Genomic DNA, 72,089 nt, shown 5'->3' on the forward strand with positions numbered 1-72,089 from the left:
TCATAATCTAGTTTGAATACTAATAGATAAAAGGGTAAAATGTCAACTAGTAATAGGAGAAGTGTCTAATGTTCCTTTGTGTACAGGGTAGGTCTATTTTTAATTAATTTTTTTTAATTTCAAATACTTAATGGAGAAAACACTAATCTTGTACACACAGTTTTCGATTTGTGTTTTGCAGTGTTTTTTTGTAGCACAAATTAAAGAGTGCTAAATAGTGGGTAAAAACGCACACAAGCTTAAAAAGACCTTCATATTTAAGATCTTACCTTGGGTTAAGTTTATGGATGATTAACGTATTGATGAACAAATGACGCCTCCATAGGAAAGAAAACAAAGAAAGAAAACAAGAACATACGGTTTGGTAACAGTTTTGTATTTACTCAATCAATCAGGTGCCGTCTTCTCGCAGAAGGTTGGCTTGCAATGGATTTCCATCTGTCTCTGTCCTGAGATGCCCTTGCACATTCCATGTAGCTAAGGCCAGTCCAGTCTCTCACATTATCAAACCACGATGTTCTTCTTCTTCCTCTCGGTCTTTCCCCCTCTATTTTGCCTTCCAAAAGAGTCTTCTGCAGCATTTGGTTTCTCATCATGTGTCCAAAGTAGTTTGTCTTCCTGGATTTTACTGTTTTTATGAGAAATTTCTTTGTCAGTGCTATTTGAAGGACTTGTTGGTTGGTCATTTTAACTATCCAGGGGATGCTCAGCATTCTTCTGTATGTCCACATTTCGAATGCTTCGAGTCGGTTGATTGAATCTTTCGTCAATGTCCATGTTTCTGCTCCATATAGTACTGTTGACCAGATGTAGCATTTGATTAGTCTTAGCCGTGTTTTGATGTTGATGTTTCTTGATGTGAAGATGTGTTTCCTTTTATTGAAGACAGATTTGCCAATAGCTATCCTTCGTTTGATTTCATCTTGGCATCGCCCATCTTCCGTTATCATTTGTCCTAAGTAGATGAAGGAGTCGACCTGTTCCAGTTCTTTCCCGTCAACCTGGATGCTGGTTTTAGACTTCCTCTTACTGATGACCATTGTTTTTGTCTTCTTGACGTTCATTTTAAGCCCGTGTTTTTCGCTTTCTTCTTTGATTTTGTCCACAATGTTTTGTAGATCCCTTTCTGTTTTTGCCATGAGGACTGTGTCATCTGCATATCTTAGGTTATTCACATTGAATCCTCCCACATTAAAGGGAATGTACATCATTTGCAGTTGTTGTAATTATCAGAACTGGGTATATTCAGGGATTACCATGTTATACAACATATCATTAAACTGACCTATTGAAATGTTTGCGTTCTCAGATGTCCACAAAAAAGGAGAAAAAACTGTGGTCGGTTTCAACCGTCGCGCAGTCCTTGTCGACTGCATGTATGCTTTTGAAATGCTACTCACTGTATTTGTTATAGCGCCCTCTTGCGAAATAAGCCCGTACCGTTTGTAAATGGGACTGTTGTCAGTTGGCCCACTTGGCCACAGCAGGCCCTGTGTGGCGCGATCTTCATGTAATATGATAAGGCAGTACATGTGTATATTATGCAGCATGCTAGGCCGGCCGGCTGGCACAATCAATGGGCCTCATTATAATAATTTTGAGTGGGCAAGTGCCGCTGTAGCAGTACTGGCTGTAGGCTAGGCTGGGTGGGGGATCCGGCTGGGTGTACATGTATATGCTGTATGTACAATGTACATGTACGTGTACAGCTTTGAGCCGGCGTCTAGTACTATGCCATCTAGTCGGTCGTACGGCGTTATCGCTTTCGCGACATGGCGCGGCCAGCGATTCGGGATGGAGAGCTAAATAAAGGGAAACTGAATAAAAGAAAGTGTATTGAATATAGATGGCTTTCCGTGCTGTAGTCTTATGGGTAATTCGTCTTATGCAGTTCTTTGATGATATCCTGGGTTCCTTCTCGTGCATGCCAGTCACAACACGGCCATTGTAATAATGTTGTTGGGCTTGTTGCTTTTCCGTTCTCCAACTCACATGAAGTACAAATCACGTGATTTATCATACCCAGCACAAAATATAAGTCGACTTGTTGGCTGTAAAGCACGAAAGGCGTGATAAGTGTCAACATAGTAGACCAGCCAAATTGTGTCACTTTTCTGGACATGTTATCACTGTCTGAAGGCTGATTCAAATTTCAAGGGAAAGAATCATGTCATAAATACGGAACTCTTTCCCCCTGTCCAACAATATCTGCTCGTGAGCTACAGTTCGACCTGACAAATTGCCATTTTATTTTTGTACATTGAGAAGTGCAATAGTCAAGGCTTTTTTGTACTTGGAGGGTCGAAGTTACTCATCGGACTACATGTGAGCACAATGTATGGACGATTTGGACTGTAAGACCATCCCTTATGCATGCCAGGTCGCACAATGATGAGCAGATAGCGTCACGCTCAATTCAAGAAATGTTGACAGTCGCCACGATTTTTTTTGCGAAACTTTGCTAGTTTGCTCTATGAAAAAAAAACATGCCGTTGTCGTGTTTTTCAGTAAATGTTCGAAATTTGAGAATGCGCGGAGGTGCGAGTGTCAAGATGTATCGAAGTGCAGTACGTGCATGCCATAACTAAAAAAGAATAATGTCACGAATTTTCATTTTTCTCGAATCACCTAATTGCCAAAACTAACGCATGAATAGGCGAAATAAAAATAAATGTTACCGTCCCGCTTTTGTGAAAAAAAGGAAGCGTGGGTGCACTTTTTAACCTCAAAATGGCCGCCCAACGGTCTATTTTTCAAGACGGCCGTCAGGTTTTTTGTATGGCCGCAATTTCACTCGGGAAAATGAAATACCAGCTTTATACCGGCTAGGATGCAACAGATAAGCCAAAATGATGTCACTGTTGAAAATGTATTATTTATTTCCGGTAAAAAAAAAAGGGAGGCGTACTCCAAAAAAGCTAGGAAGCGGGCGGGGACGCTAAACATTTTTGTCCTTTATAATTTAGCCTTATGTTATATATATACATGTACTTTTGTTTATTACTGAAAAACTACCCTTGGAATACATGCAACAAATAATAATAATTGGGGATGCCGAAGTGTTTGGTGGTCAATTCATGTACACCCAGTGTAATTGTTCTAACGAAAACATTTTTTTTCCTCTCTGAATTGGGAGAAACCATGGAGGAAAATGTGACATGCATGTACAAACAACGAAAGTCCATATGCATTTGAGGTTACATTTTCCAATCCGGCAACCATTCATTATCGTGAAGTGAAATAAACAATGCCCATCCACAGAGGTAATTACATTATCGGCGGTATGGACTGACCATCTGTGTGGCCCCCTAGGGGTCCTTGCTCTATAGTTTATTCTTGGCAAGTATGTTTTAGCAGGATGGATACCCTCAACACAAACCAAACGTGGTCAAGACTGCAAGCGCGATTCATTGAACCTTGGAGCTATAAGATTGAACACGGCATGCAACAGTGAAGAAAGAAATCCTTTTCTCTTTTTGGAATTTCTCTCTTGATGCAAAATGTCAAGTTTATCGGACTCCGACAATCAACCTGTCTCTGATGTCCCCGGACAACAGGTATAATTTAGATTTTTCAATTTAGCGTAAAGTTGCATCCAACTTAGGCATAGCACGTAGGAAGGAAAAGATTAGAACAAACCATTTTACGTTTCCATGCGTAGTTGTGCAAGGAAGGCCACGGGAAACTTCCAATCATTGACACATCTATTTGCATTTGAAACAATGTGAAGTTGTAGTGGCAAATGGGATTTGCGGCTGACTACTACATGTATATGCCTGGGTGCCTAGTACGTGCGGGCTAGTTTGGGTGGACATTTTGTTTATGATCATGAATAGGCCTAGCTAGCTAGCTATGGATAGTTGATAATTTTGACGGCCACATTTCGAACTTTACAATGCAATTGAAAATATAAATGTCTATACATTCGTTTACCCCACTTGCCTCACTGGTCATAGTCATAGCAATAACCAACCCACTCGGCCGTCGCAGCCTCGTAGATGGAACGCAAACACTTTATACATGTACACATTCTTATTAGTCCATGTTACAAGCGCCACCGGGAATACGTCATACATGGACATTTTTTTTCTTATCTAAACCATTACATTTGTAAATGGGTCAATTGATTGTATCTACATGTACATGTATATATACCGAGTTTTATTTAGGGTATACATTGGTAAATCATTCCTTATGTACATGTATATTATTATCAGCCTGAAGATACTCCACCAAGAAGGGGAAGGGGAAGGGGCCGCAGAGGACGGGGCAGAACATCTGCAGGCAACAGAGGAGGAAGAGCAAGAGACAGGGGAACGGGAAGTCGAGGTGTAAGAACTAGAGGAGCTCGGGGGAGAGTCAGACGACGTGGCAGGGGAGCCGCTCTTCAACCTGCTGGGCAAGGCCAACAAGTGGTTGATTTACCGGATCAACGACGACAAAGGTTGAGGGTATGCAAACTTTATAAATTGTGTAAAATATTATACAAAGGTTTTCACAAAATTTGAATTGGATCTATACTCCGCCAATGTAGGCATACATTTATTCATTAGTATCGTACAAAAAAGTGAAAGACAAAGATGTAGCTCCGAGGGCTACATAAGTAAGAAAACCTCACTTGTTATTTTTCAGAAAGCAAATGAAGCCATATCTTTGCTATTCAGCAATAAACCCATTACAAATTACTCACAAATCTGACTATAAACCACTATCGAATGAAACATTTAGTATCTTACAAGACTATTTTTCTGGTCTGTTTTTAAAAAAAATCTCTCTTTTTCTGTCGGTAATTGGCAAGGATGACATTGGACGCCTTAACCTGGAAGAGGCACGGGACCTCCTGTTCCAGGCAGCAGAACGCAATCCAGGAATGCTGCTGGACATCTTGATGGTGCATCCACCCCCGCCGCCTGTACCTGACCAGCCACTGGAGTGGTGCACCTGCACTCACTGCAGGCAAATGCCAACTGATGAGGAATGCGTCTGCTGTGGCATGTCTGCTGAAAATTGCATCGCTAGGCACCCTGTAAGCACTGCTCATACCCATTATACTTAATGTCTAATTTATCATGGAGAAGTAAACAGGCAAAATTAGCAGGCCATTGACTGTTTATATAACATGTTCCCATTATTTTGACTAGCCATATGTCTCTGATGCGAAGACTGGTTAATAATCTTGTTCTTTATTTTTGCTTTTGATTTCAGATGATGGGCCAAATATTGGACCCGATGTCAATTGCGCTGCAAAGGGCCCTTTGGAGGGAAGTGCTAAATCCGGAGCAGCCAGCCAACCAGCAGCCAGGGAGGGAAAACAGAAGTAGCCGGCACACTGCATACCGGTGCTACATCCTGTGGCAATATAACCGCCTAGGGGCCGGTGTGAGGCGTGTCATTCCCAGCTGCGTGGTGCTTCGCATCAGAGCGGCGTACCCAGACCCCCACGGCCAGTACACTGGATTTAGAAGGAATCGTCTAGCCTGAATTTAGTCAAGACACACAGATGGGCAAAATTTGTCCCTAAGGCCAAAAAAAAAATTTCCGGTTTCTGGTATGGAGCTTGCCCAAAAAGTGGTGCAGCGACGCGGCTTTTCTTTTTTTTTACCTGTTTTTTTGTGCTTCAAATGCCGGCTGATGACTGCAAATGGTGCCCGACTAAACTTAGTGCAAATATATGGGAGTCCAGAGAGGCCACATAAAGCTTATTTTGATCATAACCCCATCTAAAAACATGTTAAAATTGTGCTGCAGCAGGATTCCAGTCAAACCAGTGAGTTTGGCGGTTTTGAGACGTCATCATTTATTGGAATTTTTTTTTTTCATTTTGCCGACGCGCATTGCTACAGCGACCCACGCGAATAGCAGAAACCGGAGACTTTTTTGGGGGGCCTAATCCCGACCTGTACAAGTACATGTACTGACATCAGACATCATTGTCAGACATGATCAGCCATGTATGTATCAAACATATATGCATTTTATAAGCAAATTTCGGTGTAGGTAACAGAGAGATTGTACATGTATACATTTAATCACAGAAACAAATCCCTTCATCAATTTTAAGCTTTGTGATGGTCTGTATTTGAGCAAAAAAATAAATTTCTTCGAGAACAACTAGTCCCTTGACCCTCACATTGGGTGTATCATCAGATAAGACGCAAGACATTTACTTTGTTTTTTTTAGGGGGGAGGGCAGGGGTAGGCTTTCACTTTTGAAATCTTTTTGCAAACTTACACGAACCTTTCTCCAAGTTTTATGGAAAGGGCAAGTTGGCAGTTTTTCCTTTGGAACTATTGCGGCAACTTACAATACCTCGGGGATGTAACCTTGTCTATCCGCCCGAAATATACCAAAACATTTTGCATTACTACATCTAATACAAGCTTCCGTTGCAGTACATGCACCTCGTAAGCTTATGCATAATACTTCCAGAGAAAGTTGTCAAACTCGTCAAAAGAATATTGTTCAACCTCACAAAAATTAACCACTTTTGGCAATACAGTAACTCCTAGAGTTTCTACAGCATTGTGGAATTGTTTTTTTTAAGTGGAGGAGATATCTTTAATGTACACGACAGTTGCACGATTGCTTTGTAAAGCGCATGCGTATTTACCATGTTGGTGAATGTGCACATGCTTTGTAAACAGTAAAAACAGCATTTAGGAGGTAAGGGTCATGGACCAGTGAGAGTTCGGCTCTCTTGAATTATGTATGAGGTATGGTAATAGTCCCCACACACACAAAAATATTACTTTATTCAAACTCCCCAAAACTGTCCTTTCCTATTGTACATTATGTATATCCTAGTTACTGTTGTTCGTTTTCTGGGACTCCAAATCTGCTGATGCCGCGTCTCTGCAGAATGGACGCAGTAGTAGGAGGTGCCTTGGGGGCCAGTCTTGGTGCAATGCGGCGTGGATCATCCATCCTCATGACTGGCCGGACGTTCAGGGGTTGATGGTCTTCAAAACGCATCTCCAAGATTGCTGCCATCATACCTGGTATGTAGGCATATGTCTTGTCCACGCGATCCTTCATGGCCACGTAGTCTTTGGAACGTTTGGACCATTTGGCGACATACCTGCATAAAAAAGGAAGTGGATTGGGAATGGGAAAGGGCATCATCATATATGTTGCCCCTACATGTAAAGTTAAATGTAATGGAGTTTGGCCGCCAGAATGCAAGAACCGGTTAAATGCAAGCAAAGTTCCGGGAATAATTTGTTGATACCAATATCTTGTTGGAAAATTACAAAATCACTCCAAGAAAGTTGCCGCTACGAATCACAGTTTATGAAGGGGAAGGAAAGTGGGATTTGTTGTCAGCAACAACACCCCACTCCAAAATGCTCTGCTAACAAAGAGCTTCCAAGACCACACTTTAAGCTGCTAACAAAGGGTTTATATCATGGAGCTGTAAGCTCTAAACACCATTGAACAAGGGCAAACAAATCCAACTGCAGGTTGTTTATAATGGATTAACTCCATGAGTCACAATGTTCACCTTAGTTGGTTTGAACTGTTGCATAGAATGTATGAAACAGAATGTATGTTTATCTTATACCTCCATCTATACAGAGCAAACCCAGTCTGCATTCATATATCCTATATTAAAATTTAAAAACTGTATAATTTTTACATTTTCTTTGAAATGTACCTTAGTGCAAGACTAGATGAACCTTGTGTGGGGGTCGATGTAAGAAGCTGCACTCCTGAGGGTCCTGGCAATTCTGATTGAGTGCTGGAATACAAACAAGAGTATAAAAATGTTGTCGTTCTGCTACTATAGCATGGTTAACAAAAAACACCAGAAATTATGTTTATCTTATAAAATATTCTGACTCCTTGCGTACGTATATATGTTAATGTCATAAAGAAATTTACCTTGTTATTTACCTTGTTCCTTCAAGTTCTTAATAATGACATCATTTTGGCCTATGTATTGCATCTAGCCCATATAAAGCTGGTATGTAATTTTGCGAGTCCAATGGTGGCAAAGAAAAAAGAGGCGGCATCTTGAAAATAACCCAGTCGGCTACTTAAATACGTGAACAAGTGAAATGGTCATCAACCCAGCGTCATAACAACACAGAACACGTCGGCAAATAATTTACAGTTTAAATTATTTCAAAATTAGGTTTTTTTAACGTGAAATGTACGACGACTTTGTCGAGTTTGTGTTTGCCGCCATTTTGTTTAAGAGAGATAGCCATACTACGCATGCATAAGTGTACAGTGGGCCATCAAAACAAGATTGGGGCTAACACAAATCGACAAATTTGTCGTACGTTTCCCGTTCAAAAAACAAATTTTTAAATAATTGTAACTTTATTTTATATGTTGAAGGCAAAGCTTACACAAAATTTGTTGATGACTGTTCACGCTTGTTGACGCCGCGCCAGCTGATGCTTGTTATAAACACGTACTTTAGTAGGACCATGGAGCATATAGCTAGCTCCATGGTAGGACCTATTGAAAAGACTGTTGCATGCAACTTGACGCTACTTCGGTGGTTGTGTACAAAGTCTATGGAAAGTTAACAACATTTTCTAAGTATTTCATATTACTGGAAATGTATATCAGTCCCAGAATCATGTTTTTTTTTTAAACTAGATCAATGCTGTATTTGCAAGAAAAGTCGTTTTGAACTTAAACAACAATTTTTGTCCACAATACAATTATACAATAGGCCTACAAAATGTAAAAAAAATATGAACGCCATCTGACATGTCAGAAGGTGTCCTAAATTCCACAATCCCACCAAAAAACAGTAGGGCCTAGTACTAGTACTGTAGTAGGCATAAGGCGGCATAAGCCTAGTACTATAGGTAGGCCTCGGCCTAGTTAAAAACCTGCGGCATCATCATGGGGGACATGGCATATTTATTTCAAACATTGCAGCAGATGATGGTGGTGGCTATAGTAAAAAACCAAAAAAAAAGCAGATTGAAATTTTACTTACTTTCGTGACTCGTGCGCTTCATAACTGTCCATGAGGAGCGTAGCCAGCGCATTTTTGTCGGCACATTCAAGCCGATCCTGCAGCGCGATCCATCGCCGACTGACCGCGGCCGACAGCTTTACCACCACTTCTGCCCGATGGCGAGACTTGATTGCCGATCGGTTTAGTGCCCGGTACTTCAACCGAGTTGCAATTTCATTCCGTCGCTTCGTTTCAGGGGACAGTATTCTCCGTCCTCCAGAGCCTATCCGACGTTTTCGTGGTGGTTGGCCCTCCTCGTCCATCATGGAGTACGTACGGATAGGTTGTGGTGGGATCGCTCCCCGCTCTCGCAATTGCTGACGTTAAATGTCCGTGCACGTCGCGTGATGAATCGTGCTGGCTTTATTTGATCTGGTTCCGCGATACCCGAGTGAGCAAATTTAGGTGAGTAACGTCCGGAAGCCAGACTAGCTGACTCGCGACCCTGCGCCCGTTCACGGATGCGTGACCCATTCCGAACACAGTGTGAACTAACTAAATTCTGTCGATTGGGGGCAGCATTTAAAAAAAAATAACGTTTTTTTCCAGCGCTGCCCGTCCGATCAGCGCTGGAAAATGATACAAAATTCCAATTTTCAGTAAAACGATAGCACATCTGGAGCAAATATTTTTCTGGATGCTTTGACATATTATGTACTTTCAATCTAGTAATATATTTTGTATTAATTCGTTGTTTTGTTTTTTTACTTTTTGCAAATGATGTATTTTCCCTTTAACCCCTCTGTAATCTTCAATTTCTCTGAAGATCACTTCTGTGTAGATATTGAATAAGCTGGGTGAGAGTACACATCCCTGTCTCACGCCGTTCTTGATTTCAACAGTGGGAGAGAGTGTGTTGCCAATCTGTATTGCTGCTACTTGATCCCAGTACAGGTTTTCAATCAGTCGGACGTCTTTGCCGTCTAAACCGATTGCTTGCAAGCAGTCAATCATTGCTTTATGGTGAACTTTGTCAAATGCTTTTGCATAGTCAATGAAGCATACATGTACCTCAGTGTCTAGTTCTATGTGTCTTTCGCTTATTGATCTCATATTGATCATTGCTTCCCTTGTTCCGCTAGAAGGTCTAAATCCACATTGCTCCTTCCCAACTTCTCTGTTGATCTTGTTTTTAATACGCTCCAAGATGATCCGGAGTAACATTTTGACCACGTGACTCATCAGACTGATGGTTCTGAAGTCTGTGCAATCCATGGCTTTCATTTTCTTCGGGATTGTCACAAAAATTGATTGTCTAAAGTCTTCTGGGATATGGCCCGTATTGTAGATGTTATTACACAGTTCTGTAAGTGTTTCTAGACTTTCTTTCTCAAGTGCTTTTAGCATCTCAGCGGTGATGCTGTCAGGTCCAGGAGCTTTTCCACATCTGAGTTGATTTATGGCATATTTGACCTCCTGTAGGAGGATCGGTGAGCCATCCTCATTATTGATGGTGGGTTTTGGTTCTCTCTCATCACCGAACAGCTCAGTCACATATTCAACCCATCTGCTTGATATTTCTTGTTGGTCAAAGATGATGCTTCCCTCTTTACTTCTTATGCAGCCAGTTCCTTTGTTTGTTGGTTTTGTGTTTGTCAGCTCTTTGATCCTGTCATACATTTCTTTTGTTTGATGCTTTCTATCCAGGGTTTCGATCTCCTTGCATTTCCTTTGCAGCCATGCCTCCTTTCTCTTTCGGCACTCTTTCTGAATCTGTTTGTTAATTGAGTGATATTCCGCTGTGTTTTTCTTCTTTTTCCTTTCGGTCATGAGTTTTAGGATATGATCTGTCATCCATGGTTGCTTGGCCTTTCTTTCCTTTCGGTGAAGAGTTTCCTCGTTGGCATGTTGTATACTTTCTTTTATGTTTTTCCATTGTGCCTCTATCCTGTCTACGTCGCTTTCATGTTGTTCGGTGTCTTCCTTTAGCAGTGTCTCAAATCTGTTCTGCACCTCAACTGCGTATGAATGCCGCATGTCTGGTTGTTGAAGAGTAGATAGATCATATTTCTTTGTGACATAGTTTGGATTTTGTGTTTTCTTCGCTTTCAATGCAATTGTCGCCACTACTGGGTTGTGGTCTGAGTAGATGTCTGCTCCAGGGTATGTCTTTACCTGTTTGAAGCTGTTTTTAAATCTGCCTCTGATCATGATGAAGTCTATCTGGTTCCGGTATTTACTCAGAAAAACGAAATGATGATGTTATATTTTTCTTATTGGGTGTGAGTTGAATTCATTACGTGTTTGCATACAAAATGTGTTCATATGTAGATTTGTGGCGAATAGATTTTTAGCATTGACAAAGGCTGAAACCTTGCATCTAAAGAAAGAGTTGCACGCAGCTGGGCTGGTGTAGTGTGAATTTCGGACAATCAAATACTGATTTACTGGGTAGTATTGCGCATGCGTACGTGAGGAAAGTGAACGTTGAACCAATGAAACGTTAAAAGGCACCGGATTTCATGGGAGTCCAAATTTCATGTGACACTGGAAAAGTGTTTAGGACCAGCTAGCCATGTCTTTATCATCCTTTTAAGACCGACCACGTGACGGGCTCTCGACCAATAGGAATGCGTAAACTGTCTTAGGTATTTATGAATAGTTGATAATAATGATGATGTTGATGAGGGGGGGGGGGGTGGTGGGGATGATGGGAATGATGATGAACAGGTGACGTGCTCCTATCTGCAAACAGGGGGGGGGGGGGAGGACTTTTTTGTAGTTTGAGAAAAGTTCGTTTTGACTTGGACGGATAACGATGATGAGCTTTACATTTTTTGTTTTCCGCAATTTAGTCTTGGCTGAATTCATTAAGTGTATGCAGACAAAATAACCCTGTACATATGTAGAATAAATTTGTAGCATTGACAAATGCTACAACCTTGCATCAGAAGTAATGGTTAAATGACTAACGGAATAACCCTTTACTACTTTATATTACATATGCGTATACTGGTTTAAAAAAAATATTTGTTTTAAAATATTTTATTTGTAAAGTGAGGGTTGTATAGTACAAAGTTCGTGGCCTCTCTGAATGTTTTTATCATAATCTAGTTTTAATACTTTAACAGCTAAAATGCTTCTTTGTTTACCAGGCAGCTCTGTTTCTAATTATTATATAAACTTAAAATGTCAAACTTTAATCTTTTACGCAGAATTGTCGACTAGTTTTGTATAACCAGTGGTTTTTGCAGCTCAAATTGCATGGTACTAAATAGTGAATTTTAAGAGCAATATCGGGACGTTGATGAAAGAAAAACTGAGACGGAGAAAAGAGGCTCAATCGGGATAAAACAAATATATATTGCGACAGGCAAACAAAAAGCCTGGCTACACACCTGGTATTCGTAACTTTTTTTTCATAATCTAGTTTGAATACTAATAGCTAAAAGGGTAAAATTTCAACTAGTAATAAGAGAAGTGTCTGATGTTTCTTTTTATTTTTTTTATTTCAAATACTTAATGGAGAAAACACTAATCTTGTACACACAGTTTTCGATTTGTGTTTTGCAGTGGTTTTTTGTAGAACAAATTAAAGAGTGCTAAATAGTGGGTAAAAGACGCACACAAGCTTAAAAAAAATCTCATATTTAAGATCTTACCTTGGGTTTAGTTCATGAATGATTAACGTATTGATGAACAAATGACGCCTCCATAGGAAAGAAAACGAAAGAAAATAAGAACATACGGTTTGGTATCAGTTTTGTATTTACTTAGAAAAACAAAATGATGACGTTATATTTTTCTTATTGGGAGTTGGTTAAATTCATTAAGTGTTTGCATACAAACTGTGTACAAAATGTACTGTACATTTGTGGTGAAAAGATTTTTAGCATTGACAAAGGCTAAAACCTTGAGTCTGAAGAAAGAGTTACATGACTTATGGAATAACATTTTGCTATGTTATATTGAATATGTATATTTGTTTTACGCAACGTATAGTGATTATATGATGACAATAATTAGAAAGTTGAATTTAGTCGCTGAGAATCTCTTTATCATTAGTACGTTTCAGTACTTTCATAAGGAAAAGTGAGTAGTAATGCATGTAGTGAGAAAGGTGTCTAATGACTCAGTGTACAATGACTCTGCTTTTAGTTATTTCAAGTACTTGTCTTAATGAGGTTTACATTAATGTTTTACTCATTATTGTCAAACGTACTTTTGTAAAGGCAATATTTTTATAGTTCAAATTTAATGGTGCAAAGTAGTGGGTTAGATGAAAACAAAATAGCTTAAAGAAAGACGTATAAGTATGTTGCCTCGTAAATGTCTAGAGGATGTGGTGCTTGTTTTTATTTTTAAAAAAAATACGCTTCAGCTGGATTGCAGGTCGCACGCATAAGGAAGTAATAGTGGGGAATAGTCACGATTGTTAAGTTTGTTAAATTAAACTATGACGATAAATATCCTAGGCCAATTTCCCTAAATTTCGTCATATTTCAAATTTGTGTCACTAATCTTCAGTCATTAAATGGAATAATAGACGAATTGAATTGAACAGAACTCAACGATTTCTTATTGCTCTTCTTGTTAAAGTTATGTGCATTATAATGATACATAATTATTGATTTAAGAAATGTGAAAACCACTTTGTCCGCCTGGTGGCTCAGCTTGCCCAGCCCGCGTGATTCAGCCCGCGAATCGGCCCACTATTTGTTGGATGTTACCCGGAATCACATTTTTATCCTGGACAGTTTCAAAATAGAAAATGACTCAAATGTTTGGACCCCAGTTGTGTATATTTCCAATGGGGCCGCTTACGCTTTCGCCTCACGGCCCTTATTTTCATAAATTATCATTCTCGGTTGAACAGGTCTATTGTGAGATACAAACGTGGACGTACTTACGTTCGTGGTGGGTGAAGCTTAGGGGCGGAGCAAGCAAATCAGAGCTTTTCATTGGCTTGGACCAAACGACTGTTTTCGTGTATGTGCAAAACGCATGAACACTAGTAATGCTCTCGTTTACTCGTTTATCCGACCATCTGAACTGTGAACCCATTTCCTGTTAGAAACAACAACCTATGAAGAAATACATACACCACTCAGTGCATGTGGTTTTGAAAGTAAAAGGATTGAGGATGTACGATACAATGACGTTGTGGTACTTCCCCGCAAGAATTTTTGCGAAACAGAAATTCAGGGGCTAAACGGGAACTGAAATGTGAATAGTAAGTCCATTAATGTGCCTGTCTACACCGTATAGGCGCACATTCAGACGGATTCACCAATATGGCGCAGTTCGTAGTGAGTTTTATGCGGCAGCGTAGAACCTGTTCTGGTTCTCTGGGAATATTTTGGTTAGGCATGGCTCTACTTTGTAGCCTGTCCGTGTGTCTTGCTGCGACAGAAGACGAAAATGCTTGCAAAATCTGCTACTGCTATAAGACACAAGTGAATTGCATTGGGAGAAATCTGTCATCTGTTCCATCAGGGATACCACACGGCACAAAGGGGCTGTAAGTTGAAGTTCGTTTTCTGCGGTTTGGGCTTTGCACAAAGGTTTTCGGGAAAAAAATCCAAACTGGGCCACCACTCATATTCCTTAATATGACATGAGAGGTACCGAAAGTTGTAAATCTGATGAAGAAACACTGTTTAAGGAGTGCAAAAAATATTTGATAATACTTTAAATTGTTCTGTCATGGTCCATAGACTTTGTGCAAGAGCTGTGAGTGGTGGCCCAGTATGGATTTTTTTTCCAGGTTTTCCAATCATTCATGTACTTTTTCAGTTATTTAATTTTTTTAACAAAACGTTTGTCCACGGATCATATTTAAGGTAGGCCTACGTGATACTAGTAAAACCGTGTCGTCGCACAAACACAAAATCAGAATAATCCCATGTCTCCGAAGTAGCCAAGTAGAAGGCAGGGCAAGACTACATACTCTTGAAATTATAAAGCATGCTCTTTTAACATTGGAAGCGGAAGATGTTTAAATAAAAGTTATTGTAAGTGCCAGTTATCATAGTTATTAGATTTATAGTGGTCCGGTGTGTTTTTTTAATATGTGAATTGTCTTCGTTTGCTGAAATATCACTTACCTTTATCAACTTGAGGACACGTCGTTAGAAAGTCATGTTTTGTCCGACGAGTCCCCTACATTTACAAGCGCGGCGCTCGATAGCACACACACACACACTTACTCACTCAGCTAAAAGTAGCTTATGAAATTGGCTTTCCAGTTATTATTATTTTTGGTGCAACATGTAATTTTTTTTATAATATGAAATATCTTTTGGGGTTGGATTCCGCTATTTTTGACTCGCCCTGTATGAATTCGGACGGTATGCGCCCAGCAAATGCACATACATTACGTTTCCATATAGAGGGCCCATGATAACCCGGCTAGCCGGCTGTATCGCTCATGAAGCACAAAATGTTATAAGAGTGGGGGTAGAGTTCGCAGCATGCGTGATCAATGCACACTTCTTGTTTTTCTAATCCCCGCCCCTAATAACCTTGGATCATTCAAAATACGCAGTGGATGGGGCAGGAACCAGTCTAGGTCTCCCGAACGCAGCACATATCGTCAATGGTCATGATTATTCAGCTAGTCGATGTTTATTCATCAGAAAATAACAATGACGTGACCCTATTGGTATCACTCAGTCAGGCATGCCATTAAAGCATTTCAATGAACGGCCCTCTTCGTGCTGCCACAGTGGCCTAGTGGATAGTGGAATGAACTATGTATTGCCAGATCTGTGGTTCGAGCCCACGCCCGTTTAAAGGATTTATTTTTGTTGGTTGGGATAGGTTTATTTTATTTAAAGGGAAAACAAGAACCAAGCGTCTTCCATCCACACAGCGTGTATCTATGCTAGGGCGCGTGTTGTGATTGGTTGAAATACAATGTATGCTACAGAAAAACAAATGCGCCTCCCGAACTCTCCTTTGTTTTCTGGCCATTGAAGGGATACTTGTGCACGGAGCGCATAGTCAACTCGGGTGGTACCGTGAAGGTACGCGGCGCGCGGCGCGGCGGCGCAGGCGGACTATAAAACCTGATCAATTACCGAATTGATTTCAAGTCTATCACTTTGATCCTTTATTGTGATCCTAAATTCTGAAACGGTGTTGTTCTTTAAAAGTTTATAACTAGAAAAGTTAATGAGCGACTTAAATGATTCTTTTACAAAATGAAGTAAAGCTTACTACTCGGGCATTCACATCCTAGATCTTGAACGCGATATATGTAAAACGTCTTAACAACAATATGGGATGTCATGTTGAATACTTTTATTTTAATCACGATGTATAACAACTTTGAAACAATCCGAAGGACCAAAACTTTAATAAATTGACATGTTTATGAGTGACATGTTTTGCTTCCGTTGCGCAGTGCTTATGATTAGCAGGTTCACAATATTTTCAGTATAGTTAGCCAGCGGTGCAATAGGTAATAAGCGACATGTTGAGCTTCCGCTAAAAGGGGTACCGCAGTGCTTTTGATTAACGGTTGACCAACATTAATAAATGTAATTAGCCTACGGTACAATAGGTAATACATGCATCCTTTGGGATATGGTTTTCCTTTGCATGACCGGACATCATGTATGTCTTGATTATATTTCAGAATGCTCGGACAAAATAGATTGACGAACATAAAGAAGGACGACTTCAAGAACCTCACCGAACTTCGGTACTTGTAAGTATCAAATGAATTTCCCGATGCAAAACCTCATTTTCGGGATTACACCAGATTGTTTTATCTCAAAATGGGACGCATTCAAGTCCATCACAAATCAGACCCAATCAGCTCACGAACTGTTCACTTTAGCTTTAACCCTTTCCTTACCATGGGCGATTTTTGTCGACAAGAAGAACCCTCCTGCTGGTTCCCATGGGCGACTTTAGTCGACCAGGAAACCACACACAGAACACCCTCAACACAGATATATTTACTACTTTTCAGAAAGGCGACATGTTGATATGTTTGGCCGCCCATTGTATAATGTTTATGCACTTTGATATTTGTCACTGATGTGTGGTTTAGATGTGACTGGACTTTGTAATAATGAAGACTTGAACTACATCCCTGAAAACGTACATCATTAATATCTAATTGGGACCATTAGTTTTTTAGTGTTCAACTTTGTATTCACTATTGACCCATTCACCATTAATGGGAAACTTTGGGGGGGGTGCAACTGCTGGCACGTACAGCTTTGATAATGGGTTTTGGACAAAATAAGTTAAGCTTACAATTTAATTCACAATTACTGCAACCACAGACTTGATTTCGAGTAGGCAATTCAGGGGCGGATCCCACTGATGTTCAAGGGGAATCGAGCTACGGGAGCAGTAAAGGTGTAACGTTTTTTTCTGAAGGACTTTCCTTTTTTCTGGCCCAAAGGGGTCCCCTCTTGCGTAAATCCGGGGTTGTTTTTTTTAGGGGGGGGGGTGTTGGATCGGCACAACCAGGCTATTCAATAACAAAACTTTCAGAAAAACGTGAAACAAATGCTAATTTTATTATAAAATCAGTGTATTTTAACAAACTGTAATATATTTTGACATGGTTTACCAAACTGAAAAATTCCAGTCTGAAAAAGTCTTTTGCAGTAGCTTACTCAGTATTGTTGTTTTTACAAGACAATTCATCCACACAGTAGATAGTCTGAATAAGTTGCTCAATCAAGTTAAATGTTCAGGATGACATTTAATAACTTTTAAGGTGATTGCAAAACATCCCTTAGGCTGTAGGCCGTCAAAAGTAAAATAGCCTAACCCCTTGAATATTGCTATTCACAAAGCCTATATACATGTCCTTGAAAATAACTTCTTCTGTTTGTTTGATAGGCGCTTGGATGACAATCAGATATCTTATATACAAGGTGCATCGTTCCTTACTCTTAACAACCTTCAAACCTTGTAAGTAGCTGTTCTCATTACATTCTGTATTTTATTTCCATTCTTCCTTAATAAGTAAATCGTAGCTATACCCACTAGACCCATAACAAACACCCCAAAACACATAAAGACCCACAAATAAATCCTACTTTATCATCATGGACATTAATTACTCTGACGAATGACTTTCATCACGTTCATAAATTTGGCCTAGAAAATAGTCATGTTGAACAAAGGGATTTCCTTTAACGACTAGAGAGTAAAGATTAGACACTCGATGATATTCTTATGCAATAAATATGAAATGTTAAAAATCATTGTCATTGAAGGTGCTACTATAACGGTAGGTGCATTAGAGCACATGCACGCGTGCAGGATCCACTGCATGATGGATAAACGCGAATACATATTCTTTTCTGGAATAGGTTTTTCGATACTGATACACTTTCGGTATAGAATGAAAGCTTGAACAATTAAAGTTAAGACTTGAAAGCGGATTTCCCCCCCCCAACATTGTAAACACCCCAATTTTTCGAATGGAAGAGACACACAAACGGCCATTCGCACTTGGCGATGCCCCCCCCCCCTTCGCCCTCCTCTGCAGGCTTGATGTTGTTATAGTTTGATATGCGAAACCCGCCGCAGCGATAACCAGCCGCCGAGAGAGGGCGCTCTGACTACCAACCAAAAGCATCTGACAACGTCTGGGCCAACTCCTAAAGTCCCCCGCCCCCCCCCCCCCCGAATAATGGGGGTAACTACACGACTTCTTTACAGGCGCGGTTCTAGAGCCAATATTTAGGGGGGCTAGCCAGGTGGATCCAGAATTTTTTTCCTGGGTGGTGTGCTGAAATGTAGACCGGTTATTTTCTCCGGACACTAAGGCCTCTGAAAATCAATACGTGGGGGGAGGGGGGGGGGGGCTCGTGCCATATTTTCAATGGGGAGCGTTGATAAAATCCTCCAGTCAGGCACACATATTGACTGCTGCGCCCGAATATACTCGGGATAGCTTTACACCCCGGCAGGTGCTATGCCCGAGTATACTCGGGATAGCAGTAAACGTTGTGCTGCCCTCTGTTGAACAACATCAATTGTTTAGGGGGAGACCGTTCCCATGTACGTCATACTCTTACATTTTTGCTAGTGCATTGGTTTCTTAAAGCCCCCTTAAAGCCCCCCTAGCCCCCCCCCCCCCCCCCCCCCCCGTAGAACCGCCACTGACTTCTTCAGGCAATTACTGGTAATTTACAGTCCCACACATACTGCACACAACAAAAAATCTGACCAGTGAAGTTGCACCAACTTCTTGTTGCATTTTCACATTACTGGAAGAAATTTGAGAGTTTGCTTCGGAACTACTATGATTTTTTTGAATGCGCGCCGAGCTGAAAATATTAGGCCAAAAAGGTCGTGGGGTATATTAAAGACATAGTCCATCATTTGTAATTTGTGCATTTTGTTTGGAGCAACAAAAGTGTTCAAAATCTAATAAAGGATACTGAACAACTTACCTGATGAAGTTTCAGCTCAGCTTCAGCTGTATTTTCCGAGAAAAAACAGCATTCTAGGATCTCAATTTCAAATCAAATGTTGCTAAATCGTGCTTTGAATTGTTTTGAATTGCAGCTTTACGCAATGTCGCGCACTGATCCGACGAATTATAGCAACTGCGCGCGCCTGTGCGTCGTGTCAATGTTGCGCGCGCTGCGCCGAATAACAAAACGAACTACTAATTTAAATTTTCCTACGGTGCTTTTTAAGACGCACCGTTGGAAATGCCTTCTTTCGTTGATTTCTTTAAAATGAGAGCATGCCAGAAAGAATAATTTCACAGGGAGTTTAGTCCCCTTAATATCTTTCAACCAGTATGTTTTTCAACAATAATTACGCCAGTTACTTTTTTGGATAGCTGCAATGATGGACTCGAGCTGTACGTAACTAGAGCGCTAACTCCTCTTTTTTGCACGCATAGACACTTTGAAGCCGTCCTGGGTGCAGACATTTTGAATTCATGTGCGTGTTTGTAGAATATAATGAAATTAAATGGATTGAATTTTGAAAGTGTACTCTAAATGCAACGCGCAAGTAGAACGTACGCAAACAGTGTACGAATGGGTTGCCATAGATACATGTGGGCCTAGTGCACAAGTACCCCTTCATTGTTGAAAATGAGAAGGAGCAATGTACAGATGGTGTAAACATGCAGTGTTCTTCAAACGCTTGTGGTTAATTAAAGCTATATTCCATCATTTTCAGCTATCCAAAAAGTAACTGACAGAATTATTTTTTAAAACACACTTGGTTGAAAGATAGTAAGGGGACTAAACTCCCTGTGAAATTATTCTTTCTGGCAAGCTGTCATTTTGAAGAAATCAACGACAGTTGGAAATATCCGTTAACGTTTTCAGCATCTCGTGTCGTGTTTTGCTCGTGATTTGTTCTCAAAAATGTCTTAAAAGCTTCGTAATAATTATGCGCAGGACCTACTCAAGACGTGCGCGATGTTCGCAAACTCTTCGTAAATCCCCAAACAGACCGTCGGTCCAGGAGCGGCGGAACCGGGGGGGGGGGGGGGCTGGGGGGCGTTTGCCCCCCAGATTTTCCCAAGTGCCCCTTTTGCGGCTATAAATGTGCCCCCTCGAGATAAATAAAAAATGCCCTTAAAGTATCTTAGTATTTCTTAGAAGTAACCATTTCCCAATAATGGTAGAGATATGTTTGATATAAACGAGGAATATGAAAACCAAGTCCCAAAACCCATACAAGACGCCCTGAAAATAGGCACATAATGTATGTTTAGCATATAATCATTGGTTTTGAAGAGCGCCCCCTATGTTGGAAGATGGTACAAGCCCCCCACCCCCCCCCCCCCCCCCCCCCCCGGCACTATTTGATTTTACGGAGGCCAAGTGTCCGGTGAAAAAAACGTGGCGACATTTCAGCACGGGTTTGCAAGTGCCCCTTTTGGTTTGCAAGTGCCCCTTTTTGGTGCTGCCCCCCCCCCCCCCCCCCCCCCCCCAGTTTCAAACCCGTTCCGCCGCCGCTGCGTCGGTCGGATCACCAGTCGCAAGATAATCGCGCGACATATGTACGAATGTCACAGGAATGTCGCACGGCGTTCGTTGTTCGCGAAATATGCGGAAAAGGTTCGCATGTGTCGCTACAAATCCGCAAGAATTTCGCCCGTGATTCTTGGAACATTCGAGTTGTTCGCATTTAGGTCGCGTGTTCTTCGTGTATGTTGACTTGCCGTAGTTCAGTCACGGTACACACGACATCGCACAAACTGCGCAAGAATGGTTTACGACTCCATTGTCGGGAGACATTCGGAGAAAAACCTCTCCGAATGTTGGACTTTGCCATTTTTCGACTTTCGCATCCTTCGCAAATCGTTCGCGTGCCCCGTGAAAACCGACCTTTACTTTAATTCGTCGGATCAGTGGGCGCCATCGCATAGCTGCAATCGGCTAATTAAGTACGTGTCTCGGACGCTGAGTTCAGGCCCAATTCAAAACATGATTCAGCAACCTTTTGATTTGAAATCGAGATCCAAGATGTTGTTTTTCGTGGAATATACAGCTGAAGCTGAGCTGAACCTTTATCAGGTTAGTTGTCCACATAGAGCTATATTAAATTACTAGAGCGCTAACTTCGTGTACAAAGTTATGCCTGATGGGCGCATCTATGTTTGTGCACAAATTTTGTATGGCTTTTGTACGGCTATTTGCATATCTGCGTTTGTATTCCAAACCGGTGCGTTATTGAAGCCGATAAGCCCAAAACCGAAACACACGATCAGCAAATGAGCGTGTCATTTTGCTCTACGCAAACAGCGCAACGCGTGCGGGTATTCGCTGCAGATGCTTTTTGCTGTAAGGTTTTTTTAACCGTCCATGACGCGCTTAAGTTATTTGCGTTTTTTACTTGCGCATTGCATGTAGAGTATACACTTTTGAAATTCAATCCATCTAATTCCATTATGTTCTACAAACACGCACATGAATTCAAAATGTCTGCGCCCAGGACGGCTTCAAAGCGTCTCCGCGCGCAGAATGACGAGTTAGCGCTCTAGTAATTTAATATAGCTCTATGGTTGTCCACCACCCTTCTTTAGAACAAAATGCACAAATTACAAATGATGGACTGTTTACCTTTAAGCGCGTCACGACAGTTTTAAAAGTTACGGTAATCATCTGCAGCGAATACGCGCACTCGTTGCTCTATTTGCACCATAGAGCTACATTAAAGAGCGCTAACTCGATGTACAACTTCTCTCTGGACTACTACCTTATCGTGGTGGAGGAGTTTGTGCACCTCAGTGACCCTGAGAGCTATGCTGGCAGGAGTTCTTTTACTCCTAGCAGGGCCACCCAAGCCAGACAGGTCAAAGGGTAGAGGTCAGACGAAAGGTAGTCCACATCTGTCAGCTCGGCAGCAGGGGCTGGCAGCTACAATCATGGCATATTCAATTGTTTGCTACTGGCATGTTGTAGCCGACTGGCAAGCGGATGAGCTCATCTTGGGTCAACGGCTGTTGGTCAACAGGCATAGTTAGTTTGCTACTGCGGGGCAGCCTCCATTCATCCCTGCTGTCACGCTTTGTTGCGTTCCGCTGGATTCGATGAATGTCAGGCCCAGAGGAGAGCGTCTGTCCTGGGCAAGCATTCGCTCTCTTTTCCCCTCTGCCTCGGCGCTCGGCGTCTACTAATCATGATGGTTTCCAATAATATTCAGCTACCGGCAATGCGGGAGTTACCCTCTTCGGGGGCTTTCGTTGCTCGGCAAGGTTCGCGTTCCAGGCAGGCGCGACCTGGTCGTCATCCTGCTACTGCCTATATAGCCTTCGCTTGTTGGAATGTTCGTTCTCTCGGTGTTCATACAGACAGCCACTCCTCCTCGCCAAGAAAATCAGCAGTGGTTGACCTCGAGCTTACTCGTCTCGGTATAAGTGTTGCAGCTCTCAGCGAAACCTGGCTAACTGGCTGTGGTTCTATTCGAGAGGAAAATTTCACCTTCTTTTGGAGCGGTTACGCAGATGATGCAAGGCCTATGCATGGTACAGGCTTCGCAATTCGGAATTCCCTACTCCCTTGCACTCAGCAACCTGCCGCCATCTCTCCTCGCCTCATGTCCTTGCGCATGTGTCTGAGCACTGGTTACGTCACTTTAATCTCTGCTTATGCACCTACCCTGACGTCTACCCCAGAGTCTAAAGACGACTTCTATCTTCAGCTTAGTGAGTTGTTGCACAATATCCCGGCTGGTGATGGCATCATTCTCCTTGGGGACTTCAATGCCCGCATTGGTTCTGACTGCAGTGCGTGGAAGAATGTAATTGGCCCGCATGGTGTTGGGAGAATGAACGACAATGGTCAACGTCTCCTCGAGCTCTGCGCTTCGTACAACCTATGCATTGCCAACACCTTCTTCGCAGGCTCTGTTCGCTCCAAGGTCACCTGGAAACACCCTCGCTCACAGCACTGGCACCAACTGGACCACATCATTGTCAGACAGAGACAACTGCGCGATACCACCCACTGCCGCAGCTTGCATTCTGCTGATTGCAATACAGACCATGCCCTTGTTCGCTGTAAGCTTCGTTTACTACTCAAGAAGTTCCATCGTGCAACGCATAGACCATTGCCTGCTATTGACACTGTCTCAACTCACGACATCAGTCATGTTACTCAGTTTCAAGAGCTCCTTTCTGGTAACTTCAGCTCAGCACCAATCTCTGCCAACCCTGAAGGTGCTTGGTCTAGGTTCCGTTCAGTAGTCTACAACAGTGCTGTGTCTGCCTTTGGTCGCTGCTCACGAAAGCAACCTGACTGGTTCCGGGACAGCGCGGACATACTGCTCCCTGCACCAGAGAACAAACGGTCAGCCAGAAACAAATGCCGCTTGATCAACACACGCTCCTCAAAAGCTGCCCTTCGGGCTGCCAAGAGCACTGTCCAGCGTCTTACTCGAGCAGCTTTGCAACGCTACTGGTCTCACCTAAGTGATCGCATCCAACGTTGTGCCGACTCTGGTGATCTACGCGGCTTGTACCAAGGCATTAAGGAGGCAATTGGTCCTACCCCAAAGAAATCTGCTCCTTTACTGTCGTCCACTGGTGCCATCCTCACAGACCAAACAGCACAGCTTGACCGGTGGGTAGAGCACTATAGCTCACTTTACAACAGCGATGCTGCAGTCAGTACTTCTGCAATATCTACCTTACTCAGCTTCCCATCCTGAAAGAGGTGGACAATTCCATCACCTTGGAAGAAGTGAAACATGCCATCAACGGCTTAAAGAACAACAAGGCTCCTGGCACTGATAGCATCCCTCCAGAGGTACTTAAGAAGGGTGGTAATATCTTGGCTGCAGAGCTCCACGCTGTTCTCCTGACCTGCTGGAAATCCAGTTAATACCACAGGATCGAAAGGATGCAAACATCATAACCCTCTACAAAAACAAAGGTAACCGACAAGACTGCAATAACTACAGAGGCATCTCACTGCTGTGCTTAGCTGGGAAGGTTTTTGCTCGAGTGCTGTTACCTCGGCTACAGGTCATTGCCAACAGAATCCTTCCCGAAAGCCAGTGTGGCTTCCGCCCATCCCGCTCCACTGTTGACATGGTGTTTTCCTTGAGACAACTCCAGGAGAAGTGTGTTGAACAGCGGCGACCTCTGTACATGGTCTTCATCGACTTGACTAAGGCCTTTGATAACGTGAGTCGTTCAGGCCTGTTTTCCATCCTAAAGCGCTTGGGCTGCCCAGATAGGTATTTGTCTATTCTGATGTGTTTTCATGACGACATGCACGCCACAGTCCAGTTCAATGGCTCAAGATCTGCTAAGTTTGAAGTTCGTCGGGGCGTCAAGCAGGGGTGTGTACTTGCTCCTACCCTGTTTGGGATCTTTTTCTCAGCCCTGCTACACCGTGCATTTCCTGAACCATCTGGTATCCTACTTCACACACGCAGCTCCGGGAATTTCTTCGACCTGTCCCGTCTCCGTGCCAGGACGAAGATTCGGCATGTTCTCATCCGGGAACTCCTGTATGCTGACGATGCTGCCATTGTTGCCCACTCAGCAGATGAGCTTCAACATCTCTGCAACTCATTTGCCAGTGCTTGCTCGGAGTTTGGCATGATCATCAGCCTTGGCAAGACAATGGTGTTATCGCAAGGCCCAGGTCCCCCTCCCATGATCACCATCAATGGCACACCTCTGAGCGTGGTCAACAAATTTCAGTATCTGGGTTCTACAGTTACCAGCACCAACTCCCTGGATACCGAACTTGACTCCCGAATAGGTAGGGCTGCAACCACCTTTGGCCGACTCCGTGCTCGTGTTTGGGACAACCGGGCCCTTTCCATCAAGCTGAAGATCCGCATCTACGTATCCTGTGTGCTTAGTGTGCTTCTCTACTGCAGTGAGTCATGGCCGACCTACCGCCGTCAGGAACGTCGACTGAACGCGTTCCATTTCCGCTGCCTACGTTCAATTCTTGGAATCTCCTGGCAAGACCGAGTCTCAAACCCTGCCATTCTTGAGCTCACAGGAGTCAACGACATGTTCACATTGCTGTCAGCTCGCCGCCTTCGTTGGTCTGGTCATGTCTGCAGACAAGAGGACGGTCGACTGCCGAAGGACATCTTCTTTGGGGAGCTGGCTCATGCTCATCGCCCCCGAGGTCGTCCAAAAATCCGTTACAAGGATGTTCTAAAGCGTGATCTGCGAACCTTCCGAATCCCAGTCACCTCCTGGCAGACCGTGGTGCAGGACCGCACTCGTTGGCGATCCGCTGTCCATCTTGGCCGCTCTGCTTCCTCTGCCGCCTATATTGCTGATTGCGAGAATCGTCGTGCAGCTAGACACCGAGCTACATCGTCGTATTCGACGGGATAGGCCACTACTGCCGTGTCACGCGTAGCTGCTCTATTTTCTCGTCCACACAACTGACAGCAACGCGAGGCCAGCGAAAGATGGCCATAAAAAGGGCTTCAGAAAATTCGCAATTTTCATGGCAAACCACAACCGATCCAAACAAACAAAAGTTGTTCTAGGTAGTTAAAGACCTACTTCAAACATCCATCAAGGTATTTTTTTCCTCAAAAAATGGAATTCGATGCATTTTGACGATATTATTTCACGGACAAGTTTTCCGGGGTTTTTTTTCGACAACGACGAAAGTCTCCCAAATGTTGAGTCAATCAAAGGAAAGAACGAACCTTCATCTACAACAAAATCTTGTGAACGTGATGTCGTTAATATTTTAAGAATTCGATGTACACCTAATGTTTCCAACAACTTCCATTTTTCACAACGCGAAAAGATCGTCTCCATTGTAAATAGTCCGAGAGCCCAGTGAGGTTTAATTAGAATATCGCGCACAAAAGGTTTGATGGTGGCAGTGAGTAGGTTCGGGGTGTCCAACCTTCGAAACCGTCATTCTTAAGTGTCACACCCCGTGCGTTTGGGAGGGGGCACCGCCTAAAGACCCCCAAAATTGACTTTTAATTAGAATATCGCGCACAAGCACGATTCCAACGCGAAAACATACTATTCGATGAACTTATCGAAGACCAATTGTTTAAGAATGAGAAATCCCGTGCATTCCATGATTAAGAATGACTTAATTAGTGCTAATTATTCACCTTTAACTACAATTTTGAGCACAAGAGCGAAACCTTCACTTAAAGCTTATTAACATGACCAAAATGCAAGATCCGAAACTTAAGAATGGATTTTCCCGTGCATTTTGTGCTTAAGAACGAGTTAAAGTTCCATAATTAGCCGCCCGCTAAGGAATTGTGTGATTAATTAGAATTAATCAGTCAGCGTTTGCAGAATTTCAACTTAAGAATAAAAAATCTCGTGCAAAATTTAAGAAACTTAACTTAAAGAACTTAAAAGAACGGCTTTATTACCGCTAATTACGATTGTATGGTACGGAGGCCGATACGGCTTAAAAAGTAAAAAACATACCGCCATAGCGAAACATTTCGCAATGCACATGCTAAAAAGCTTAACGAAATAATCCCCCGGAGCAAAAGCATCGCTACACACGTACTGCTATTATTAAATAACCCCCAGAATTACAAAATGATGCCATATACTTTATTATGCAATAATATTACGCCTGCCTCAATGTTCAAAATAGTAATGCTTTTGCGAATTACGCAATAATGCAACCTTTCACATTATTGAGAAATTCATATGTCCGCGTTATACATGTAGTCCAATTTGTCAAGTTGTCATGGCATTTAGATATTTCTTACGATGTAGAAAAGCCTGCCCAGCACATGAATGGACTGGAAATCATACCCAATCATGACAGATTCTGAATTATTAACGAGAGATAAATTTCGAAGAACCGTATCGAAGGCCTCAAATCAAGCACAAGATTTAGGATGTGACGAACGCTTTAGCGATCCTAAGGGCCATTATTTTTCTCCAAAGATTGATGGTAGTTCTTTTCGGCATAAAAAAAATGAAACAAAATGGCCGGGACTGATGTTTTTCCCCTTTAAAACTCCTATTAAATTGTATACACCAACTTGAGAAGCGCAAACTAATACTAAACGAGCATGTTTCCCACTCATCCGAAAGCATAGATCCCTGCTACCCGAATAAAGTCATGTGCATGTTTTACACATTTTTTAAAGTTTTCCATGGAGAGTGTTAAACTTTTTCAACCAAAGGCGCACAGTTTCTTTTAAAAAAGTGCCAAAAAAACAGTATTTCATATTATTATCAGTTCGATACCTACAAGTTCTTTAATTTTGATCAAAATAAACTTGAATGGGCCGGTTATGAATGTGTACCGGTACTATAGTGGATGGAGGGGAAACCTATCGTGTATAATTATTTGTTTTAAATGGCTTGTTGAACTAAATAATAACTGACGCACAAAGTACTTTTTATGGCCGACACATAAACATCAATCAGAACCGCTACAATGCACTGCGAGATACAATTCTAACTGGTTTCCTTCTTAGTTAGGGCCCTTAAAATCAGGGAGTGGGAGTGTTTCTGGGGTTTTAAAGGACCCCCGCGTGGTGGCGAGTACCGCTAGGAAATTTAAAACTAACACAAAAAGTAATGAAACAATCAAGTTTTGACATGGCCCACTCCATGATGTAGAATCCATTTTTTTCTGAGACCCTTCAGCAGGCCTCTGACTCCACGTCGTATTGGCTTCGCACATGAAAAGTTCCACGTTCGGATTTGAAGACACCCCCCCCCCCCCCCCCCTCTGTGATCAGGAAACGGGACCGACACTGTTGACAAGGCAACAGTAGGGACGGAGGGCGGGGGGAACAGGGAGACACCGGCACTTAAGGAGGGGGCACCGAGGTCGGATCAACATCATTTCCTCTCATTTTCCAGGCCACCACAAATGCTGCCAATTTGAAAAGCAGGGGAATTGGCTGGAACTCTTCGGACGCTTCAAGGCGCACTTTTTTGTTCGTATTAATTTATTCACATTTTATAAAGCTGTGCGGTTAAAGAAAGTCATTAAGGGAGTAGTCGACTGTATTCCTCTTCGTTTTATCAACTCACCAAAAAAATCTTTTAAAAGGAACTTCTTTGGCAACCTGGGGGCACCTGGGGGCACCTTGGGCCCTTCGAGAACCAAAATTTACGATTTGCAATGAGAGCCAAACTGCACTGAGTGAAATTTGTTTTTGAAAAAGCATGCATGCATTATTAAAAAAAAATGCGTTATAATTCCAAAACTATGTAAGGCCAAAAAAAAAAGTCTCCGGTTTCTGGTATGGAGCTTGTCCAAAAAGTGGTTCGGCGACGCGGCTTTTTTTTTTTCTGACTTTTTTGCTTCAAATGTCGACTGATGACTGCAAATGGTGCCCGACTAAACTTAGTGCAAATATATGGCAGTTCAGAGAGGCCACATAAAGCTTATTCTCGATCATAACCCCATCTAAAAACACGTTAAAATTGTGCAGCAGCAGGATTCCAGTCAAACCAGTGAGTTTGGCGGTTTTGAGACATCATCTTTCATTGAAAAAAATGTTTTTCATTTTGCCGACGCGCATGGCTACGGCGACGCGCGCGCATACCAGAAACCGGAGACTTTTTTTTTGGCCTAATACTCTGTTATTTTACAGCTAGCATACTGTGTTGATTTTGAAATTACTGCCACGGAATTTCGCGATCCTGGGATTTATGACGATCTGATACGCTTATCTCAATCCTATTGCGTTACTTCACGAAAGAGTTCATCTATTTACAAGTGTTCCACGTTATTTTGCAATAACAATTACGTTTTCACTATTTAAGCCGAGAAGAAATCGGCCTCCGTACCATACAATCGTAATTAGCGGTAATAAAGCCGTTCTTAAGTAGATTTTGCACGAGATTTTTTATTCTTAAGTTGACTGATACACTATCGTTTGGTGTTGGAATGATCGTTGTGCTCAACATTCTAATTAAACACACACACAAATAATTCCTTAGCGGGCGGCTAATTATGGAACTTTTACTCGTTCTTAAGCAGAGAATGCACAGGAAAATCAATTCTTAAGTTGCGGATCTTGCATTTTGGTAACGTTAATTAGCTTTAAGTGAATGTTTGCTTCACTTAAAGCTTAATCCGCCCAGGCGAAATAATAATTCGCCCGGGCGAAATAATAATTCGCTCGGGCGAATTATTAGTCCGCCCGGGCGAAATAGTAATCCGCCCGGACGAAATAGAGGGCTGGAAATTTGTGTTGGTCATGTCCTAAATACACTTCCGTACAGATGAGTAAATAACAGGTAAATATAAGTATTCATATCATCCTGATTCTTAGCAAATCAGAGTGCTCCGTACAATTTTGGTAGCAAGAACTTGGACTCAATAGCTCTATTGAATGGACGTACACGCTATTGGGGACGTCTCTATAGTCCGAAGTACCATTGGTCCGAAGTACCATTGGTGCGACGTACCATTGGTCCGAAGTCCCATTGGTCCGAAGTCCCATTGGTCCGAAGTTCCATTGGTCCGACAGCCCATTGTTTTATACGTTCCATTGGTATAAACGTCCCATTGGTCTGAAGTACCATTGGTCCGAAGTCCCATTTGATTCTAAGTCTAATATAGGTTTTCCCAGCGAATTTCCGAATTTTGTGTAATCATTTTCATAATCAGCTATTCAATTTCGCGTTAGTTTTGCACACGTGGTCAAATTGGGGTTTCTTTTTCGTTTTGGGTTCGTTCAATTCCATTTCAAACATTTGCTCTGAATGTTCGTTTTCATTTTCGGACATTCTATTTCGTTTTGGTGCATTCAAGACTTAACTTGTAGCAGTCTTAAATTAAGTCTTTGCAACCTTTTGACAGTTGACGCATTCAAATTAGCGAACATCTGTGCGCTTGTAACGTATAACCATTCTTTTCGTTTCTAATTCGTTTATGGGCAATCGCTTTCATCGTTTGGTCATTTAAATTAGTAAAAACTTTCGATACATTTTCCTATTTTTCTCCGAGGTTCATTTCCCCCAAAACCTTGATGACTGTAAAATTTACAATGTTACAAATTAACTGATAGGCCCTAAGAGGGAAATAAGATGTAATTACGAATTAATTAATTGAAGGGACTAAGATAATTTAATTTTCACTGTTTATCTTTTCTACTTGTTCAAACGTTTGAGCAAGGGGCATCTTTACATTGACGATTTCTTGACGTGCAAGACATCGGAACACCTATGCTTGGCAATGGTTGCACCATTCACTTTGAATGAAAGCTTGGTGAAATTGGCCGGGAAAACCTATAGCTTTATTGTGATCTGTGGGGAAAAAAATATAAAATGGTGCTCTTCATAACAGGAAAAGTACACGAGCGATTTGAATGATTCTTTTATTTAAGATCTCAAAGCTTAGAACATCTTAACAAAAATATGGGATGTCATGTGGGATACCCTTTTTTGACTCGCCGTGTACAACAGTTTTGAAACAATCCGAAAGACCAATCCGAAAGACCAATTTAATAAATGGACATGTTTATAAGCGACATGTTGAGCTTCCGCTAAAAGGGGTACTGGTGCTTTTGATTAACGGTTGACCAACATTAATAAAGTGTAATTAGCCTACGGTACAATAGGTAATACATGCGTCCTTTGGGATATGGTTTTCCTTTGTATGACGGGACATCATGTATGTCTTGATTATATTTCAGAAAACTCGGACAAAATAGATTGACAAACATAAAGAAGGACGAGTTCAAGAACCTCACCCAACTTCTGCACTTGTAAGTATCAAAGGAATTTCCCGATGCAAAACCTCATTTTCGGGATTACACCAGATTGTTTTATCTCAAAATGGGACGCATTCAAGTCCATCACAAATCAGACCCAATTAGCTCACAAACTGTTCACTTTAGCAAAACAAAAAGGTTATAACCAACACAGGTATGCCTACCAGTGTCATTGTTAAAGGTTTATCCACTTTTATATTTGTCACTGACGTGTGGTTTACATGTGGCTGGACTTTGTAAAAATGAAGACTTGTAGACTACATCCCTAAAATTAAATGTACCATACATCATTAATATCTTTGGGACCATAGCAGTTTTTAATTTTCAATTTTTGTATTCACCATTGACCCATTCACCGTTATTTGAACATTTTTTTTTGGAGGGGGCAAACTGCCGGCACGTTCAGCTCTGATAATGGGTTTTGGACAAATAAGTTTAGCTTACAATTTATTTAACAATTACTGCAACCACAGACTTGATTTCGAGTAGGCAATAAGCCATTTGCGTGTTAAATTTGAATAAAATCTGGAACGCTGACTTAATACAATGCTTTGCACGTTTTAACCTAGCATTCTCCCGACCAAAGAGACTGTTACTATATCACGTGATTCGGGGCAAGCCTTATGCTAGCAACCCCCAGCTCCGGCATGGTCTGGTGTCTTCGTGCCATTCTCACCCATTGTGAACAATGTATGGGTGCTGAGCGTCTCTTACGTAACTATGCAAGAGCTTGCCCCGAATCATGTGATTAGCAACAGTGTCTTTGGTCTGGAGAATTCACAGTTAAAATGTGCCAAGCATTCTGAGCAAGTCATTGTAATGGCTTATTAAGGGGCGGATCCCATTGATGTTCAAGGGAAATCTAGCTATGAGAGCAGTATAAAGGTCATCCTTTTTTTCTGAAGGACGCTCCGCTTTTTTCTTGCCCAAAGGGGTACCCGCTCGCGCAAATCCGATATTTTGTTTTGGGTTTGTTGGATCGGTACGACCAGAGTTAGCCTACTCTATAACGAAACTTTCAGGAATACGTGAACTAAATGCTAATTATTTTCATAAATTCAGTGTATTTTGACAGACCGTAATATATATTTTGATATGGTGTACCAAACTGCAAAAATGCTGGAACGAAATAAAAATATTTCGCAGTAACTTACTCAGTATTGTTATTTTACAACACAATTCATCCACACAGAAGATGAAGTCTGAAAAACGTTGATCACTCCAATCAAATGTTCATGATGACATCCAATAAGTTTTAAGGTGATTGCATAAAAATCCTGCAGGCCGTTAAGGGTAAAATAGCCTAACCCCTTGAATATTGCTTTTCACAAAGCCTATACATGCCCTTGAAAATAACTTCTTCTGTTTGTTTGATAGGCGCTTGGATGACAATCAGATATCTTATATACAAGGTGGATCGTTCCTACCTCTTAACAACCTTCAAGTCTTGTAAGTAGCTGTTCTCATTACATTCTGTATTTTATTTCCATTCTTCCTTAATAAGTAAATCGTAGCTTTACCCACTAGACCCATAACCAACACCCCCAAAACACATAAAGACCCACAAATAAATCCTACTTTATCATCATGGAAATTACTAATTAGTAAAGATCAGAGGAACAAACGTTTTGCGTTAAAGAAAATGCGTGCTTTTTGGGTGTGGCACCCCGAAAAAGATATTTTCAAATTCAATTGGTAATTGTGTAGCGTAACATTAAAAAGAGTTTCCAATAACACATCGATTGAAAAAAAATCGGTCCACGATAAGTTATTAATTTATTAATATCTACTTTTGAATTAGGAGCGTCCTGCTACTCAATCAGTTCTGAAACCACGCAGGACCTAGTGTACGCATGCGCTTTTACAACTACTGTTTACGAATAAGCCCCCCCCCCAAAAAAAAATAGTCGGTCTCTGGTCAGCGCGCGCGTCGATTTTAATCATGCGCGTCAATCTTCTTCAAAATGTTCCGCGGTAGCTCCAACGCATCAATTCCGGAACTTTGGTCTGACCAGAGACCGAGTATTTTTTTTTTGCCTAATAATCTCAACACCATATCCAGTATACTACTGCATATTCAAGTAGGCCTACACACATCTACTTACAGCATTTCTCTCAAAACTTTGTGAACGCCATCAGCGCCATGTTGACAACAATTTCTTTTTAACTGATTTATAAGCTTAGGTCTGCAAATTCAACCTAGCAAATTAATTTGTTACAGGAAATAAAATCGTTCGGGAGAAAATCTAAATCTTGAAAAAGCGCGTCTATGTTTGATTCATTCATTCACATAGACTTCTGGACAGCAATCATCTGAAGAGTTTTGATTCAAACATGGCTGAGGGTCTAGGTGTTGAATCATCGTCGTAAGTACTCAGTGTTCTTGTTTACGAATTTAATATGAAAGAGGTCTAACCTGACAGAAATTCGGCTCCCATGTCTCTTATCAGTATACAAAAGGTATACGTAAAGTTAGGATCGGGAATGCCACCTGACAATCATGGGCGTCGCGAAGGGGGGGGGGGTGGTTAGGGGGGGGCGCTTGCCCTTCCCCCCGGGACGAGCAAAAAAAAAGGAGGAAAAAAAGAGGCGCGAAATCATATTGTTGTTAACTTAATGGGTGAGGGGGCAAATGTCCCTGCCCACCCTCGAAAAAAGATCAATCAGGAAAATCATGGAAAACATAGGGATTTGGGGGAGGGGGGTGTGCTTTGCCCCCCTCTAGAAAAATCCTGGCGACGCCCATGCTGACAATGTTCTATGGTAATTTCTGCACGAATCAAAAAGTACTTCTAGCAGGTTAAGTAAAAGGGTAGAAATTTTCCGATTTAAGATATGACTGATGACACATAGGCCTTAAGTAAAAGGAAGTCACAGTTATAACGAGGAAGACAGTGTGGAAGTTGCAAGGACAAAATGATGTGGAAATAGAAAGTGTCGATACGAATTTTAATGAGTAGTTTATTTTATTTCTTTCAATTGATTAATTAAGGTTGTATATCAGCTTGCAAGACAATGGATTGACCCGTTTAAGCCCTTATACGTTCAGTCGAGTGGGCAGTCCTGTAAACATGTAAGTATACGTCTATGTATATTTTGCTACGACTGGTTTTGCTGTCAGTAAAGCAAAACTGATGTTTTCGAAACTGAGTCGGGCTTGGAAACTGAAACAGTGCACTCAATGAGGGTTTGTTCTGATGAGGTTTCCTTGACCAAGGCTTCCAGCTATTATTTTTTTGTTACCCCGCTGATTTAATCTATAATAGATAGTAATGAGGTATGTGTGCAGACGCAGTGTTCATAAACACAATAAATAAACGTGATCATTGGAGCCCATATCAGAAGGATAATGATTACGAAAAGCATGAGGGGAATTTCAAACTTCATTTTTAATAACGAAAAATCGATTTACTCTTGTAAACAGACAAAAAACCCGTCGGAACCTTAAATCACTAAGACATTGGATAAAGCTTTTTCCTTAAAGAGTAAATCTTTGCTCCATCCAACTAAAACCATGCGGGGACACGGCTGTTAGTGAAATTTGTTCAGTCCAGCAGGCCCGGTTTTAACTCCAGTTTCCTCAGGAAGGACTCTTTCAACTGTTATGACTTTCAATCCTAGCTCAATGTTGGAAATAACAATGTTATTGTGGTGTCTTAATATTATTTTACAATTAAAAATACGAAGTTTTCTATCTTAAAAAAACTTGTGTTTGTGTTCAGAGAGTTATCCAACAACACACTGTCTACAATCCCTTCCAAACTCTTCTACGAATATGGCAAGAAAAAAGAGATACATGAAATGTAAGTTAATATTTACCTTTATGTGCACATCAGCAAGACCTGTTAAAGGTACAGTCCATCATTTGTGATTTGTGCATTTTGTTTGTTTGTTAAAAGCAACAAACGTGCTCCAAATCGAAAGAAGAGTGGTACACGACTTACCTAATGAAGTTTCAGCTCAGTTTCAGCTGCATGTACATTTCGAGAAAAACAAAGATCTTGATTTCAATTTAAAAGTTGCTGCAGGCGCGGATCCAGAGAGGGGGGGGGTCAAACCCCTCCCCCCAGCTCTGTCAAAAAAAAACAAATACCATACAAATTCCTGAAAAATAAGTCGACCCCCCCCCCCCTGCTGTGACACCCAAAAAAAGTTATACTGGTATTATGTTTGCCTGTTCAAAATACGGTACACCATTCTGTAATCTAGTGTTAATAATCATCGAATTTGAACAGCGCCCCCATTCCCTATTGAAATGAGGTACCAGACGCGACGGTTTACCACGATTCCACAGCATAGACATTCATATGTGGCTTCTTTGACAATAAGGGAATAATAATGCTTGGCAGGTTCGGCTCGAGCCATTATCAGCGTACATTCACCTGATACGGTTTTTAATACTTTTTGAGTCAAAAAGTCGACACAAGTCAAAAATTGCACAAAAATTATACATATCCAACGATTTTGTTGAACAGGTTTACTTCATTTTTTATTTTACACCCCTCTCGCTGTGGTATGGAATATCCTCTCGCGAGGAGTAGTAAACAATCTCGAGACCAGTCTCGAGACCACTTTTTGCTGGTCTCGGTCTCGGTCTCGGTCTCGGGAGCTGTGGTCTCGGTCTTGGTCTCGGTCTCGGTCCCCTTTGGTCTCGTTATTTTGGCCAGTCTCGGGTCGAGACTGGCAATATGTAGCATTTACAGCTTGTCCATTTACTTCGTGTTCACTTCGTTCAGTACCGTTGATAGTTTAAAACATTTGCTAGCCCGTAGATCATTGTTGTCATCCTAAGTTTGTTAACGAATCGTTATATATCGTGGTTGGTTCGCATTGCACGTTGGAAAGTCCCGGATCCCCAAAGTAGTCGTACTGCTGCAATTCAATAGTCTCTAGCTCCAAATTTTATCCCCCTTGCTGTATAAGCCGGAGGGGGTATTGTGATTCTGTGTGTGCACCAAGCATTACATTCACTGTGTGGACTTCCGAACAAGAGATGTCCACACATAAACCAGGTAGCAGCAACGTTGTGTGGACTTGCCCAAGTCCACACAATGTTTCCCCTCTCTGGAAAACAGGTTTAGAGGCATTTTTGGGTTGGGTTTATCAGTGGCGAAATGAAAAGAAACACTAAAGGAAAACATTGTGAAAAAATGGGCTGAAAGAGTTTTCACAGTTTATGTAAAAAGTGATTTTTTTTTCACAGGTTTTTCTTAACTACACGAAAACATAAGAATGTCCACACTACGTATGTAACGTAAACACGCGTGTTCTACATAACCCCAGAGGACGACACACGAAGGGAGAACAAAAGATCCTTTCGGGAATTGGATCTTTTGTTCAAAACGGTCCTCTGTAGTAAGTTTGTGTGCTTATATTCTATGGGAGAGTGTTATATCACAGGGACAAAGGGAAACACAAATCATTGTCCTCAAGAGTATACCGGTAGTTTTGGTTAGGTTAACTCATGTCAGCACGATAACTTGAGAAAAACTTCACTAGGAAATTGAAATTTAGTTTGTAGGTTGTTCTTGGTATAGTCTTAAGATGCCTATTGCTTTTGGGGGTCAAAGGCCAAGGTCACTAGTGTTAAAACAATAGAAATCTTCCATTTTGTTTAGGGGACACTGACAAGTATCCATACTAACTGACTGTGTAAAAATTGCTAGCATGCGAGGGGGATCGCTTAAGTTTCACTAGCAGTATTATTTAAAATCAGGTTTACAAGTCTTGGTAGAAGTTCAGTCCTATTATTATTTTGTTATTGATTATCCGCTGTCTCGGTCTCGGACAATAATCTGTCTAGGTCTCGGTCCGCCTTGAAGTGGCTGGTCTCGGTCTCAGTCTCGGTCTCGAAACGTCAGGTCTCGGTCTTGGTCTCGGTCTCTGACTGTCCGGTCTCGACTACAACACTGCAATGCACTGCGGTAAACATTGCGTGACGTAATTAGTACATAGGGTTATTATTTAGCCAATCAGCACACTACCCTGGTGCTCCGCGCGTTCTGTGCAACATCACGTAGTACGCACCACGCGCGCGTCAATCACCATATAAGGAGATTGTTTACCTACTCGCCAGAGGATATTCCATACCATGAGCTCCGTGCGCTTCCAAAAGAGGGCGCCCTTTTACCTAACAACGACGCTCCGTGGGCGGGACATTTCACTGGTTGACGCGCACCGTTCCTTGTGTGTGACGCACGTACACCAGGGGATTTGTTCTATTTACACGCAGTGGCCGCGCTTCGCGGTAAATAAATAGCAGTCAGGCAAGATGGCGTCAGTCGGTCACCCCCAACTGTACTTCCTTTGCTGGTGAGGGGGTGCTTGTGAACGGAGCGGATAGCTAGAGGGATTGTGCGTTTAGTGCCAAAACACTGACGTACAAAAATAGGCCTAGATTTATTTATAACACCTCACCCACATATTCTGTGTCTTGATTGGCCGAGAGCGAGTCACATGATACTTTTTTTATTTTGCTATCTTTCTGTGCACGGCCAAAAGTACTATACCCGTAGTTTATTTCAACTGTGTTTAGATTAAGAATATTAAAACCAAGCGGAATCTGTAGGTGAGGTGTTATAAAACAAATATTGAATGCTCTACCTCGTTCTGAAGTACAACTAGCCTCCCTCAGTGATCCATGGAGCATTCTATTTTTCCTTGGCTTCGCCTCGGGAAATAGAATGTCCATGGATCACCTTGGGAGGCTAGTTTTACCACAACACTCGAAGCATTCAATATTTGTATAATATGTGTGCCAGAAAAATGGGTATAGGGCGGAGACAATTTATATAACATCCTCGTTTTAAAAGGTCGGTTGGCCGAGTCGACATCGATCGACGCCCATGATGAGTTCTCATGTACTTTTCATAAAAATAACAGAAACTTCAGCAACAACAACATTTCAGAGATAGCGCCCGATGCTTTCTTAGGAGTGAGCTCCATTGCATCAATGTAAGTAGACTTTCATTGATACTCACAAACTGTTAGAGATGTAAAAGTGAGCTTCTATGAGCTCGATACAAATGAAATAAATATCTGTGTCTGTCTTGATCTACATATATTTCTTAACGAATTTTGCACAGAAGATTGTGATAAAGACCTCTCATCTAATTTAAGCTTTGACTATTAGTTAAGTCACAAAAGCTATTTCAATGGTACATGTAATCTGTGAGTTATTTAAGGGGATATTTAGTTCAATAGTATAGGCCTCCTAATAATAATAATAATTTGGGAGGCTAATCATCCTTACTGGCAGCTGGGATGCTGAACTGCGAAGGACGCGGCTACAACGTGGTCGGGCCGCTGGGACGTAAAGGCGCCTATGGCTGCCGGCCACATCGACCCATATATGACCACGGAGCACAGCCTGAGATCGAAAGAGTTTGATTTTTCCGGAGGGGGGAAAACCGGAGGGCCCGGAGAAAAACCCTCGTGGCACAGGAGAGAACCAACGCACAACTCTACTCACATGTGTCCCGCGGCCGGGATTCGAACCGGGGTCACCTTGGTGAGAGGCGAGCGCTTTACGCACAAGCCACCCATGCCACCCAGGAGCACACCTCCAATGGAAAGACGGGCTAAATATAAAAATAAATCTCAAAACTTTGACAATCAAAGCAGTTGTTCGAATTACTCAAGTCACCATTTATTTAAACACTTCTTTTCTCTTGCAGATATTTGGGTATCAATAAGATATCGTCACTTCCCGAGGACTTGTTTGACAACATAACGATACTTCACACGTTGTAAGTGAGAACCAAAGCTGATGGCAGACTAGATATAGCACAATTCGGACGGTGACCCAATTCTTTAAATTCTGCTCAAAGTGTAGCGAACATACAGCAGCATTACGTAGTTAGATATCATGACAACTACTTTCACTTGTTGAATTGAGCTTTCAATAAAAGCTCATAAAAGTTGTGGTCTAAATATTAGAACACAGACCGTCAATGATTTACACAGATTTTTTCAAATCGCACGATGATTAAAGGCCTATAGCCTGTAAGGCATTCTCAGTGAGAACACAGATCGGTATGACAAAGTAGTCCGCTCACTTTTTATTCGTCCCCTTCAAATAACACAAATATCGGTAATTAATACAGATAGCGTGTCTGTTTGTTGTGATCTAAACTCTTATGCTACTCTGTCTAACAAAACTGCTTTCATTTCTTTCAGAGACTTGTCTAAAAATAATCTTTCTTCGTTTCCGGCGGAACTTCTGAAGACTCAACATAAACTTCAACATCTTTATCTTCAACTCAACTACATAAAAGAACTTAGAAAAGGGATGTTTGACGGACTCCATTCTTTGCGAGAATTGTAAGATGTTGTGCCCCTGAATTAAGAACAACTGAACCCAACCCAATATCCAATCACCATATCCAAAAACATTATAATACAGCACCAAACCAAACACCCTGGAAACCTTAAACACCAAACCTATACTTTCGAAAATCTGCAACCCCCTATCTCTGAACTTCCAAAACCCCAAACCCACAGGGCCCGCGCCTTCAACAAGAAACCAAAACAAAGCTAAGGCGAGCCATCAGATAACAGACCGTTCGGGTACCGGGTCCGGTATGCTAATTTCTTTCACCTCAATCGGTACGAAGCCAGAAGCCACCCGGTCACTGAAGCGTGACGACCCAATTGGTCCAAACTGGTGACTCAGGGTTTCACAATAGGCAACGTAAATTGAAGTCTGGCCATTGTTGGAGGATTATTTGGCCCGCTGGGATTACCAGCAGCAACTTCTATGAAGCTCAACACAGTCATTGTTGCCTACTGGAGGATTAGCGCGTCCCAAATTGGTTCCTTTGTGATGAGCCAGAGCCATGGTGCAGAAGCCTGGTGGAGTTAATCCAGGCCGATCGGTTCCATGCAAGGTCCCAATCCCTTCAACATACTGGGTGGGCTCAACCCCGAACGGTCCGGGGAGGGATTCTAATTTGAGGGCTCGCCTAAACATCTACAGAGCCCCACATATATATCTCGAAACAGTAGAAAGCAGAAGGTCGTGGGTGCGAGTCCCACCCGAGTGATTTTTTTCCAACTTTCACTCGGGAGGTAACACATTGAGTATACAGTGTTTGTACGTCGGTGAAGGGCAAAAACCTAATATTGATTTATATCACCTTCACTCCAAAAAAATGAAATCCATCTTATGAATGTAGCTAAAACCTGAACCTCAATTTTACCCCAACCCTATCCCACTTAAATCCCAAGCCCAGAACCTCCAAAGTCCAAACCCTATAGCCCGTTTTTACGACGCTTCAATAAGCACAGAGTTTTCTGCTGATATTGGCTTGACTCATAGTCCTGATATTGGCGAAACTCTCAGGAAGATCTTTCAGGTAATCTAAGTAAGCAAAATTTATATTAGTGTGTTTTGTATGCGTACATTCCGTGGAAGAGCTGTTCAGTTTATATCACAAAACTACTGCCACCGTTTAATTTGACCTTGTAAATCTGCAAACCCCTATTCTAAAATCCCCAAAATCATCACCCCAAGCTACAAATTGCTGTATTTAATTTCTGCTTTTTAGACAATTTATAATTGTTTCCACGATACTCCTAAGGAATGAATGCCTCAAGTTTAATCTGGAAATCTTTTTATTGTTTGAATATACTAACAGAGTGATAGGCGTCAATATGATCCACACGATAGATAACTATGTGTTTTCAGAGACACAGTTGGTGAATCTGTGAGTAATTTATTGAATTGTACTACATTAATAATTTCTGTTTTCCTGCCTAACAATTTGTCGGACAATAATTTTTTTTCGAGAACTTTCCTCGACAGGTTATACGTACCCTTTTTCCCCCCGACCTTATTATACACTTTTGATTTTGTAATGCAATTAAATTTAAAAAAAGGATTACCACCGCGTTGACATATTCCTTTCATACATTGTGTACATTTGTACAGAACTCAGCCATCTGTGATTATTATGTGCAAACCAATATTTCTACATTGTCGAAAAATCGAATTTTTTTGAACTGCTTTTCAAATTTGAAAATATATAGAATACATTTTGGTCTTTCAAGTTACTAATTATGCAGAGCCTGAATGAGACAGGTTTACCTATGACTGACGATCTATCCTTTGGTACTTGTTGACATTTTATGGCAGACATTTATTCCACAACAAGCTGACATCGCATGGACTTGGAGAACACCCATTTGCCACAAGAAACAAGTCACTACAGCTCGTGTAAGTCTTGAGAAGATTCAGACAGGTTAAGCTATCGTTTATTATCTTTGAAGTTTGCCAATCTGCAATATGCATGAAATACGGAGACTACCGGTACTAGTGTTTGTAATAAAATTGTCATTTCGGTTATAATTCATCCCCCCCCCCCCCTTAATGACTCAATTAAATTCCTTCGGCATCTTTCTGCCGGTATCAATCAAACCAACAACCACACACACATTTTGTTGTCAAAACATTAAGACTGAGATGAAATGTTTTATTCTCTGAAAAGGGTGTGAAAAGATGCTTGCAACAATATGATCAACATTACTGTCAATAAACCCATGAAAATAGCAACGAATATATATATTTTCTGAATGTGACTTATTTTGTGCTGAGAGGTTTGCTTTGATGATCCGAATTTCTACATTGTTTTTCAGATCTTTATACCGCAACTACTTCGACAAAATCTGCAATTCTGCTTGGCAAGATTTAGGACAGAATTGCAACGTGTAAGACAATTGAATTCAGGGACTTCAGTTATGAGCAAAATAATAAGCAAATAGGGACACTGGCTTGAAAGGTTCCTGTAAACAATATTTACTGCATAATTTGCACTGTGGATAACTTCGGTAGCGTAACTACCATTACTGCATGGGATGAATGGCTAAAGAGAAAAGAATTCTGAATTGGTCACTGAGTATCGGCTTCATAGGCCTACTTTAACATGCCTCAGGCTGAAACACAGACATATAAACGCATTTATATGTCTGTGGGCTGAAATGACATCGCAGCAACAGCGCCCTCATTTGTTTTCAGCAAAAGCATGAAAGTGTTTTCAAATATAGACGTTTCAATTTTCAATAAGATTATCGCAACAAATGACGTCAAATGGTTTCCATACAGTAGAAACGCAAAAACAATACGATTACTGTTTAATCAAGAGTGTTTCTCTTTACCGTATCTCTTCATCTTCAGATCATTGGATAACACACTCAAAGTGGTACCCTTCACAAGAGTGGACCTCAACATGTATGTATTGTTTGTAAAGACCCGATTTTTACAAAGTAAGCAATAACAATGACCTTTATCAAGTCCAGTAAGTTAAGGGCCGAAGAGGAGAATCTCAAGGCCTGATTTCACCCCCTTGTTCCGTTCGATTGTATTGACAACGTCGATCATTAGATCGTTGCAGTGTTGCAGTGTTGCAATGCAGTGTTTTTAAACTAACGGTAAATGAAACACAATCCATTCCCCGTCAGGGACTATTATATAACCGACATATAGATCCTTGTCATTTGATTGGTGGAACTCACATCACGTGACATTCGTTATTGTTTCCATTCACGCCGCGGCTCAAAAAGTACAATCCGCCCATGGGGAATAGGAAATATACAAATATTGAGAGGATCAGCGTGGAATGGGAGGAATATTATTGCAAGGTAAAATCTGGACTTTTCCATTTCACGTGGCGAAGCCGAGTGAACTGGAAAAGTCCAGATTTTACCAAAACCTGGGTCGTAACACGGCCTGTCAAAGGCCGCCATGTTTGTTTGAACTGTTTGTCTCGCTATGATTTTCAAGATGGCGTACCCTGATAAAGGTCTATTTTTCATAACACCTCACCTACAGATTCTGTGTCTTGATTGGCCGAGAGCGAGTCACATGGCACTTTCTATTTTTGCTATCTTTCTGTGCACGGTTAAAAGTACTATACCCGTAGCAACCAAAGTACTTTTGTTGATGTACCCTAACTCGGCGCGGCCCCAAACGTGGTGCACTTTGATTGTTTCGCCTGTAGCGCCTAGCTAGAGCAAAAGTTTTAACTGAAACTTCACAGAAAATGAAATTTCATCAAGTTCTAAACACTTCTGTTCATAAATTGCGAGTTTATTTACCTGTAACAAAGTTAGAAGAAAAATGTATTAAGTGATTTTCCGATTTTATTTTCATGTGCAAAGTGAACCCTTTGAAAATGCCCCGAAACATAAGAAAATAATTCGCGATAATAATTATTTATCAGAATTTATCAAGTTTACAGAAATTCTTCAATGTTAATTTGGAATTTTCCGAGATTTATTCAAGTGCGCCATTTAGGGAACACTCCGCCAATTTGTGCCCAATTTCCGGACGCCACCGTCGGATTTAATTTTGGATTAAATTATGAAACCGAAATTGTTCACAGAGGTTAAATAGCAAGCATTAATAAGGTAAAAGTATTAGTATTTTACTGCATGAATTTGAGGTTTGTCAACAAAGAGGTTTGGCAACACTACATGAGGAAAGTCGGGTAAGCTTCGAAGTGCGCCACGTTAGGGAACACGACTATGTACCATTAGCAACCAAAGTACTATATCCGTAGACTTGGCCAAGTATGGGTTGCGCTCGGTCTGTGCCTATAGTAAATCCACTCACAGTGCATATCGCATATGGTTGCAGACCAGTAAATAGGCCCCAAATTGCCTACGCCAGCCAAATCACGATTTGCATGCCCTCAAAATCTTCAGTATTTGAGAGTATTGTGGGCCATGAACTTGAGGGTTTGTAAAAAATATGGGTGGAAGCCGTGCACAGGACTGGGAGCTTGCAGTTGTGTGTAATTTGGATGTAATTTGGACCCTAAAAGCGCTCTATATTGCAATGGAGTGTAGCCATCGTTTTTCAAAATGGCGATGGGCTTCAGGACTATTTTTAGGGGTGATCATCTTCGGATGGAAATTTCTCCTAAAAGTCATCAGTTGACCCCCCGAAAATTGAAAAGAAAATGAAATGTGATGAAAAAAGCTTTAATTTGATGTGTGTCTCGAACACCTTGGAGAGTTGTAAGTATTTTTCCCGAATTTCTGAAGTGGGAGCATTTACCATTGGGGTCTATGGAAGTTTATTTACTGGTCTGCTACCATCCTTACAGTACATAACGCGCGCCCTCATGCGTCGAATCTGGACCTTCGTGTTAAAAATGTACAAGTACATGTTATTTTCAAGTGATGCAGAATTGCTAACTTTTGCACCACATGCTCTGCAAGACATGCACACACATGTACGTGTAATGCGCGTGCTGTACAGTGTACATACAGTGTGTGCGCATTGTTATACGGCACTGAAGTGGAACGCGCGCTGAAGTGTACCTTGTCGGGCATCTGGAAAGACGTAAACTAAGTGATTTTGCTACTTTTTTTTAAGATACCGACTTAAAGCAATTCCGACTTGAGTCAAGTCTTCTATATGCGTGACGTGGTATTTTTGTGCACCTTGAGCGTTGCGTGTAGCGCGTATTTTCCAAAGAGAGCGCGCCACAGAGTAGGTTTTCGTGAAGGGATGGTTTGGAAGAGAGAAACACATTTTCCACCAATTTTGTATTGAAAATGAAATTTATTTTAACTGTGTTCAGATTAAAATAATTTAAAATACTAAAACCAAGCAGAATATGTGGGTGAAATGTTATAAAACAAATATTGCATGCTTTATCTCGTGGTGAAGTAAAACTAGCCTCCCTCGGTGATCCATGGAGCATTTTATTTTCCCTCGGCTGCGCCTCGGGAAAAATAGAATGTCGATGGATCATCTCGGGAGGCTAGTTTTACTACACCACTCGAAGCAATCAATATTGTGTATATCATTGTGGTTTTCCACCGTGGTCTAATAGATAAATGTTGCGTAAAAGGCTTGGTGGAAATGTTTGGCCAGGTTATTGGTATATTTTATTGATCTTTTCAGTGATTTAGTTGGACGTTGGTATGCTACGTCAATAATAGTTGGGCGATCCACCAGTAAAGCAATGAATCAATGTGGATTCAGCTGCAAACATCTGGAGAATGTGAAAAATACATTTAATTGTACATCGTGCTCTCAAGGTACCTATGGAGGAGTGTTTGGTGGGTGTAAGCCCTGCCCTCCAGGTATGTCTTCGTATATTGTAGGATAGACCTATGTTTCATATCTCTTCTACATTTGATATCAGATAGTTCTTCAACATGGAGATCATTTCAGTTGACAATTGCTATTATTGCAATTGTCCAATGTCAAGAATTGCCCTGCAATGTACAACCACAGAAGGTTGATAACCGATGAAGCCAGCACCGTTTTTCAATATAACACGCACAAGCTGAAAAAATGAGATAGTAACGGACAGACATTTAAAAAATGACATAATACGGGAACGGTGATAGCCCGATTATCCGAAGGTTCGATAGTCCGAAGGTTCTCTAGGTCGAAGAGTCATTAGTCCGAAGGTTCGTTAGTCCGAAGATTCGATAGTCCGGAGGTTCGATAGTCCGTAGGTTCGGATAGTCCGTAGGGCCCATTATTCCGAAAATAGCATAAAGGTTAATTAATCTGAAGGCTAGGCTCAATAGTCCGATTACACGATAGGATTCTACAGTCTGAATCGACAGTAAGGTTCAGATTCGTCAGTCCGACAATTCGGACTATCGGACCTTCAAAACTAAATGTCATTAAACTATCGAACTATACTTTCGTTATAATGAACCTTTGGAATATTGAACCTTGATTTCATTACGGACTGTTGAACCTTCGGACTAATAAACCTTTCTAAATTCGGACTACCGAACCTTCGGACCAATGAACCTTCGGATTATCGAACCTTCGGACTATCGCGTCAAAATGTTCGGATTAAAGAACCTTATTTCATTGTCGGACTATCGAACCCCCTCTTTTCGAAGAGTTGCGCATTTGGTCTGTCGAACCTTTGGACTATCGGGCAGACCCCGCGGGGAACAAAAGTCTCAAACATTTTTTTAAACGAAGTGAAAATACTGTTGTATTTGAGACATTGTACTGATTTTCTTCCAGGCGGATTTTACCAGGACAGCACCGGATCAGTTGCCAATCGACGCACTGGTATGAATTGCAAGCAATGTAATAAGGGTACTTACGTCCCACAAAATAAACACCCTGGGAAAACTATCGGTGATTGCACAGTATGTCCAACAGGCACCAATAAGAGTTTTCATGCAGGATACCGAGCATGTCCCTGTGCGTCCAATCACTATCGTAAACACAGGTTCGGTCAATGTTTTTCGTGTCCCAAAAAAGGAATCGACTGTACGGGAGAATATCAGCATCTTCTGCCAGGATTCTGGTGGACATGGGACTGGGGTCCAGCTGACAACTATCAGTCCTACAAGAAATTTGTCAAAAATTTACTCACCTGCAATGATAGCTATGACAGGCACACTGAAAGTTTTGATGGAATGTTACCAAAAGTTCATAAATGTCCTACCTCCGAATCGTGTAAGAATCTTGCAGCTGGAATAAACGCAACGTGTGATGATGGTCATGCCGGTTTCCTGTGTACACAATGTCAAGCAGGCAGTTATGCTTGGCTGGATAAATGCTTTGAATGTCCAGGGATTTGGGCGTTGATACTGGAAGTCTTGGCAGTTCTTGTCATCCTTGCAGTTTTGCTCATAATTGTCTTACTAGAACTCAGACGACACAAACGAAGTGGTCGATCACTCATTAGCGTTCTGTTCTCTCGGTTCAAAATCCTACTAGGCTTTTATCAAATCATGGGTGAGATATTCGAAGTGATGAATGAACTTTCCTGGCCAAAGTCACTGGTAAAACTTGGTTCCTTCTTGCAATTATTGGAGGCCAATTTGATGCAGGTGATTGTCAGTCCTCGATGTTACTTTCCCGATTTCACCTATCCCAATGTTTACATCGCATTCATTGCTGGTGCGTCGTTCTCGGTTACTGTGATATTGTCAGGATTGGGCATTTATGGTTTTAGGCAATTCCATCTGCGGGTGAGGAGTACACCGGATGAGGTTCGCAAACATACGCTGGCTAAAACAAATGAGAGAATTCTCTTGGCTGTTGTCATTCTGTTGTTTGTTGCATACCCAAGCTTATCAGCTGTCATCATTAGCTTACTGCCTTCGGGATGTGTCACATTCTCATTGAATGAAAATGAAAATGTTACCGTTACTCGGCTCAGATCCGACTACTCCGTTGACTGTAACAGTAGTCAACATGTTGCATTTAACTACGCTGCCGAGGTTTCCGTGTCTTATGTCGTTGGTTTCCCGACTGTATTACTTATCATGTTGTGGTTACATCGTCGTAGACAAGCATCGAAGAAAAACGGTCATCAGCTTGAAACTGCTGATATCCAGGCACACGGTCTCGTTGACCAGCAGCCTTTACTTGATACTGACGACACGGGCCCGTCTTGCAGTTACCATACTGCCAGTCATGCAGATCAGACTCATCCTAGTGATTCACTACATATGGAAGATGAAGAAATTGCACATATCGGTGATTCTCTTGAACGACTTAGCTCCGAATTACCTCTTAAAGAATTAATCGAAGTAAGCTCAGAAAGCATTACCTGGGTGAGTTTCCTGGACGAGAACTACAAGGAGCAATATTGGTATTGGGAGATAGTAGAACTAGCTCGCAAAGTCCTCCAAGTCCTGTTCGTTCTGTTATTCGGTGCGGATGATCAATTCATTCTCTTTGCGACCATTATCGTATCTGTTGCCTTTCTAATCGCCCACGCTTACTTGAAGCCAATGAAGGATGCCGCAGAGCACCGTATTCAGATGTGGTCCTTGACTACCATCTTTTTGAATCTACTGGCGGCATCCTTGCTTGTATTACCCAGCGAAGATGGCCATACCGATGACAGTGATGCAAGGAAGGAATTTCTGGCAGTATTTCTTGTCCTGCTTAACATCAGCATCTTTGTAATCGTGGCAGGTATGTATTTTGATTTTCTATCGCGCGACATAGTTGCGGTTTGCAAAGTCTTTCGGTCTTTGTCATTTACAATAAGTTAACAACTTTCAAATGAAGCAGCTTTCCTAAACACAATTTTTGGCTAAATTGGTAGGTACTTTCTACAGTTACTTATAACATTTTTGATTTAGTCTTCTTCTTTTTTTCGTCATTTAACTTGCAGCCGTATTATAGTGGCCCACACAAATATTTTGTCTTAAAAATCCGACTGTTTGATCAATTTGATCTTCCCCCTCGTGAGCATATCTGTGTATTATTTGGTTTGTGTTCACATATTTATTTTTTTAGTGAGTTCCATCCACGTGTGTCTGAAGGTTCTATCCCAAACGGCGTGTTGTAGCTACACTGCAGCATGTTTCTGTCACATACGTCGTTGTCTTGCACCAAGCCATCATCGCACACAGGAGAAACATCGCGACGATACTGAGCCAACGACAACTCTGATAAGTGGAGTACCTATTGAAGATCGGAGAAACAATAACGAGTGCCGTACTGTCTAGGAATTGCATTGTATTTTCCCCTCCAACATCGAAAAAATGATGAATTGAGAATAACTAGGCTGTGAAGTTTGGTCAGAGTATTTGATGGCCGTCCTTATTAGTGGATAAAAATATGATGATGATGATGATGATGATGATGATGATGATGATGATGATGGGGATGATGATGATGACGATGATGATCCTGTCTGCAAACATGGGGACTTTTTGTAGTTTGAGAAAAGTTCGTTTTGACTTGGACGGATAATGATTGTAGCATTGACAAAGGTGGAAACCTTGCATCAGAAGAAATAGTTAAATGACTTATGGAATAACCCTTTATTACTTTATATTAGAAATAGTTAAATGCATGTATTGGTTTAGAAAATATCTGTTTTCAATTGTTTGTATAGTACAAACTTCGTGGCCTCTCTGAATGTTTTTATCATAATCTAGTTTTAATACTTTAACAGCTACAATGTTTCTTTGTTTACCAGGCAGCTCTGTTTCTAATTATTATATAAACTTAAAATGTCAAACTTTAATCTTTTACGCAGAATTGTCGACTAGTTTTGTATAACCAGTGGTTTTTGTAGCTCAATTCCTTGGTACTAAATAGTGAATTTTAAGAGCAAAATGGGGACGCTGATAAAAGCAGAAATGAGACAGTAAAAAGAGGCTCAACCGGGATAGACAAAATATGTATTGCGACAGGCAAACAAAAAGCCTGGCTACACGCCTGGTATTCATAACCTTTTTGTCATAATCTAGTTTGAATACTAATAGCTAAAAGGGTAAATTGTCAACCAGTAATAAGAGAAGTGTCTAATGTTTCTTTGTCTACAGGGTAGCTCTATTTTTAATTAATATATTTTTTTTTCAAATACTTAATGGAGAAAACACTAATCTTGTACACACAGTTTTCGACTTGTGTTTTGCAGTGGTTTTTGTAGCACAAATTAAAGAGTGCTAAATAGTGGGTGAAAGACGCACACAAGCTTAAAAAACCCTCATATTTAAGATCTTACCTTGGGTATAGTTAATGAATGATTAACGTATTGATGAACAAATGACGTCTCCATAGGAAAGAAAACAAAGAAAAAAACAAGAACATACCGTTTGGTATCAGTTTTGTATTTACTTAGAAAAACAAAATGATGATGTTATATTTTTCTTATTGGGAGTGGGTTAAATTCATTAAGTGTTTGCATACAAAATGAGTACAAAATGTACTGTAGATTTGTGGCGAAAAGATTTTTAGCATTGACAAAGGCTAAAACCTTGAATCTGAAGAAAGAGTTACATGACTTATGGAATAACATTTTGCTATATTATATTGAATATGTATATTTGTTTTACGCAACGTATGGTGATTATATGATGACAATAATTAGAAAATTGAATTTAGTCGCTGGGAATCTCTTTATCATTAGTAAGTTTCAGTACTTTCATAAGGAAAAGTGAGTAGTAATGCATGTAGTGAGAAAGGTGTCTAATGACTCAGTGTACAATGACTCTGCTTTTAGTTATTTCAAGTACTTGTCTTAATGAGGTGTACATTAATGTTTTACTCATTATTGTCAAACGTAGTTTTGTACAGGCAATATTTTTATAGTTCAAATTTAATAGTGCAAAGTAGTGGTTTAGATGAAAACAAAATAGCTAAGAAAGACGTATAAGTATGTTGCCTCGTATATATTGTGAATATGTCAAGAGGATGTGGTGCTTGTTTTTATTTTTGAAAATAAGTTGGGTTTTTTTCAGCATTTCAAAATGTAGTGTTTTAAATAATAGAGGCCAACAACTAAGGTTTGAAACCTTGATTGGGTTGCTCACTCAAATAGGCCTGCGCTGGCTTGTTCTCCATCCAAAGATGCCAACCGGTATACATTGTGAGAGCATGAGTGGATATCCATGATCCTTAACCCCAAAAAGTTTCATATAGTGGCTACGCATAAGGAAGTAATAGTGGGAAATAGTCACGATTGTTAAGTTTGTTAAATTAAAATATGACGATAAATATCCTAGGCCAATTTCCCAAAATTTCGTCATATTTCAAATTTGTGTCACTAATCTTCAGTCATTAAATGGAATAATAGACGAATTGAATTGAACAGAGCTCCACGATTTCTTATTGCTCTTCTTGTTAAAGTTATGTGCATTATAATGATACATAATTATTGATTTAAGAAATGTGAAAACCACTTTGTCCGCCTGGTGGCTCAGCTTGCCCAGCCCGCGGGATTCAGCCCGCGAATCGGCCCACTATTTGTTGGATGTTACCCGGAATCACATTTTTATCCTGGACAGTTTCAAAATAGAAAATGACTCAAATGTTTGGACCCCAGTTGTGTATATTTCCAATGGGGCCGCTTACGCTTTCGCCTCACGGCCCTTATTTTCATAACTTATCATTCTCGGTTGAACAGGTCTATTGTGAGATACAAACGTGGACGTACTTACGTTCGTGGTGGGTGAAGCTTAGGGGCGGAGCAAGCAAATCAGAGCTTTTCATTGGCTTGGACCAAACGACTGTTTTCGTGTTTGTGCAAAACGCATGAACACTAGTAATGCTCTCGTTTACTCGTTTATCCGACCATCTGAACTGTGAACCCATTTCCTGTTAGAAACAACAACCTATGAAGAAATACATACACCACTCAGTGCATGTGGTTTTGAAAGTAAAAGGATTGAGGAAGTACGATACAATGACGTTGTGGTACTTCCCCGCAAGAATTTTTGCGAAACAGAAATTCAGGGGCTAAACGGGAACTGAAATGTGAATAGTAAGTCCATTAATGTGCCTGTCTAGTAGGTATAAGTGGGGGATACCAGACTTTGCCATAGGTCTGGGGGTAGTACAGGGCCAATGGGGAGAAGGGAGGGTACCAGACTTTACCCCCACCCGCCCCCTCCCAATGATCCCCTCTCCCTCCCCTCCCCCACCCCCGTCTCCACCCCCTCTTGCCCCCTCCCAATGATCTCCCTCCCAATATCTCAGTCTCAGCCCCAAGCCAAAACCGGGGACTAATATCTCTCGTCTTGAAGATCTCTCTCTGTCCAGCTGGTGAGTCTGATTGCTTATAAATCTAAAAGTCTGACCTCTTAAAAAATTTAAAAAAATTATATTGATATATATAAATGATGGATATGATTAAGCCAATCGTTAAGGGATTTTCTAGATGGAATAAAGCCACGCTGCGCGATGACGTCCAGCGATATAATGTACCGTACAATCAAAATGTTGCTCTTACACGTAAAGTCTACATCAACGGGATAAAAAAATACAAAGCTCAATTTAGAAACTTGAGGAAAAAGAAACTACATGAGCTCAAACAGATTGTAGACGATTATGATCTAGAATATAACCCGTCGGGTTATAAAGGTCGATTTTTGAAAAAAGATATACTCTCGGCGATTCAAACTCTAGGCAACCCGAGGATTTTCAAGAGGCTGAGTTCAGAGCGACGAGGAGATTTAGAAACAACTTCAGAAACTGGGAACTGATTCCTAGACTTTTTAACGACGATTTAGTCAAGTTTTTTGATACGCACAAAGATCAAATTGTAAATAAAATCAAGTCAGAATTGAGAGAGCTGAGAGGTTTAAAAATGGAGCTCACAATCAAAATAAAATACGAAAAAACCAAACCGGATGGTACGATAGAAACGATCGAAGCTACACATTTTACCGATCAGAGAGTCGTTTTAAATCAGAGTCAAATAAACCAGGTTTTAAAAGAAGACATCGACCAGATATTTAAAAAGGACGAAAGGTATACGAATCAAGGATCGGGTTGGGTTTTAAAACAGATAATGGCGTTGTATATTAACATCAACAGGTTTAACCCCGTGAGAGGTAGTTCTTATATTGACCTACCAAAATGTATCAAACAGAAAACGGCAATGATTAACATTAAAAACAAAGACGACGAGTGTTTGAGATGGTGTTTGAGAGCTGCTCTTGGCTTGTATACGGATAAAGTAAAAAAAAAACATAAAAAACGATCCTAAATATAAAATTCATAAAGAAGAACCTGTTGTATACACCAAAGACGACGGACTCAAATTTAAAGGCGTAGACTTTCCAACACCGATCGACCAGATACCAAAGATAGAAAGACAAAATAATTTAACGATAAACGTATACGGTTATGAGGGGGAAATATATCCGTTATACGTGTCTAAAAACTACAAAGCAGAGTCACGGCCTATCGATCTGTTTTTGTTTTCTGAGGGCGACAAGCATCACTACTGCTGGATAAATAATTTTTCGAGATTGATTTACAACGTTACAAAACATAAAAGTAAGAAATATTTTTGTCGAAGGTGCCTGTGTCATTATAGAACGCAAGTAAAATTAGATAGACACATGACTGATTGTAACGGTATAGATACACATCCGTCAAAGATTGTATTTCCTACCGCTAAGCGAAAATATGTAAATAACGAGTGGATAGTCGACGAAAACGATGTGCCAATATTAGAATTTAAAAACTACAGGTTTAAACAAAAAGCACCGTTTGTAGTTTACGCCGACTTTGAATCGATATTAGAAAAAAACTCGGACGCTAAAAAGGACAACACGCAAAAGACAAACATTCACAAAGCAAGCGGTTACTCGTTGGTAGTAGTTAGATGCGACGGCACCAATGCGTATCAAGAGACTTATAGAGGTAAAGATGCCGCATCAAAGTTTGTACATAAAATGTTAAAAATACAAAGCGACATAAATTGCATATTTAAAAAAAACCAACCCATGAAATTTAACGCGCGAGCTAAAGAACATCATGATAAAACAAACACGTGTTGGATTTGCGAGAAACCAATTTATCCCAATTACTCGAGCAACTGTCAGTGCCAGAAACCCAAAAAACCAAAAACAGAAAAACAAATAAAAGAACATCAGTACGAAAACAAAAATGGATTTACCGAGTATAAATGCCTCGACTGCAAAAAGAAAATCAACAAATTTAGAAAGGTGAGAGATCACTGCCACGTCACGGGTAGATATAGAGGTGCCGCGCACGCCTACTGCAATCTAAAATTACAAGTTAAACCAGGTTTTACCCCCATACCGGTCGTCTTTCACAATCTGCAAAATTACGACGCTCACTTGATCATGCAGAGTATTTCAGAATACGATGACAAGGAAATACAAGTTATCGCTAGAAATTCGAAAAGTATATTTCGTTTTCGATCGGAAATATGCGATTTATAGACTCGTTTAATTTTATGGCGTCTTCGTTAGATAGATTATCTAAAGCTTGTCCGAGAGAGTCGTTGAAACTACTCAGAGAACATTTTAATCGTCAAAATATCGACTCGTTGTTACAAAAAGGAGTTTATCCGTATGAATACATGGACTCGTTTGACAGATTTCAAGAGACCAGCCTACCTCCCATCGAACAATTTTACAGCAGCCTTAAAGACGAAAATATATCGCGAGAGGACTACGACAGAGCTAAACTGACGTGGAACGAGTTTAAGGTTAAAAACATGGGGGAATATCACGATTTGTACGTCACTACCGATACGTTATTACTGGCATGCGTATTTGAAAACTTTAGGAAAACGTGTATTACAAACTACGCGTTAGATCCTGCTAATTACTACACAGCACCAGGATTGTCGTGGGATGCCTTGTTAAAACACTCTGAAGTTAAACTCGAACTATTGCAAGACGTAGACAAACATTTATTTTTTGAAAAGGCAAAAAGAGGTGGTATCTCGAGCGTGGGTGGTATGAGATACCACAAAGCCAACAACAAATACCTACCCGACCATAACCCAAACGAGCCGTCGAGTTACATCACCTACCTCGATGCAAACAATCTGTACGGCTGGGCCATGAGTCAATACCTGCCGTACAAAGACTTTAAATGGGCGTCTACAAAAACGTTTACTGAGTCCAAGATATTATCTCTCAGGAAAACGTCAAACACCGGTTACTGCTTTGAAGTAGACCTCGATTACCCGAACAATCTCCACGACCTGCACAACGATTACCCCCTAGCGCCAGAAAATATCGTCATACCAAAAGAATGGATGTCTAATTATCAAAACGAGTTATTGGATACCGAACCTAGTAGCAACGTGCAAACTTAACGTGTACCCTTAATCCTAAACAAAAATAAGTTTTGCACTACGTCACGTTGCAGTTGTATCTCAAACTCGGCTTGAAACTTAAAAAGGTACATCGAGTGCTGCAATTTAAACAAGCGCCTTGGATGGCATCTTACATAGACAAAAACACGCAACTCCGAACAAAGGCGACCTCTGATTTTGAGAAAGACTTTTTTAAACTGATGAATAACAGCGTGTTTGGTAAGACGATGGAAAACGTCAGAAACCGGATCGACGGTTACCTACTCAGAGACAGTAACGATGACGATCGAGATAAATACGAAAAAATTATACAGAAACCGAGCTACAAAACGACGACGTCAGTTTCAGAATGCAAATTGTCATTTGTCGAAATGTACAAGACTTAAACCGTGTTAAACAAACCGATCTATTGCGGAGTGAGTATCTTGGATCTTTCAAAGACGCTGATGTACGATTTTTATTACAACCATTTGAAAGACAAGTACAAAGATAAAATCAGGTTGATGTACACAGATACAGACAGTTTGGTACTCGTAGTGCACACTGACGACGTATACAAAGATATGCAGCAAAACGGGCAACAATACGACCTTTCGAATTATCCGACGGATCATCCTTTGTACGATCCAACCAATAAGAAAGTCATCGGTAAATTTAAAGACGAGTTTGGAGGTAAAATAATCAAAGAAGTTGTTTGTATAAGACCTAAAATGTACTCCATTTTAACCGCTGACATCAACTTGAAAAAAGCCAAGGGAGTCACAAAATCGGTCAACTCTAAGAAATTAAAACACCGACACTATTACGACTGCATCTTAAACAAGAAATCTCACTACGAAACCATGACTCACATTAGGTCAGAAAATCATATCCTTTACACCGTATCTCAAAATAAACTATCGTTGAGTCCGTTGGACACAAAGAGGTACATTTTACCGGATGGAGTACACACGCTCGCTTATGGTCACCGCAATCTAGATATTAATTAGGTGGTAAGTGCGTGTCCTCGGGTACGACTTGAAGCTCTTGTCTCACAAAACTCCTTTTTGGGCCGTTTTGAAGGTAATAAAGAGTAGGACCCGTCGTGACTTTTTTACCTTCAATTATTTTAAATTGACTCGTTCTTTTTTCCACGTTGAAGATGTCTACGCTCCAAATGGGATCCGTGGCTCTTCTCGAGGTTCCACCCTCTTGCTCGCCCGGGTAATATAAATATCTAACCATGGCGTCTTGCGGTTAATTCTGCTATTTTGTTTTAACGGGGTAAGCCGGCGATTGTCGGACCTGTTCTAGTTTAACCGCCTCTGACGGCGCTTTAGCTATTAATCTTGTCGTTTCGTCGTTTATAGCCTTGATCACGCTGGGTAATCGCTCGACCCATTGCGTGTTTCTACTCTCGGGACTTAACATTTCTTGAGCGTACTGATGACCAAACAGTCTCTCGGCTAGCGTTCGATTAGATCTATCAAGGGCGAAAGAAAAGAGGTGGTCATTACCCACAATCCTAGTAGTATATCGGCTGGGCAAACGCTGAGAGTTAAGTTTCCTCAATTGGGCGTAGACGACGTGATCGTACCCGGCACTTGTAAATTAGCTTTTAGTTTAGAACTCGACGGTGGAAGCGACGACAATAGAACCATTTTTAGCAATTTAGCCAGTAATTTAGTCAGCGAAATCAGCGTCAGGCTTCAAGGTCACGAAATCGTGAGTTATCGTCACGCCGACGTGTATCACAACTTTAAAGACAATTGGATCAACAGCTCGACAACTCGAAACATGGCGTACTCGGGCATAGAAAAAGAAAACGTGTCTAAACTAAGAATGGGAGCTCAAGATGCTAGCGCGGGTGCCAACAATGGTAAAGATCAGGCTATCGCGGATGCCTATGGTAACAGATATTGTATTCCCCTAGACATTGACATACTGACTTCGCATCACCCTTTTTACCCCAGCGGTTTAAAACAACCTCTGACGTACGAGATAAAGTTTAACGATCACGAAAAAGTAGTCAACAGTTCAGATACGGCGGCGATGTATTCTATCTCAGACTTGTCTCTCGAATACGAAGTGGTGACCAACAGAGACCTAGCTATCACCATCAGAAATAAACACAAGGGGTTAATGCAATATCTGTTTGATAAAATCCACTCGCTAGAAGTTAGATCCGTCAACAAATCGGACACGCTTTGGAACGTCAGCGTCAATCAACCTATCAGGAGTCTCAAGGGTATTTTGTTTTTGTTTCAAGATCCCACGGTCAAAAATCCGCAGCGATTTTATAATCCAAAAATAACCAAAACATCGGTGACTGTAGAAGGTAAACCCAATCAACTCTACAGTCAAGGAATGTTTCAGTATCAACACTGGAATGAAATTAACAAGTTCTTTGGAGACAGCGATACCGAAAGCGGGCGCGGAGTAGCTAAAGACTTAAATTTGACGGGTTTTGACCTCGGAGACTACCTAAAAGACAAGTACGGTCTGTGGCTCGATCTTAGAAGTAACGACGACAATTCCGCTCACGGATCCGGTAGGAAACTCGGAGACGGAGGTGGCATCAACATTCAATTTAACAGAGAAGCCGAAAGTCAAGGTGACCTCACGATGTACGTAGTTTTAGTCATGGATGCTCAATTGAACTTGGAAGACGGAAATTTTAAATCTCTGTTAAGTTAAAATGACACAACCGCATTGCGCTTTAATCGTCGGCAAAACAAATTCGGGTAAAACCAAATGGATTTTGGATCTGTTAGAGTCAGACTATAAAAATACATTTGAAGCGATAGTCATCATTTGCCCTACCATATTTAAAAACAAAACGTACATCGAAAGAAAGTGGATTCACGCAGATCCCGAGGTATACCTCTGCGATCCGGAATTGTACAAGATGACGCTCAACGAAGCGATCGATTTTTACAGGAAAATATTCGAAGGTGTTCCCACGCTGTTTATCGTGGATGATTGCTCTTCGGATCAAGAGATTAAATATCGTAAAAAGACGTGCGCGCTAAGCAAGATGGCGTTTAGCGGAAGACACGTCAATCACAGCTGTTGGTTTTTGACTCAAAAGTACAACAGCGTTTTAAAAGATTATAGAGAAAACACGGATTTGTTGGCTTTATTTTACTGCAAAGATAAAAAGAGATGTGAAATATAGTAAATTGGTCGTATACACCGAACCTCCAGTTAGTTACGAGCTACTTGAGTAGCTAGGTGAGTAACAATTAATAACTAGGTGAGTAACAATTAATAACTAGGTGAGTAACAATTAATAACTAGGTGAGTAACAATTAACAGCTAGTTGAGTAACAATTAATAACTAGGTGAGTAACAATTACTAACTAGGTGAGTAACAATTAATAGCTAGCTGAGTAGCAGCCTATTCAACAAACTACACATGTATTACAATTTGCTGATCAACAAACGTCAACAAAATATATTTTGTTGTTAATAAATGATAGCAATATTCGAGTATTTGCAGTTTTTGGCTATTATCGTCATATCGCTTACCATCTATCGTTTTACACCTACGAATACCTTCGCTTTTGTAACAAAGTGGCAAAAGCTACAACAAAATTAAATTCCTTTCTAATTAAATGGAGGACCTAAAACTGACTTTAACGAACGAACAAGATCACAACGCAGAACATAAAGATCGTTTGGGCGGTGTCGTAGCAGCCGGAAACTCTAGCAAATACTTGGGAAAGGAATACACCGTTAAACATATCGAAGCTCTTGACAGCAAAGAACTCGACAAATTATATCATCTGTACGAAACTAAATTTGGAAATGAAATTGTTCAAACTGTTGGTAAATACACTTTAAGTCTATTTTCGAGAGTGTTAGCTGTTGTTACACCCGTACAAGTTTTAGGATATAACGTCACTATAGATTCTGAAAAAGAACTCACCAACGACTTGAGTTCTGATCCTATTATAAGCGCGAGTATGGCTGGTATGTTGAGCGACGTTTGTTACAAGTACGGAACTCTTATATCACCCCTTGTTGCTACGATTATCACAACAAAACATTTGAAATTTAATAAACCTAATATAATAAATGGAAGATCAGAAAGCAGCGACAGCAACGCCTGCAGCTCAACCAGCAGAGACAGAGACGCCCCAACCGATAAAAACAACGTCGACACCGACGGTAACGAGAGTGACCAAGACTAAAAATCCTAAACGAATACAGCAGGGTAAAGCTTTAGCCGAGCACAATAGACAGATGAAATTAAAATTAGCAAAAATGAACGTAACATCGGACGAAGCTACGAGCTCACCGGACTACAACTCTTGGGTGATGTGGGGGGCTATAGCGTCTATAATAGGAGTGGGGTTGCTGGTACTAACAAGTAAGGCAACTGCGCCGGTAGTACAGCCAGTGCCGGTAGTCACGCAACCCACTACACCCAGCGCCCTCAAAACGCTAGACATGGAATAAACCAGCAATTTAAAAATTGTTATATTAAAAACGATGAGTAACTTTGACACCAACGGAATAGCTAATACGATTTATCACGGAGCCGTCATATCGGGTCTTTCGATGGGATACGCCATGGTAGGAAATAAACTACTCAAAATGAAAGCGCCGGATTTAAGCAAACTAAGCGTAGAAGATGCGGGTAAATTGACGGGTATTATAAGTGGAGCTCTGGCCACGCAAAATTGGTTGGTGGCCCAGGGTATACTACCGGACAGTATAATGAAAACGGTATAATTTAAATAGGTTTATTAAATAAATGGCTGAAGGAGGATTTGACTTTGACCCCGTTGATGATTACGATTACGATGAAGATGATAACGACGATGATGTAGCAGAGACCAATCTGGACAACAACTTTGATACTCCTGCACCACCAATCCTCACTACCGACATAGATAACGTTTTAGATCAAGGAAGAAACATGGTCACTAATGGGCGCGTTGATGAGTTTTACGATACTTATAACATATACGAAAAACCAATATCTCCGAGATACGAAAAATTTATTCTCAAAAAAGACTGTTTATTTTATGACACTGGTAAAGGCTTACTAAGGTTAACGGATCAAAGAAAACCAGACAGATTCTTGACTCTGAGGACTATAGAGTTAAATGTAAGAAAGATGGGTTTAAACGGTAGAGATTTTATTAGAAAGGAATTAGGCTTTACGCATTACGAACGTAAGACACTCAGTGACGATCAAAGTCAACAACTGCGATCGATACAACCTGAGAGTATCCCCATGACAGAACTACCCAGAGTCACCGATGAGGTAATCGAGATTATAGACGATTTAGAACACGACACCGGCGCTCAAACGGAAGGATTGAATTACAGAGAACTCCAGGGTTTAGATAAAACTCTTCAGACGTTGAGAGGTAACCTAGAACTTAATTTATCGCATCTCACAGAACTGGACCGAGAGATTGCAGCCACGAGACAAGAACTCGACGAATCTCACAGCGAAGAGGGTCGACGAGAGTTAAACGATAAATTGAGCGACTTGAACGTTGAAAGATCCGCCAGATTAGAAGCCGCAAAAACCAACGAACGAGGGCTCAAAAGTCAGATTGTTAGAATCAAAGAAACGATTAATAAAATATTAGGCGACGACACGACTCTGGCAGAAAAGATTAGAACTCTGTTTAGAGAACAAGGTGTGACCGTAGTGAGTATTTTAGCCGCTTTGAGTTTAGCCATCAGCACCATAGTGAGTAGCATCGTCGCTAGCGTGAGAGGTGCGGGTGCCCCACCCGCACCATCGCCAACACCAACACCAAAAGGCGGTATCAAAGAGTGGATTTCAAAACAACTCGCTAATTTTGCATCTGCTCTTCAAAAACTCGGAGTGAGCGCGTTGGGTGCTCTGCCGGGTATCATAGGCAGTGTACTAAGTTGGATATTTAACGCGCTGAGTAAGTCCGTATCGTGGTTGGCCGAACACGTGTGGGCTTTGTTTTTGGGTGTGGGAGCCTTGGTGTTTGCGTACCTGCAAAAACGATGGTAGTAATAGTTGTAATCAAGTTTAAACAAAAAAAATAAGCCTTACCAGCACTAAGTTGGTAAGGCTTATTTTTTTTGTGTGTTGTGATTAGAGTGTGACTTATCGCGTTGCCTCGTAAGCTAAAATACCCATGCCAACGATAGCTAATATTCCTACCGTCAACGATAGTTTTTCGTCTTGGTGAGTTTGTAGTTTCGTGGGTTCTTGGGCTAAAACTGTAGGTGTTGGTGCTGGTGCTGGTGTTAGTGTTGGTGTTGGTGCTGGTGTTAGTGTTGGTGCTGGTGCCGGTGTTAGTGTTGGTGTTGGTGCTGGTGTTAGTGTTGGTGCTGGTGCTGGTGTTGGCGATACAATATCGTTCGTCATAGGCTCTGGGGGTGTTGGTGGCGCGACGTCATCGGTGTCATCAAAAGAGTCGTCCGGCTGAGGTTGTGAGTTTAAATCTAACACCAAACCAGTTTTCATACTCTGGGTAGCGATTTGAAGATTGTTGTTATAGCCGTCGTGCGTTCCAACCCTCAAGTTCATATCAGATGGAATTAAATACAACCCCGGTTTCACGACAAAATTTAAAGGCGTTCTGGCATACTGCAAAGAGTCTTGAAATTGATCGATACTCGTTTCCATGTCGTCTACTGCATTGATGATATCTTCAACGATGACGTTAAATTGTCTCTGAGCGTCTAATCCTGTGCCCTGTGTTAATACGCTCGTTTTTGTTTGAGCCTGCGCACCGAGTAAAGCGTACACGTAAGATCTGATCGATTCGTTGATCTTTATGATTCCCGCGGAGGTAAACGAACTCTTGGCGGGTATAAAATCTAACCAAGCCATTTTGACGATGTCGTGTTGTTCGAGATAACCCTTCCAATGCTTAAAAAAAGCATCGTGTTTTTGTGGATCGTCTAAACCCCAATTTTTATCACCCGTGGGGATGATAAAATCGTCGAGTGTGGTCGTGTTTGTATCATAGTCTAATGGCAAGAGTACAAACGATTTTGTTTTTTCGTTCCAAAGAAAAAGCCGACCTAAGCCATAAGTCTTTTGATCTCTCGTCTGTTTAAAAGACTTATTTTGATCAATGGCAAACGTCCGACAGATGTTGGTAAATGCTCCACGATCATAGATGTTGCTGAGAGCGTCAAACGAGTCTTCTCCCGGTATTGCTATGGCCATGTCGTTTAATATCCTTCTAACCGTAAAGTATAGATGAAAATTAAATAAGGCTTCAACGTAACGGTTGTTCGAGTTTAAAATATCGATTCCAACACCACAGCCCGTTGTAGCGCAATAGATCGCAAAGTTTAACTGATTTTGATAAAAAGACATGGGGTCTATTTTCCAACGAAGTAAAGCATCGTTGGTATTGAGGCGAGATATTTTATAGTCCGAGATTAAGTCGGGAAACGAGGTTAAAAACGTGTTAGACGCGTTGACCGTAATCTCGAGTTCGCCAGTGAGATACGGACTGTCTAGTACATGCGCTTGGGTGGTAGCTTGTCGTTTAGCTACATTTTGATTTACTTGTCTCGTTACCTGATTAAGACTTTAAAATAAATGCATTCGTTTCACTTGTTTCAAAATGAGCAGACGTTTAAATTAGAAGACGTTGTAGATAATTTAAACGGTCAAAAATCTGTACGCGTAAAAAGGGTGTTGTTTAACGCCGGATATTTTAATATTTCCAGCGCCACGGAGATTGATTGGTTTACGCAAATAGATGGGAGACCCGCGTTTACCAAAGATAAACCTCCCCTCATACCCCCGGAGTTTCTTTCAGATGTACACATAAAAACGCCGGATAGAGATTTTATCGAGCGATTGTTATCCGATATACCATACCACTTTTTAATTAACGATGGAAATGTTTTACAAAAAACTATAAACGATCTTATAAAAGCGTACGAAGACGATAAACTAGAATCCGTTTTAGAATCAAACAAAAGAAAAAGAGCTATTATAGCTGAACGGCGAGGGGTGATTTTAGCCGCCATGTCTTCAGAAATACCAAAAACTGAATTAGAACTTAATACGCTTCAATCTTTAGTAAGAATATTATTTGTTAGAGAAAGAAAAATCTTTGAAGGTGAGGAATTGGCTTTAAAGTTTATTGAAGGAGAAATGGGTGCGAGCGAGTTGAGCGAGTTGAGAGATAGTAGAGAAGCAGGGTGATTATAAGAGGAAGTCTTATCGTGACGGGTGATGATTTCGATTTTATTCCTCCGAGTCATTTAGCGCCGTTACCACTCGGAAGTATCGGTTCGGTCATCATAGCACCGGGTGGTACGACGTCGATTGGTTCGATTTCATTTTAAATTCTATACCCGGGGTAAGTTTTCGAATATTTAGAGAATCTAAAAAGGTGACATTGGTGATAACCGACGTAAATCTCAAATTGCCCTTGAACAGAGAAGTATCTCGATTACTCAATTTACCCAAAGGAAGACTGGTATGCAAAGTGGTGTATACGGGGTCTTACGACGTTAATCCGTTTAAATTTTTGTTTATTCGCTGCCCGCAATTAAGTACGAGTGAAAACTTTTTTACTGGTCGTCCTTCTGACATCTTAAAAATCGTACCCGTGGCTACGCCCAAACCCGATATTGATAGAGCCGAGGGATTCAAAAATCTTAAAAACGGTATAATCGACAAACTGACATTTTCTATCAGCGGTGAAAAAGGACAGGTATTCAACAATAAGGGTGAGGGTATCATTATCGAGTTGGAGATCTTTTAATTTTAATTTTTTTTAATATTAAAAACATGAGTGTAGATGGTAAGGCGTTATACCCCGATATTTCTGGAGATGTACTCCAATTACATAGTAACGAAGAAACAAAAGTGTACAGACTTAAAAAGATTGAAGAGATTCGATCTTTAATCTTGAAAGAGAGAGACCACCGAGGGCGCACTTATAAAAAAATAAAGAGAATGATCGACACTATTAATTACGTAGAGATAGGATTAGAAGGATTGGGGGCTATAGCGGGGGCTTTCAGTATTCCCGCTCTATTGGGTGTTATATCAGCCCCCGTTGGATTGGTGCTAGAAGGAACGTTTATAGGCGCTTTTGGTGTAGATATTCTGCTTAGAATCGCGTCTAAGCGATTATCCGCCAAGCTAAAAAAGCACGACCAGATTAAGATATTAGCAGACTCCAAACTTAACACGATTGAAGAATACGTGTCTTAAGCCATCAACGACGGAGATATATCGCACGAAGAGTTCTTATTGATTACAAGAGAGCTCGCAAAATTTAACGAGCTTAAGCAAAAAATTAGAGCAAAGACCAGCACAAAGCTTCAAAAAATTAAAAACGATACAGACTTTGAAAAAGAAGTTAAAAAACGGGTAGAGGAACGGCTGGCAAAAGAAAAAAATCTCTCATCGAAAAACTTACAAGTTCGAATTCTCGGTAAATAAACATTATGAAAGCGAACCACCGAGTTATACCTCTATTTCACCTCTTAGGGCTACGCCCTCGACCCCGCCTTTATTGTAGTGGTCTTCGTATCTTTATAGTGCCTTATTAAATTGATTTTGAGTCACTTTAAATAATTTTCTAACTCGTTCTTTGTCTAATCCAATGACGTGATGATAACACGATGCTATTAACGAGCGTTTTACGCATCCGTTTCCCCTCAATGTTTTGTAATTAACGAGCTCGTTATATTTATTGATTGTTTCTTGGACATCTTCTAAGTCTTGCTCTGGACAAACAGACAAAATAAGTTTCTCCACAGTTTTTCTTTTATTTCTTTTTAAAGTTGACCAATTGATACGATCTTCTTGCGCATTTTCTGCCGAAAAATCAAAATAACGTGAAACTATTTCACCACACGTTTCACAAATTAAAAAACCATTCTCGATGATTATATGGTGATCGCACTTATCCCCAAGTTATGACGTCCCAAAGTATTCCATCTATTTAATAAACTTTAAATAAAAATGATTGCATTTTTAAATAAATAAATATCGCACTCTGTTTCTTTATATAATTAAAATAAGATCTCTTAGCGCTTATAAATAGCGCCCTCTGTTTGTTATCGGTACAATAACCCTTATCATAAAATTAAATACCGCCCTCTGTTTATAATCCCTCACCACCAATGAATGGCGCCCTCTGTTGATTTCTTTTATTATAATTGCACCTGGCCTCGATAACTCGATCATTTATTATACCGCCCTCTGTTTATATTATTTTGATATCCATCACCACACAGAAATAGCGCCCTCTATTGATTTTGGACTCGATAAAACTATCATTCATACGTTCTCTTTATTTGATATTCATATATTATAATTTATACAGTAAAAAGCCACTCTGAGTGACTTTTTCTTTGTCATTTAAATTAGCTTATTTAAATAGCTTTTATTACATCATAATATATACAGTAAAAAGCCACTCCGAGTGGCTTTTTTGTTGTCATTCAAATTAGCTCATTTAAATAGCTTTTATTACATCTTAATATATACAGTAAAAAGCCACTCTGAGTGGCTTTTTCGTTGTTATTCAAATTAGCTCATTTAAATAGCTTTTATTACATCTTAATATATACAGTAAAAAGCCACTCCGAGTGGCTTTTTCGTTGTTATTCAAATGAGCTCATTTAAATAGCTTTTCTGGCATCTTAATATATACAGTAAAAAACCACTCCGATTGGCTTTTTCTTTGTTATTCAAAGTAACTCATTTAAATAGCTTTTATGACATCTTAATATATACAGTAAAAAACCACTCCGAGTGGCTTTTTCGTTGTTATTCAAAGTAGCTCATTTAAATAGCTTTTCCTACATCTTAATATATACAGTAAAAAGCCACTCCGAGTGGCTTTTTCGTTGTTATTCAAATTAGCTCATTTAAATAGCTTACTGGCATCTTAATATATACAGTAAAAAACCACTCCGATTGGCTTTTTCTTTGTTATTCAAAGTAACTCATTTAAATAGCTTTTATGACATCTTAATATATACAGTAAAAAACCACTCCGAGTGGCTTTTTCGTTGTTATTCAAAGTAGCTCATTTAAATAGCTTTTCAGACAACTTAATATATACAGTCAAAAGCCACTCCGAGTGGCTTTTTCGTTGTTATTCAAATTAGCTCATTTAAATAGCTTTTATGACATCTTAATATATACAGTAAAAAGCCACTCCGAGTGGCTTTTTCGTTGTTATTCAAATTAGCTCATTTAAATAGCTTTTCTGGCATCTTAATATATACAGTAAAAAAACACTCCGAGTGGCTTTTTCTTTGTTATTCAAATTAGCTCATTTCAATAGCTTTTTGGTTTGTCATATATCAAAAGGTTTTTGCATTCTTTAACTGCTGAGTCAAATCTCCTATTTTGACCACGATCCATTCACCCACCGTGTTGACCATGCTGTTTGCCAATGTGACAAAATCTTGCCCGTATGTAACATCTACAACACTAGATGGACAGTTCATCTGAAAAAAAGGAGAAATAGGCCTTAATAAGTAAATTTTGTTACACACAAACATACAGTAATAATAATTTGGGGCCTAATCGTCCTTTCTCGCATCTGGCATGCTAAATTGCAAAAGACGCAACTACAACGTGTTCGGGGCCGCTGACAAGTAAAGACGCCTATGGTTTACGCCTTTTACACACAAATCACCCTGACATATTGGACACCTGATGTATAAAAATTCACGTTATAAGCGTATTATAATTACCTTTGAAAGTTGGTCTGTTGGTAGTTTAGCTGCTCGTATTTGGAAATGAAGCTACACAGTTGTACAGTGCTGTCGAGTCTTGATATGATTAGATACCACTGAACTCCGCCTTATAAATCCGACTGGCCATCCGCTGTGAGGGTATCTGGCTTATATAGGAACTAAAAATAGCAACCATTGTGTGCTTCTGACGTATGCGATGAGTCATATCCTGGCTGCCCCAACTAACAAAAGCAATTCATCACGGTCCATTGAATTTCAATAGATGTTTACCCCAACTGCAAAAGTGTGTAGACTTGTACGAGTCGTATTTAACACAAGATCAAAAATGAAAAATATAAATATAGAGGGCCTGGCCTTATTTCGAGACTGAGATATTGAGAGAGATATATTTGGGAGGGAGATCATTGGGAGAGAGAGATTATTGGGAGGGGCGGGTGGGGTGGGGGCGTGGTCAGAGGGTGGGGGAAAGGGGGAGGGGTAAAGTCTGGTACCTGCCCCTCTCCCCATTGGCCCTGTACTACCCCCAGACCTATGGCAAAGTCTGGTATCCCCCACTTATACCTACTTGTCTACACCGTATAGGCGCACATTCAGACGGATTCACCAATATGGCGCAGTTCGTAGTGAGTTTTAAGCGGCAGCGTAGAACCTGTTCTGGTTCTCTGGGAATATTTTGGTTAGGCATAGCTCTACTTTGTAGCCTGTCCGTGTGTCTTGCTGCGACAGAAGACGAAAATGCTTGCAAAATCTGCTCCTGCTATAAGACACAAGTGAATTGCATTGGGAAAAATCTGTCATCTGTTCCATCAGGGATACCACAGGGCACAACCGGGCTGTAAGTTGAAGTTCGTTTTCTGCGGTTTGGGCTTTGCACAAAGCGGTTTTCGGGGGAAAAAATCCAAACTGGGCCACCACTCATATTCCTTAATATGACATGAGAGGTACCGAAAGTTGTAAATCTGATGAAGAAACACTGTTTAAGGAGTGCAAAAAATATTTGATAATACTTTAAATTGTTCTGTCATGGTCCATAGACTTTGTGCAAGAGCTCTGAGTGGTGGCCCAGTATGGATTTTTTTTCCAGGTTTTCCAATCATTCATGTACTTTTTCAGTTATTTAATTTTTTTAACAAAACGTTTGTCCACGGATCATATTTAAGGTAGGCCTACGTGATACTAGTAAAACCGTGTCGTCGCACAAACACAAAATCAGAATAATCCCATGTCTCCGAAGTAGCCAAGTAGAAGGCAGGGCAAGACTACATACTCTTGAAATTATAAAGCATGCTCTTTTAACATTGGAAGCGGAAGATGTTTAAATAAAAGTTATTGTAAGTGCCAGTTATCATAGTTATTAGATTTAAAGTGGTCCGGTGTGTTTTTTCAATATGTGAATTGTCTTCGTTTGCTGAAATATCACTTATCTTTATCAACTTGAAGACACGTCGTTAGATAGTCATGTTTTGTCCGACGAGTCCCCCAACATTTACAAGCACGGCGCTCAGCTAAAAGTAGCTTATGAAATTGGCTTTCCAGTTATTATTATTTTTGGTGCAACATGTAATTTTTTTTATAATATGAAAAATCTTTTGGGGTTGGATTCCGCTATTTTTGACTCGCCCTGTATGAATTCGGATGGTATGCGCCCACGAAATGCACATACATTACGTTTCCATATAGAGGGCCCATGATAATCCGGCAAGCCGGCTGTATCGCTCATGAAGCACCAAATGTTATGAGTGGGGGTAGAGTTCGCAGCATGCGTGATCAATGCACACTTCTTGTTTTTCTAATCCCCGCCCCTAATAACCTTGGATCATTCAAAATACGCAGTGGATGGGGCGGGAACCAGTCTAGGTCTCCCGAACGCAGCACATATCGTCAATGGTCATGATTATTCAGCTAGTCGATGTTTATTCATCAGAAAATAACAATGACGTGACCCTATTGGTATCACTCAGTCAGGCATGCCATTAAAGCATTTCAATGAACGGCCCTCTTCGTGCTGCCACAGTGGCCTAGTGGATAGTGGAATGAACTATGTATTGCCAGATCTGTGGTTCGAGCCCACGCCCGTTTAAAGGATTTATTTTTGTTGGTTGGGATAGGTTTATTTTATTTAAAGGGAAAACAAGAACCAAGCGTCTTCCATCCACACAGCGTGTATCTATGCTAGGGCGCGTGTTGTGATTGGTTGAAATACAATGTATGCTACAGAAAAACAAATGCGCCTCCCGAACTCTCCTTTGTTTTCTGGCCATTGAAGGGATACTTGTGCACGGAGCGCATAGTCAACTCGGGTGGTACCGTAAAGGTACGCGGCGCGCGGCGCGGCGGCGCAGGCGGACTATAAAACCTGATCAATTACCGAATTGATTTCAAGTCTATCACTTTTACTGTGATCCTTTATTGTGATCCTAAATTCTGAAACGGTGTTGTTCTTTAAAAGTTTATAACTAGAAAAGTTCATGAGCGACTTAAATGATTCTTTTACAAAATGAAGTAAAGCTTACTACTCGGGCATTCACATCCTAGATCTTGAACGCGATATATGTGAAACGTCTTAACAACAATATGGGATGTCATGTTGAATAGTTTTATTTTAATCACGATGTATAACAACTTTGAAACAATCCGAAGGACCAAAACTTTAATAAATTGACATGTTTATGAGTGACATGTTTTGCTTCCGTTGCGCAGTGCTTATGATTAGCAGGTTCACAATATTTTCAGTATAGTTAGCCAGCAGTGCAATAGGTAATAAGCGACATGTTGAGCTTCCGCTAAAAGGGGTACCGCAGTGCTTTTGATTAACGGTTGACCAACATTAATAAAGTGTAATTAGCCTACGGTACAATAGGTAATACATGCGTCCTTTGGGATATGGTTTTCCTTTGTATGACCGGACATCATGTATGTCTTGATTATATTTCAGAAAACTCGGACAAAATAGATTGACGAACATACAGAAGGACGACTTCAAGAACCTCACCAAACTTCGGTACTTGTAAGTATCAAATGAATTTCCCGATGCAAAACCTCATTTTCGGGATTACACCAGATTGTTTTATCTCAAAATGGGACGCATTCGAGTCCATCACAAATCAGACCCAATCAGCTCACGAACTGTTAACTTTAGCTTTAACCCTTTCCTTACCATGGGCGATTTTTGTCGACAAGAAGAACCCTCCTGCTGGTTCCCATGGGCGACTTTAGTCGACCAGGAAACCACACACAGAACACCCTCAACACAGATATATTTACTACTTTTCAGAAAGGCGACATGTTGATATGTTTGGCCGCCCATTGTATAATGCTTATCCACTTTGATACTTGTCACTGATGTGTGGTTTAGATGTGACTGGACTTTGCAATAATGAAGACTTGAACTACATCCCTGAAAACGTACATCATTAATATCTAATTGGGACCATTAGTTTTTTAGTGTTCAACTTTGTATTCACTATTGACCCATTCACCATTAATGGGAAACTTTTTTTGGGGGGGGCAACTGCTGGCACGTACAGCTTTGATAATGGGTTTTGGACAAAATAAGTTTAGCTTACAATTTACTTCACAATTACTGCAACCACAGACTTGATTTCGAGTAGGCAATTCAGGGGCGGATCCCACTGATGTACAAGGGGAATCGAGCTATGGGAGCAGTAAAGGTGTTACGGTTTTTTTCTGAAGGACTTTCTTTTTTCTGGCCCAAAGGGGTCCCCTCTCGCGTAAATCCGGGGGGGGGGGGTTTGGGGGGGTGTTGGATTGGCACAACCAGGCTATTCAATAACAAAACTTTCAGAAATACGTGAAACAAATGCTAATTTTATTATAAAATCAGTGTATTTTAACAAACTGTAATATATTTTGACATGGTTTACCAAACTGAAAAATTCCAGTCTGAAAAAGTCTTTTGCAGTGGCTTACTCAGTATTGTTGTTTTTACAAGACAATTCATCCACACAGTAGATAGTCTGAATAAGTTGTTCAATCAAGTTAAATGTTCAGGATGACATTTAATAACTTTTAAGGTGATTGCAAAACATCCTGTAGGCTGTAGGCCGTCAAAAGTAAAATAGCCTAACCCCTTGAATATTGCTATTCACAAAGCCTATATACATGCCCTTGAAAATAACTTCTTCTGTTTGTTTGATAGGCACTTGGATGACAATCAGATATCTTATATACAAGGTGCATCGTTCCTAACTCTTAACAACCTTCAAACCTTGTAAGTAGCTGTTCTCAGTACATTCTGTATTCCATTTCCATTCTTCCTTAATAAGTAAATCGTAGCTATACCCACTAGACCCATAACAAACACCCCAAAAACACATAAAGACCCACAAATAAATCCTACTTTATCATCATGGACATTAATTACTCTGACGAAATGACTTTCATCACGTTCATAAATTTGGCCTAGAAAATAGTCATGTTGAACAAAGGCATTTCCTTTAACGACTAGAGAGTAAAGATTAGACACTCGATGATATTCTTATGCAATAAATATGAAATGTTAAAAATCATTGTCATTGAATGTGCTACTATAACGGTAGGTGCATTAGAGCACATGCACGCGTGCAGGATCCACTGCATGATGGATAAACGCGAATACATATTCTTTTCTGGAATGGGTTTTTCGATACTGTACACTTTCGGTATAGAATGAAAGCTTGAACAATTAAAATTAAGACTTGAAAGTGGATTCCCCCCCCAACATTTTAAACATACCAATTTTTCGAATGGAAGAGACACACAAACGGCCATTCGCACTTGGCGATGCCCCCCCCCCCCCCCCCCCCCGCGGTTCTAGAGCCAATATTTAGGGGGGCTAGCCAGGTGGATCCAGAATTTTTTTCCTGGGTGGTGTGCTGAAATGTAGACCGGTTATTTTCTCCGGACACTAAGGCCTCTGAAAATCAATACGTGGGGGGAGGGGGGGGGGGGGGCTCGTGCCATATTTTCAATGGGGAGCGTTGATAAAATCCTACAATCAGACACACATATTGGCTGCTGCGTCCGAATATACTCGGGATAGCTTTACACCCCGGCAGGTGCTATGCCCGAGTATACTCGGGATAGCAGTAAACGTTGTGCTGCCCTCTGTTGAACAACTTCAATTGTTTAGGGGGAGACCGTTCCCATGTACGTCATACTCTTACATTTTTGTTAGTGCATTGGTTTTTTAAAGCCCCCCTAGCCCCCCCCCCCCCCCCCCCGTAGAACCGCCACTGACTTCTTCAGGCAATTACTGGTAATTTACAGTCCCACACATACTGCACACAACCAAAAATCTGACCAGTGAAGTTGCACCAACGTCTTGTTGCATTTTCACATTACTGGAAGAAAATTGAGAGTTTGCTTCGGAACTACTATGATTTTTTTGAATGCGCGCTGAGCTGAAAATATTAGGCCACAAAGGTCGTGGGGTATATTGGTTGGTCGCATAGAGCTACATATATATTAAAGACATAGTCCATCATTTGTAATTTGTGCATTTTGTTTGGAGCAACAAAAGTGTTCAAAATCTAATGAAGGATACTGAACAACTTACCTGATGAAGTTTCAGCTCAGCTTCAGCTGTATTTTCCGAGAAAAAAACAGCATTCTAGGATCTCAATTTTAAATCAAATGTTGCTAAATCGTGCTTTGAATTGTTTTGAATTGCAGCTTTACGCGATGTCGCGCACTGATCCGACGAATTATAGCAACTGCGCGCGCCTGTGCGTCGTGTCAATGTTGCGCGCACTGCGCCGAATAA

General features: G+C 40.8%; 5 protein-coding genes across 5 annotated transcripts; 4 read left to right on the top strand and 1 right to left on the bottom strand.

Moving 5' to 3' along the window:
• The first annotated feature begins 4,185 nt into the window (after positions 1-4,185).
• Positions 4,186-5,606, top strand: LOC119741332 (P2X purinoceptor 7-like). Its single transcript, XM_038217083.1, has 2 exons — positions 4,186-5,053; positions 5,206-5,606. The coding sequence occupies exons 1-2, from the start codon at positions 4,640-4,642 to the stop codon at positions 5,479-5,481; spliced, it is 690 nt and encodes a 229-aa protein (XP_038073011.1). The 5' UTR covers positions 4,186-4,639; the 3' UTR covers positions 5,482-5,606.
• Positions 5,607-5,763: 157 nt separating this feature from the next.
• Positions 5,764-9,706, bottom strand: LOC119741628. The gene is made up of 3 exons (XM_038217455.1): positions 8,961-9,706; positions 7,656-7,739; positions 5,764-7,079 (listed from the first exon to the last, which is right to left on the bottom strand). The coding sequence occupies exons 1-3, from the start codon at positions 9,245-9,247 to the stop codon at positions 6,806-6,808; spliced, it is 645 nt and encodes a 214-aa protein (XP_038073383.1). The 5' UTR covers positions 9,248-9,706; the 3' UTR covers positions 5,764-6,805.
• A 12,397-nt stretch (positions 9,707-22,103) lies between these two features.
• On the top strand, positions 22,104-25,743 carry LOC119741333. Its single transcript, XM_038217084.1, has 4 exons — positions 22,104-22,226; positions 22,944-24,038; positions 24,071-24,181; positions 24,400-25,743. Exons 1-4 carry the CDS (start codon positions 22,104-22,106, stop codon positions 25,741-25,743), a joined length of 2,673 nt encoding a protein of 890 aa, XP_038073012.1.
• Positions 25,744-31,032: 5,289 nt separating this feature from the next.
• On the top strand, positions 31,033-48,612 carry LOC119740257. Its single transcript, XM_038215514.1, has 15 exons — positions 31,033-31,088; positions 32,472-32,543; positions 33,389-33,460; positions 34,087-34,167; positions 34,817-34,897; positions 37,977-38,048; positions 38,771-38,842; positions 39,273-39,416; positions 40,733-40,801; positions 41,230-41,310; positions 41,730-41,801; positions 42,268-42,321; positions 45,007-45,188; positions 46,102-48,015; positions 48,343-48,612. The coding sequence occupies exons 3-15, from the start codon at positions 33,429-33,431 to the stop codon at positions 48,552-48,554; spliced, it is 3,066 nt and encodes a 1,021-aa protein (XP_038071442.1). The 5' UTR covers positions 31,033-31,088; positions 32,472-32,543; positions 33,389-33,428; the 3' UTR covers positions 48,555-48,612.
• An 18,316-nt stretch (positions 48,613-66,928) lies between these two features.
• On the top strand, positions 66,929-70,560 carry LOC119741334 (biglycan-like). Its single transcript, XM_038217085.1, has 3 exons — positions 66,929-67,160; positions 69,261-69,332; positions 70,485-70,560. Exons 1-3 carry the CDS (start codon positions 66,934-66,936, stop codon positions 70,558-70,560), a joined length of 375 nt encoding a protein of 124 aa, XP_038073013.1. The 5' UTR covers positions 66,929-66,933.
• Positions 70,561-72,089: the final 1,529 nt, after the last annotated feature.

Source organism: Patiria miniata, unplaced genomic scaffold (genome assembly GCF_015706575.1).
Source record: "Patiria miniata isolate m_02_andy unplaced genomic scaffold, ASM1570657v1 HiC_scaffold_5, whole genome shotgun sequence".
In the NCBI taxonomy this organism is placed as follows: domain Eukaryota; kingdom Metazoa; phylum Echinodermata; class Asteroidea; order Valvatida; family Asterinidae; genus Patiria; species Patiria miniata.

Coding starts and splice junctions, on each gene's coding strand:
- LOC119741332 (XM_038217083.1), top strand. CDS start 4,640: ATGAAGCCATATCTTTGCTATTCAGCAATAAACCCATTACAAATTACT. Junction 5,054..5,205: donor CTGCTCATACCCATTATACT/TAATGTCTAATT, acceptor TTTTGATTTCAG/ATGATGGGCCAAATATTGGA.
- LOC119741628 (XM_038217455.1), bottom strand. CDS start 9,247: ATGATGGACGAGGAGGGCCAACCACCACGAAAACGTCGGATAGGCTCT. Junction 7,740..8,960: donor GAAGCGCACGAGTCACGAAA/GTAAGTAAAATT, acceptor TTTGTATTCCAG/CACTCAATCAGAATTGCCAG. Junction 7,080..7,655: donor TCATCTAGTCTTGCACTAAG/GTACATTTCAAA, acceptor TTTTTTATGCAG/GTATGTCGCCAAATGGTCCA.
- LOC119741333 (XM_038217084.1), top strand. CDS start 22,104: ATGTACAACTTCTCTCTGGACTACTACCTTATCGTGGTGGAGGAGTTT. Junction 22,227..22,943: donor GGGCCACCCAAGCCAGACAG/GTCAAAGGGTAG, acceptor CCTTGCACTCAG/CAACCTGCCGCCATCTCTCC. Junction 24,182..24,399: donor CTGATAGCATCCCTCCAGAG/GTACTTAAGAAG, acceptor CCTCGGCTACAG/GTCATTGCCAACAGAATCCT.
- LOC119740257 (XM_038215514.1), top strand. CDS start 33,429: ATGGCTGAGGGTCTAGGTGTTGAATCATCGTC. Junction 38,843..39,272: donor ATAACGATACTTCACACGTT/GTAAGTGAGAAC, acceptor CATTTCTTTCAG/AGACTTGTCTAAAAATAATC. Junction 41,802..42,267: donor TTAGGACAGAATTGCAACGT/GTAAGACAATTG, acceptor CTTCATCTTCAG/ATCATTGGATAACACACTCA.
- LOC119741334 (XM_038217085.1), top strand. CDS start 66,934: ATGGCGCAGTTCGTAGTGAGTTTTAAGCGGCAGCGTAGAACCTGTTCT. Junction 67,161..69,260: donor CCACAGGGCACAACCGGGCT/GTAAGTTGAAGT, acceptor ATTATATTTCAG/AAAACTCGGACAAAATAGAT. Junction 69,333..70,484: donor CTCACCAAACTTCGGTACTT/GTAAGTATCAAA, acceptor TTTGTTTGATAG/GCACTTGGATGACAATCAGA.